This window comes from Furipterus horrens, unplaced genomic scaffold (genome assembly GCF_987537825.1).
Source record: "Furipterus horrens unplaced genomic scaffold, mFurHor1.1.pri manual_scaffold_17, whole genome shotgun sequence".
Classification (NCBI taxonomy): domain Eukaryota; kingdom Metazoa; phylum Chordata; class Mammalia; order Chiroptera; family Furipteridae; genus Furipterus; species Furipterus horrens.
In genome coordinates this window covers 22963666-23035754 of record NW_028327187.1, presented here as the reverse complement: position 1 = coordinate 23035754, position 72089 = coordinate 22963666, and the positions used below count along the sequence as shown (strand labels likewise).

Sequence of the window (72089 nt, the reverse complement as noted above, 5' to 3'; positions counted from 1 at the left end):
CCCAAAATCCCACCAGAAAACTGTTAGAATAAACAAATTGAGTAAAGTTGCAGGAAACCAAATCAATACACAAAAATCAGTTTCATTTCTGTATATTAAACTATCAGAAAGAAAAATTGAGAAAAAAATCCCATTTACAATTGCATCAAAAAGAATAAAACAGACTTTCGGCCAAGATGGAGGCCTAACAGACATGCTGGATCTCCCTCCACAACTAAGAAGGAATACAACTACCTCAAAACTAGAGACAACCAGAAGTTCCAGAAAATCAAGCTGGAGAGAAGTCCAACAAAGAAAGAAATAAAGAAGAAATACTCATCCAGAAAGGTAGGAGCGGCAGCGCCGGGACAGAGAGGACGCAGTGCAGTGGTGAGGACACGTAGAGAGCATTCCCAGCTCCTGACCAGACCATGCAGCTCACGGTTCCAGTGCCAGGGAAAATCAAGCCTCATTGCTTCTGACTGGGCAAACCAATGGGGGTTGGGGCAGAGGAAGAAACTGCCGTCTCTCAGCAGAGTCTGCCGGTTTAAAGGGTCCCTGTGGTCCTAGAATGTCCGAAACCGACTTACTCTGGGAATGACAGCCAGGACAACAGCTAGAGAGGGGCTTGTCCCATACAAAATTGGGAGAAGTACCTGGAAAGACGCAAATGCTGAGCAAGAACATTGTTCACTCTCTGACCCCTCCCCCACATACAGTGCCACAACGTGGTGAAATGGGTCGCCCCGTACTGACGAATACATAAGGCTCCGCCCCTTACAACAAACAGGAACGACAGCTCTACGTAAGACACAGAGGCACACAAACACAGGAGCCTGTCAAGTTGAGGAGACAGAGAAGTATGGCCCAAAAGGGGGAACAGATCAAGATTCCAGGGGAGAACTAAGTGATGAGGAGACAGCCAACCTAACAGACACAGAATTCAAAACACTGGTGATAAAGGTGCTCACAGGTTTGACAGATATGCTTGAGTACAGCAAACGCATAAGGAAAAAAGTGAAGGCTATGCTAAGTGACACGAAGGAAAATCCACACAAAACCAATGGTGAAGGGAAGAAAACTGGGGTTCAAATCAATGATTTGGAACATAAGGAAGAAAACAACAGTCAACCACTACAGAATGAGGAAATAAGAATTGAAAAAAATTAGGAGAGGCTTAGGAACTTCTGGGACACCTTAAACATGCTAACATCCATACCATAGTGGTGCCAGAAGGGGAAGAGGAAGAGCAAGAGATTGAAAACCTTATGTGAAAAAGTAATGAAGAAAAACACCCAAATTTGGCAAAGGAAGGAGACATACAAATTCAGGAATAACAGAGACCCCAAACAAGCTAGACCCAAAGAGGAACACACCAAGCCATATCATAATTAAAATGCCAAAAATTCAAGATAAAGAGAATCTTATAAGCAGCAAGAGAAAAGCAGTGAGTTACCTACAAAGCGGTGGCTATAAGACTATCAGCTGATTTCTCAAAAGAAACTTCGCAGGCAAGAAATATTCAATGTGATGAAGAGCAAGGACCTACAACCAAGATTATTCTATCCAGCAAAGCTATCATTTAGAATGGAAGGGCAGATGAAGTGCTTCCCAGACAAGGTTAAGCTAAAAGAGTTCATTATCACCAAGCCATTATTATATGAAATGTCAAAGGGACTTACTGAAGAAAAAGATAAAAACTATGAACATTAAAATGACAACAAACTCACAACTATCAACAACGGAATCCAAAAAACAAAAATAAAATCCAACTAAGCAAACCAGAATAGGAACAGAATAATAGGAATGGGGATCATTTGGAGGGTTATCAGCTGGGAGAGAGAAGGGGGAGAAATGGAGAAATGGTGCAGGAATTAAGAAGCATAAGTGGTTGGTACACAATAGATTGGGAAGTTAAGAATAATATAGGAAAGGGTGAAGCCAAAGAGCTTATATGCACGACCCATGGACATGAACTAAGGGGGATAGGGTTGCTGGGGAAGGTGGGTACTGGGCAGAAGGGAGCAAAGGGGAAAAAAAGTGGGAGTACTGTAATAATATAATCAATAAATTATACTCCAAAAAATATTTTTTAAAAAGGAATAAAACACCTAGAAAGGTGAAAAATCTGTGTACTCAAAACTATAAGATACTGATAAAAGAAATTGAAGAAGACACAAATTAATTGGCAGTTTATTCTGTGCTCATGGATTAAGTGTTAATATTGTTAAAATGTCCACACTACCCAAAGTAATCTACAGATTCAATGAAATCACAATTAAAATTCTAATGGTATTTTTCACAGAACTTGAAACATCAATCCTAAAATTCATATGAAACACCAAAGACCCCAAATAGCCACAAAAAAAGCTTGAGAAAAATAAAACTCAATGCATCACACTTTCTTATTTGAAACTACATTACAAAACTATAGTAATCAAAATAGTATGATATAGGCATAAAATCATATACATAGATCAATGGAACAAAATAAGAGAGCCCAGAAAGAAAGCCATGCATATATGGTCAATTAATTTATGACAAAGGAGCCAAGAATACACAGTGAGGAAAGAATAGTCTCGTCAATAAATGATGTTAAGAAAACAGGACAAACTTCCAGCCAAGATGGAGGCCTAGACTGACACGCTCCGTCTCCCTCCACAACTAAGAAGGAATACAACTACCACAAAACCAGAAATAACTAGAAGTTCCAGAAAATAAAGCTACATTGAAATCCAACGTATGAAGTTATAAACAAGTGGTGCTCGTCCGGATGGGTAGAAGGGGCGAAGCCATGGCAGAGAGATCAAGCTGTGCTGCCAGCAGCAGCTGCAGAGTGACGACAGTGGGACAGCAATAAGCACAGACACCTGTATTTAAGGGGAGGCGAGAGGCGCCAGGGGAGCACCCCTGGCTGCAGTCCAGACCTGTCAGCTTGTAATTCCAACACCAGGGAAGGCAGACCCCCATTGCCTCAGACTGTGAGGCCCAGAGGGCATGGGGACGGAGGAGGAGGCTCCCGGTCTCTCAGTGGAGAAAGAATGGCAGGAATCAGGGCCAAGATGGAGGCTTAGACGGACACGCTAGGTCTCCCTCTACAACTAGAGAGGAATACAACTACTTCAAAACAAAGGATAACTAGAAATTCCAGAAAATAAAACTACACGGAAGCCCAACATATGAAGTTATAAACCAGCGGTGCTATTTGGGCAGGTAAGAGTTAAAGAGGGCAAAGCTGTTTGCGGAGCGGCAGGGCGGCGAAAAATCCCGGCGGCAGTCAAGCCCCTGGCAGTGCGCGACCCCAGCGCTGGGGAGAGCGGCCACCGCAACGCCTTGAACAGTGAGGCCCAGGGGGGCGGGAGGACGGATCCCGGTCTCCTAGCTGAATAACTGTGTGAATCCATCTTGGACCCCCGCCCCCAAAGAAAGAAAGCACCACAGGGCTGCGAAATAGGTCGCAGACAGGCGCCGGTCGCTGACTTGTGACGCGTACACAGGCACTGCCCCCGACAGCCGGCCCAAGAAAACAAAACGCATCTGTCAAAATGTGGCAGACAACTATAGAAATCCCGGTGACACAGCTCACCAGACAACAGATAGAGAACCTGACAGATGAACAGATAAGAAACCTGTCAGAGGCTCAGTTCTGGGCCATTGTTATCAGGTGGCTTACAGAATTCACAAAAGAGAAGGAAAAAGATAAGAAAGAAGCGAAAAACTTTCATAACCAAAGGAACAAAACCGCATACGAGACAGATGGTGAGGGAAAAAAATCCAGAGTTCATTTCAACAAACTGGAATATGGAGAAGGAACAAGCAGTCAACCAATGCAGCGAGAGGAAATGGGAAGCAACAATGAGAGGATCAGAAACCTCTGGGACAGCTATAAAAGGCCCAACATAAGAATCATTGGTTTGCCAGAGAATGAGGAAGATGAACTAGAACTTGAAAAATTGAGTGAAAATATAATAAAGGAGAACTTCCCAGACTTGGGGAAGGGAATAGACTTGCAGGTCCAGGAAGCAAGGAGAGTTCCCAAGAGACTGGACCCAGGGAGAACCACTCCAAGACACATTATAATCAAAATGTCAAAAATTAAAGATAAAGAGAGAATCTTAAAAGCAGCAAGAGAGAAGAAAAGAATTATGTACAAAGGGGTCCCAATTAGACTATCAGCTGACTTCTCAAGGGAAACCCTACAGGCAAGAAGAGACTGGCAAGAAATATTCAAAGTAATGAAAATCCAAAACCTACAACCACGAATACTCTATCCAGCGAAATTGTCATTCAGAATAGAAGGACAGAGAAAGTGTTTCCAGGACAAAATAAAACTGAAAGAGTTCATTAGATCCAAACCACTGTTATATGAGATGTTAAAGGGACTGGTTTAAAAAACAGAAGCTAGGGAGATGAAACAAAGGCAAACTAAATAGGCAACGAGAGTGGAAAAGGAACTGTGGGTACGGGAAGCATATTGGGGGGAGGTCAACAGGGAGGGGGAATGGGGAAAGGGAGGGAGATGATATAGGAATTGGGGATCAAGGTAGGAGGGAATGGAATAGACGGAGAGAGGTTGGGAGGAACTGTATGCACAACTAATGGACATAATCTAAAAGGGGGGGACAACTGGAGGGAGGGGGGCCACCGGGTGGAGGGGAGCAGAGGGAAGGGAAATTGGCACAAATGTAATATTTTAATCAATAAAATACATTAAATCTGAAAAAAAAAAAAAAAAGAATGGCAGGAATCCATCTTGGTCTCCCGCCCCCACACAAAGTGCCACAGTGTGGTGAGAAGGGTCGCTCGGTAGTGAGGAGTGCACAGGGCTCCACCCCCTATAGCGTAGGAGGTGTGACAGCCCTGCCCAAGAAGAAAAGGTAAACAAACCTGTCAGGATGGCAGGGATCATGATAGAGATACCAATCACGCAGCTGACCAGACAGCAAATACACGAATTAACGGACGAACAGATAGATAATCTTTCTGAGGCTCAGTTCAGAGCTATAGTTATAAGACAGCTTACAGAAATAACAGTGGGATTTAATCAAGACAGGGAAGGAATGAAGGCTAGTCCTGCTGAAATGAATGAAAACACATACAAAACTAGTGATGAGGGAAAGAAAACCAGGGGTGAAATCAACAAATCGGAATGTAGGGAAGGAACAAACAGTCGACCAGTGCAGAAAGAGGAAACAAAAAGTGAGAAAAATGAGGAGAAGCTCAGAAACCTCTGGGACAACTATAAGAGAGCGTATATCCAAATTATAGGGTTGCCAGAAGGTGAAGGAGAAGAAAAACTATGTGAAAAAATAATGAAGCAGAACTTCCCTAACTTGAGGAAGGAAATAGACTTACAGGTCCAGGAAGCACAGAGAGTTACATATAAACTGGACCCAGGGAGAATCACACCAAGACACATTATAATCAAACTGTCAAAAGTTAAAGATAAAGAGAGAATCTTAAAAGCAGCAAGAGAGAAGAAGAGAATTAGGTACAAAGGGGTCCCAATAAGACTATCAGCTGATTTCTCAAAGGAGACTCTGCAGGCAAGAAGGGATTGGCAACAAATATTCAAAGTAATGAAAAGCAAAAACCTCCAACCACCATTACTTAATCCAGCGAAGCTGTCATTCAGAATAGAAGGGCAGAAAAAGTGCTTCCAGGACAAAGTAAAACTGAAGGAGTTCATCAGATCCAAACCACTGTTATAGGAGATGTTAAAGGGACTTGTTTAGAAGGAAGAGGATCAAAATTATGAACATTAAAATGAGAACTGTATCACAACAACCAACAACAGAAGCTAGGGAATCAAAACAAAGGCAAACTAAGTAGGCAATGAGAGTGTGAAAAGAATTCTAGGTATGGGGAACATATTTGGGTGAGGTCAGCAGGGACGGGGAAGGGGGAAAGGGAGGGAAATGATGCAGGAATTAAAAAGCATAGTAGGAGGGAGTGGAGTAGACAGGAAGATGTTGAGAAGACCTACATGCACAACCAATGGGAATGGACTAAGGTGGGGGACAACTGGAGGGAGGGGGGTCACTGGGTGGAGGGGAGAAGAGGGAAAAGAAATTGGGACAACTGTAACAGCATAATCAATAAAACATATTAAAAAAAAAACAGGACAGCCAAATGCAAAAAGATGAAATGTGATCACTATATTACACCACACACACACACACACACACACACACACACACACACAACCACCTCAAAATGGATTAAAGACTTTAACGTAAGACCCGAAACCCTAAAACTCCTAGAAGACAACATAGAAAAAAGTTCCCTAACATCAGTCTTGCCAATGCGTTTTTGGATTTGACACCAAAAGCAAAGGCAACAAAACCAAAAAAAAAAAAAAAAAAAAAAAAGTGGGGGGTGTACTGCATCAAAATAAAAAGCTTCAGTACAGCAAAGGAAACCATCAAAAACTGAAAAGGCAACCTATGGAAAGGGAATAATATTTGCAAATCATATATGTGATGAAGGGTTAATATACAAAGTATATAAAGAACTCAAGAGTGAGAGAGAGAGAACCCAATCTGATTTAAAAATAGGCAGAGGAACTGACTAGACATTTTTCCAAAGAAGACATACAAACAGCCCGACAGATACATGGAAAGATGTTCAGCATCATTAATTATCAGAGAAATACAAATAAAAACCACAATGAGATATCACTACACACCTATCAGAATGGCTGACACCAAAAAGACAAGAGGTAACAAGTGTTGGCAAGGATGTTCTGCACTGTTGGTATGTGAATTGGTTCAATCACTATGGAGAACAGTATGGAGGTTCCTCAAAAAATTATAAATAGAACTACCACATGATCCGGCAATCTCATTGCTGGGTATACGTATATCCAAAGGAAATAAAAACAGGATATCAAAGATATATCTGCACTCCCATATTCACTGCAGCATTATTCATATAGCTAAGATATAGAAACGCCCTATGTGTCATTGATGGATGAATAAAGAAAATAATATGAATTATTTGAATAATATGAATAATATGAATTATTCAAACATGAGTTAAGAAGAAAATCCTGCCATTTGTGACAAAATGGATGGACAATAAGGGCATTATGCTAAGTGAAATAAGCCAGATAGAGAAAGACAAATATTTTATGGTATCACGTACATGTGGAAACTTTTTAAAAGTTACACTCTTAAAAACAGAGTAGAAAAGTGGTTTCCAGGGGTTGGGAGGTGGGCAAAATAGGTAAAGGTTGGTAAAAGGGTACCACTTTTCAGCTATAAGATGAATAAGGTCTTCCCTGGCCAGTGTGGCTCAGTTGGTTGAAGCATCGTCCCATATCCGAAGGGTTGCATGTTTGATTCCCAATCAGGGCACTTGCCTAGGTTGTGGGTCTGATCCCTGATCCAGGCACATATGATGCTTGGTTCAGGAGCATACTGGAGGAAACCAATCGATGCTTCTCTCTTGCATCAATGTTTCTCTCTCTCCCTTCCTTTCTCTCTAAAAGCAATGGAAAAAATGTCTTCCAGTGAGGATAAGAAAAATGAATAAGATCTGAGGAGCTAGTGTAAAACATGGTGACTATGGTTGATAACTATAGTTGATAACACTGTATTATATAATTGGAATGTGCTAAGAGAGTAAAACTTAAATGTTTTACCAAAAAAAAAAAAAAAAGATAGATATCTTAAGTGATGAATGTGTTAACTAGATGGAAGTACTTTCATAATATATACATATATCAAATCACCATGATGTATACTTTAAATATCTTACAATTATACTTGTCAATTGTACCTCAATAAAGCTGAAAAGATGAAAAAACGCAATTACATATAAAATAGTTAACCATCATGGAGGCTTTTACGTTACTAGGCACTGGGCTAAGCATTTGGTAAGCATCATTCATTGCATTTGATGAGCAGGACAATCCTGTCAAGAAGATGCAATTATTGTCTTCATGTTATAGATGAGGGAGTGGATATTCAGTGGGATTTACTTGGCCAAGGTCATACAGTTAGTAAGTGAGGAAGCTTGCCTTTTCATGGCCTCTATCTTGATACATGGGTATGGAAAGGCACATCATAATCAAACCATTCTTGTATGAATCCATTGATATACAGAACAAAGGCTTAAGTGGGAGAACAGGGAAGGGTGGAGGAAGGGAAGAATGAAGAGGGAATGAGGGAGAGGAAGCAATTGAAACTGTGTTGGCAATTTTATCCACCATTCAACTCAATAAATTTGCCCTGTAGTTAACTCGAACTGGAAGACATGAATCTGCTGTTACCTCAGATGGCATCGGTTCCTGTGGGTCTCTCACTGTTTCATTCTCATGCTTACATGTTTACAGTTGTGTGTACGTGAAATGCAGTTTATCCTTGTATTGTCATTTATTTGTTTGTTTGTATTATTAACCTACTTTTGTCCACCCTTGTATCTGCCTTATAAATTCAACACAGTTCCTTCATGCAAGCCAACTGTCTTGGTTCTTCTTCTTCTTCTTTTTTTTTTTTTTTTTTTAGCATTGTTATAAATTGTGTTTTATTGTTGTTCTATTACAGTTTTCCCAATGTTTCCCCTGTTACTCTCCACTGCCTTGTCCCACCCCACCCCCACAGTGGCTTGGTTCTTGAATAAAGAGAGTGATCTGGTATAATATTGGAAGAAAAAAATAAAAACAAACCTGTGTTGGACTTACTGAAAAATGGTATGTCTGTCTCCAATGCAGCACCTTTAAAAATTATTTTTGAGGGGTATTTTGTCTATAATTTTTCTGCCTCACCGGGAATATAACCTCTCATAATACAGGACTTCCCCATACCTGTTTTGTTTCTCCAACTGGTGTGAAAACACCATGTGAGTAGAGCCTATCTCATAAGCTTCTTTGTAATCAGTGCCTAGCCAAGTAACTTGAAAACACCAGGAGTGGAACAAGTCAATGTCAAAGATTATTCATTATACTCATTAATTTTCACAGCATTTAAGTTTCCTGAGATACCCCCCAAGCTCCCCAGAAAATTGAAGGGAAGATTTGTGTTATCACATATATCCCATGAGTTGTTGGCATCCTCTGTGCTATTTCTAGAGACGGAATCTGTCTGTTCCCTTCTCTAGCTGGATCAACTGAGCACCGGACAGTTTCCTACTGATGCCTGTTCAGCTGTCACCTTCAAACTCCTGGTTCTCTTTGCTCAATGTGTCTCCTAGAGCAGGCCTATTTTGGGTCTAAGCTACAGCTGTTGGTGTTTCAGGCGTACCTCTCAAATTTCTAGAATTCGTTGGAAATATTTGAAGCCTGAAAAAGTAACTATAATGTTCTGAGCATGAAGGAAATATTTAAGCAAGCATCAACTGGCAGCACATAAGGATAACTAAGAAGAATTGAGTCCCTGGTGATAAAATGAGATGAGGACAACATAGCTGAGCCATCTTAGGTTACTTGTATTTTAGTAGCACAGGATGAGTTACCAAATTATTTATGTTATTTTTATTAGTTTGTGATTAAGGAATTGACCAATGTGAGACTGTTTGCTATAAGTTGAAATGACAGGTTGATTGAACACATTTGGTTTGCATTATTAGAGAATAATCATAATTCCTCAATTAAAAGTCACCCTGGTTACATACATGTCCTAGAGATGCTTTGAAAGTCAAGATGTACCTCTTGATCTCATTCCTTTAAATTTTTGATAATAAATTCTGCTCTCCAATCTGATAGGGTACAATATTGACCTAGAACAATTACACTGTGGTGCTCTACCATATTATTGAGATATGATTCGTTCTCTTGGAGTCAAGCCCAGGAAAAGTAGAGAGTAAATTTTATGGGATGGCTAGGCACCAAGACAAGATGAAGGTGACAGAGACTTCTTCCACTTCAGAGATAAAATTAAATTTGGTGATTTAATATGGGCCGGATCAATCATCTATTCCCTCACATTTAACAGTTATTTTGGATTCCTTCATTTGGTGTATCAGATGTCAAATCCTTCTTCACTCCTGCCTTTTAATAACTTCACCTTGTAACAATTTTACTTTCATAATGTGCAATGGAAAAGACAAAACCTTAAAAATAGCCAATAAGTCCTCTGCCATTGAGATCCTCCAGATAAAAGGTATTAGTGGAACTAAAGTCTCTGGAGATGGAAAAACGGACTGTGGTGTCGTGAGACAAAGACAACAGGTTCAGTCCTTAAAAGGATCGATTATCTTCACTTTATGCATTCATAGACTGCTTCCTAGATTATTCTGACACAAGTAGTCCAAGGACCACATTTTGAGAAACATTACCTTAATGACTAAACAATGTCATGTCCATGGTCTAAAGAAAATTAAAACTTTAAGTCACTGTCTTTAGATTCTTTTTAAATTTTACCTCTCATGGGAATATATGCCTTTGTGATCATTCTAATCCTACTTCCTTCTAGGCAATAAACTATTGATGGAAAGATTACTGAATTAGATCATGTGTTAGAGAACTTGAAAACTTAAATATTCAGCCCTAGCACCGATCTGCTGTCTAATCTTGACTTAGTTATTTTCCCCTTTTGTAAATTGAAATACCATCTAAAATCTAGTAAGTTTTGGATAGTTCTAAAACAACACTTGTATCACAAGGTGGGATTTTTCTTCTCTCTAGGGTTGTCAAATTTAACAACAACAAAAAAGATATCTAGTTAAATTTGAATTTCAGATAAACAAGAACAAATTTTTTGATGTAAGTATGTCCCATGCAATATCTGGGTATACTTATACTAAAAAATTCATTGGTTATCTGAAATTCAGGTTTAACTGGGCATCCTGTATTTTATCTGGCAACACTATCTCTACCTACCACCACCCTTTTCCTGGTGCCTGCACTTCCCAACACTTGGGCAACAGAAGAGAGCATTTTGTAACTCAAGACCAGGAAGGAACTGAGCACTCATTTTGCATAATACTGTATAGGAGAAATGCTAGCAGGAGATTAACTTTCCACACTGGAAAACAATCTAGCTATCTTCTGGTGATGGGAGGGAGGGATGTTGAAGAGGATAACGGAGTGTTTGAGCAAATACATATTAAATCTGAAAGTGTATCCAACCAGTTATTCAAAGAATATAATATAACTTGTTTTTCTCAGAGACTCATAAAAAAACAGAGAATCAACGATTTCTTTAAACAGATGGCTTCCGTCATATTTCACTGCCACCACCAAAAGGAATGAGGTATTTCTATACCAGACAGCACAGTCTAGGAACCACAGTTTGACTCTTTTATTAACTCCTATATCCATCCACAATTGTAGATCAAGAATTTAGGTTTCAAAAGTTATTGTGCTCTCTGAGTTCCAAAGGCTCTTCTTCCCCCAGGCCAGGTCCTGCAAGGGACCCTCAGCTTGTATCATACTTCTCTTCTCTGAAAAAACCCAGCTTAACTCCTTTCTTTCTTTCAAGGCACACGTCTTTCTTCATTGAAGCTCCTATCAACCTTCACCTCCTAATTCACTTTTCCTGCTTCCAGCTCTTCAAGAGTCAGCATATCTCTTTGCTATCATTTTGATCTTCCTGCCCAAATATGTAGTTACAATTACAAAGCAACTGATTTGCTCTGAATTTAGCCAAATAGGGGTACTTATAGGTTATAGGTAACTGAGGAGGGTAGGGAAGGTTTCAAAATTTTTTTTAAATTTTCAGACTTCCGGCCAAGATGGAGGCCTAGACAGACACGCTGCATTTCTCTCCACTACTAAGAAGGAATACAACTACCTCAAAACTAGAGACAACCAGAAGTTCCAGAAAACCAAGCTGCATGGAAGTCCAACAAACACAGAAATAAAGAAGAAATCCTCATCCAGACATGTAGGAGAGGCAGAGGCAGGGTGGAAAGGATGTGGTGTGGTGGCGGCAGCAGCAGTGGCCATTGAAGGCCAATGGAAATCCCAGTCACACATTTTAAAAAGTCAGAAGGGACACCTGGGGAGTGGTCCCAGCACCAGACCAGACCACACAGCTCATGGTCCCAGTGCCAGGGAAAATAAAACCTTATTGCTTCTGACTGTGAAAACCAGTGGGGGTTGGGGCAGAGGAAGAAACTGCCTGTCTCTCTGCAGAGTCCACTTGTTTAAAGGGCCCCCACAGTCCTAGAACATCTGCAGATCCACCCACTCTGAGAAAAATGGTCAGGGCAACAGCTAGAGAGGCACCACTCCCATACAAAAGTAGGAGAAGTGCCTGGAAAAGGGGTGAGTGCTGAGCAAGCAGCATTGTTCCCTCTCAGACCCCTTCCCTACACATACTACCACAACATGGTGAAATGCATCGCCCTGTACTGACAAATACCTCAAGGCTCCGCCCCTTACAACGTAACAGGTGTGACAGCTCTAAATAAGACACAGAGGCAGACAAACACGGGAACCTGCCAAGATGAGGAGACAGAGAGGTATGTCCCAAAAGAGGGAATGGATCAAGGTTCCATGGGTGAACTAAGCAATGAGGAGATAGCCAACCTATCAGACACAGAGTTCAAACACTGGTGATAAAGATGCTCACAGGCTTGACAGATATGCTTAAGTATGGCAAACACATAAGGGAAGAAGTGAAGGCTATGCTAAAAGAAATGAAGGAAAATCCACACAAAACCAATGGTGAAGGGAAGGAAACCGGGGTTCAAATAAATGATTTGGAACATAATGAAGAAAAAAACAGTCAAATAATATAGAATGAGGAAGCAAGAATTGATTACCTAAGGGTCTGCCCCATCCAACCTATGGGCCCACCCAAGCTGGTAACAGAGGCTTTTCCATATGAAGGGCTAGGCTAGGCACAGGCTTCAGACATTCCTAAATCTGCTCAAACAAGCAACAGCTGAGCCCAGCTCCCCATACCTCTCGCTGACTGGCCCCAGGCCCAGTACAAGCAGCAGCCAGCAACAGATTACTTTATAGCTTATGCCAAGGTGCCCCAGAGAAAACATAGGTGGAGGTTAACCTTGGCTAGCACCACCCAGGAAACCCCAGAGCCTGTGCACCTGACAAGACAGTTATAGACCATGCCGGAACACCACCCAACCAGCTCCATGAGTCACAGAGGGAGGTGGTTGCTGGCCAAGGGCCACAGCCAGTCCTACCAGCTATCTAGACTGGGTAAGTTGCTCCCATTAATCTGCTGACAGCAATCAAGACTCAACTACAAGAGGAGGTGGTACTCAGACCATACAAAGGGCACATCTCGAGTACCCAGCTTGGGTGATAGGGGAGGTTGTGCCACTAGACCCTGCTACTACATTAGACCATGCTACCAAGACAGGGAGTCGTAGCAGCTCTACTTAACTCATAGAAACATACATAGGGAGGCTGCCAAAATGAGCAAAGAAACATGGCCCAAATCAAAGAACAGATAAAAACTCCAGAAAAAGAACCGAACAAAATGGAGATAAGAAATATCAGATGCAGAGTTCAAAATACTGGTTATAAGGATGCTCAAGGAACTTAGCGGGTACTTCAACAGCATAAAAAAGACCCAGACAGAAATGAAGGATATAGTAGTTGAAATGAAGATCAATTTACAAGGAATCAGCAATGGAATGGGTGAAACCAAGAATTAAATCAATGATTTGGAACATAAGGAAGAAAAAGACATCCAATCAGTACAGCAAGAAGAAAAAGGAATCCAAAATATCGAGGATAGTGTAAGGAACCTCTGGGACAACTTTAAACATTCCAACATTTTCATCATTGGGGCACCAGAAGTAGAAGAGAAAGAGCAGGAAATTGGAAACCTATTTGAAAAACTAATGACAGAAAACTTCCCTAACTTGGTGAAGGAAATAGACATACAAGTCCAGGAAGCACAGAGAGTCCCAAACAAGATGAACTGAAAGAAACCCACCCCAGACACATCATAATTAAAATGCCAAAGGTTAAAGATAAAGAATCTTAAAAGTAGCAAGATAAAATCAGATATATAATTACCTATAAAGGAGTTCCCATAAGACTATCAGCTGATTTTTCCAAAGAAACTTTGCAAGCTAGAAGGGATTGACAATAATTATTCAAAGTTATGAAAAGCAAGGACCTATAACCTAGATTGCTCTACCTAGCAGAGCTATCATTTAGAATGGAAGGGCAGGTAAAGTGCTTTCCAGACAAGATAAGTGTAAAAGAGTTCATCATCACCAAGCCATTGTTATATGAACTTTTGAAGGGACTTCTTTAAGAAAAAGAGGATCAAAACTATGAACATTAAAATTACAATAAATACATAACTATCAATAATTGAATCTAAACAACAAACTAAGCAAGCAAGCAGAACAGAAACAGAATCATAGATATGGAGAATATTAGAATGGTGGCCAGTGGGTAGTGGCCGTCTGGGGGGAATGGGGGAAAAAAGTGAAGGGATTAAGAAGTACAAATAGGCAGGGGGATATTAAGAGCAAGTATAGGAAATGGAGTTGCCAAAGAATTTATATGCATGGCCCATAAACATGAACAAAAGAGGTGGGGTGCCAGAGGGAGTGGGAGATGCTGGGTGGAGGGAAGCAAAGGGGGGAAATTGGGACAACTGTAATACTGTAATCAATAAAAATAAAAAAGGCATTCTCAGATCAAAGATAATTAAAATAATTTGTTACTAGTAGACTGATCCTTAAATAACGCTAAAGATGTTCTCCAAACAGGAAAAAAAAATCATAGAAGGAATCATAGAACACCAGGAAAGAAAAAGGAACAAAGAAAGAGGAAAATAGATACATACAATTTGCTTTCCTTCTTCTGCTGAGTTTTCTAAATGATGTTTTATTATTGAAGCAAAAAGAAAAACAATGTGATGTGTTTCTCAATGTATATACAGGAAATATTTGAGACAAGTATATTATAAACTGAGGAGTTGTAAAGAGACATAGATGAAGGCAAAGTTTTTACACATTAATGGGTAAAGTGATGAAACCAGTACACTGTGATAAAATATGTATATAGCTATAAAAGTTACACTAAAAAACCTGTAGATAAATTAAAATATTTGAAAAATATGTTCAAGTACCCAATAGGAAGATATGAAAATAAAAACATGAAAAAACAAATAGAAAACAAAAATGTACATGAACAAAATGTCCCTCAATGGGCAAATGCTTCAACAAACTGATGGACTACTATGCAATAAAGGGAGAAAACTATTGATATGCACAAGAATTTGAGTAGATATTGTGGAAATTATGCTGAATAAAAAAAATCTCAAAAGGTCAAATACTATATTATTCCATTTATATAACATTCTTGAAATGACAAAATTGCTTAGATGAAAAACAAATTCATGGTTTCCAGAGGTCAGAGATGGGTGGGCATAACTATAAAGGGATAGTGAGGGTTATACTTGTGGTAATGAAATAGTTCTGTATTCTGATTACAGTAATAGTTATACAAATCTAAAACAGCTTAGAACTATACATGAACATTGTAGCAATGTCAAATTCTTGATTTTGATGTTATACTCCAGATATGTAAGATATAATTACATATAAAATTTTGGTTATGTATGATGAATAAGTTTGAGAGATCTGTAGCACAACATGGTGCCCTCAGTCAACAATTCACCACTGTACACTTAAAAATGTGTTGAGAGTAGATTTCATGTTAATTTTCTTATTACAGAACAATGACAGCCAAAAAATGGACAGAATGGAACTTTCAAAGGTGATGGATATGCTTATTATCTGAGTATGGTGATTGTGGTGGTGGTTTCATGGGTGTATGCATATCTTCAAACTCATCAAATTGCATTAATTAAATATGTCCAGTTTTTTTGTGTGTATCAATTGTACCTACATAAAGCTGCTTTAAAAATACAAGATGTAACCACTATGAGAAAATAGGTGAACAGTACAGGGAATGTCTCTGTACAAAATTTCCATCTTCTTGTGAATCTATAATTATATTGAAATTAAAGTTTTGAAAAAGGTAAACTCAAAAAGGAGAGCTATGTCATGACTGTAAGAAGACTTGACATAAAGATGGCAACTCTCTTCAAATTTATCTATAAATTTAATTTAAATTCAATCAAAAGCAACAGGGTATTTTCCTTTTTAAAATTTTATTGTTATTCTATCACGGTTGTCCCAATTTTTCTCTCATTGCTCTCTACTACCCACCCACCCCACCCCTTCTCCCACAGTCAATCCCCGCCCTGTTGTCCATGTCCATGGGTCATTTATATATGTTCCTTGACTAGACCCTTTCTTTCTCCCTTTATCCCTCTCTCCTCTCTCCTCTCCCCTCTGGTCACTGTCAGTCTGTTCCTTGTTTTCATGCCTCTGGTTCTATTTTGCTCCATTGTTTGTTTTGTTCATTAGGTTCCTGATATAGGTGAGATCAGATGGTATTTATCTTTCACTGTCTGACTTAATTCACTTAGCGTATACTCTCCAGTTCCATCCATGCTGTCACAAAAGGTAGGATTTCCTTCTTTCTTTCTGCTGCATAGTATTCCACTGTGTAAATGTACCACAGCGTTTTTAAAAATATATATTGTATTTATTTAGTGTTTTGAGAGAGGGGGAGAGAGAGAGAAAGAGAGGGAGCGAAACATCAATGTGTGGTTGCCTCTCATGCACACCCAACTGAGGACCTGGCCTGGAACTCAGGCATGTGCCCTGACTGGGAATTGAACCAGCAACTCTTTGGCTCACAGGCCGGCGTTCAATCCACTGAGCCACACCAGCCAGGACTGTACCACAGCCTTTTGATCCATTCATCTACTGATGGGCATTTAGGCTGTTTCGAGCCTTGGCTATTGTAAATAGTGCTGCTATGAACATAGGGGCACAAAAGGATTTTTTAAATCAATCTTTACAAGCTGATCCTAAAATTTACACAGAAGAGTAAGGCACCAAGAATAAACAAAACAATTTTAAAGAAGAGCAATGGGGCGGGGGTGCAGATTTTCAAGAGTTATTATTATAATCTTAAAGCAATTAAAAGTGTGGTATTAGCAAGTATATAAACAAAAAGATAAGTGAAATATAAGAAGATCCCCAAAATAATTCATATAAATCTATGAGAACTAGGTATATGAAAGAGATTGATTATAAATAATGGAGGGTAAAAGAGACTATTCAATAAATGGTGTTAAGTTATCCATATGAGAAAAAGATAAAGATGACTTCTTTAAATCCTACCTAAAAGTCAATTCAAAATGAATATCTAAATGTTAAAAGCAAATTTTTATGACAACTTCATGAAAATATAGAATACATTTTATAATCTCAGAGTACGGAAGAACTTATTAATCACACACAGAAAAACTCACAAATTTTAATTAAAAAGACTGATAAATTTAACTTCCTTAAAACTAAAATATCTATAGAAAAATAACTCTATAAAGTTAAAGACAAACCATATAATAATGAAGACATCTGCCACACATAAAACTGAAAAAGAAACAGTACCCAAAATACATATAATAAATCAATTGTAAAAAGGCAAACAACCAGAAAGAAAAATGGGTAAAGAATACCAACAGAGTGGAGAGAAGAAACTGACATGATCTATAAATACCTGAAAAGATGCCCAACCTCACTAGTATTCAGGGAAATACAAAAAAAAGGATATACTATTTTTACTTGATAGATTGACAAAAAACTAAAACTCAAGAGTTGTCAATGGGGACACATAGACTACTGGTGGGACTGTTACTTGGTAAAGCCATTTTTGGAAAGCAGTCTGCCATGACCCAGAAAAACTAAAAGTGTGCATACTCTATAACCCAGCAATCCTACCCTACTTTCTAAAATGTACATACCCTAGAGGAGTTCCCATCCAGTGTACTAAGAAACATGGAAACCAGTGTTCATTGAAAGTTGTTTGTTTTTAATAGTAGAAAGAAAGAAAGAGAGAGAAAGAGAGAAAAAGAAAGAAAGAAAGAAAGAAAGAAAGAAAGAAAGAAAGAAAGAAAGAAAGAAAGAAAGAAAGAAAGAAAGAAAGAAAGAAAGAAAGAAAGAAAGAAAGAAGGAAGGAAGGAAGGAAGGAAGGAAGGAAGGAAGGAAGGAAGGAAGGAAGAAAACCTAAATACCCATCAAGTGGAGAATAAATAAAATAAATGTGTCCTGGTTGTACTATAAGCTCCTGTTCAGCAGTGAAAAATGAACTAGATAAATTTGCACCCACATAGACTGATCTCAACATAATGCTGAGTTGAAAAAGTACAAACATAACCATATAATGGATTGTTCATTGCCTGAAAGAAAATACACCAAATTAACAAAAATGGGTTGACTGGGAGTGGGAGATAAAGGGAATTTCAACTTTTCCTGTAGTATTTTATTCTTTTTATTCCTGCAATTTGGGTAAGTTGCCACCACTTAGACAGAATGATAGGCTTCCCTTAGGCTGATAGCTCAGAGAGAGGAAACAGAACATATTTCCCTCCTCAGTAATGCTTTCGTTCTTTATAAATAAAACTGCATTTAAAACAATTCTACATAAAATGAACTTCAGAGCAAGATTTATAGAAACATGGACAACTATGTGCAAATAAACCTCTTCAAATATTATCAAGCATTTATTCTATCTTCTTCATAAATCCTGAGTAGATTTAATACAATTTAAATATTTCTTGGCTTGTCTTCAGAGCATCAAGGCTTATTCATGGTTTTGAGACTCCTTATTCCCTTCATCCCAATCAACTCTGCCAGTTGTTTAAACTGCTCAAATATTTTCTTCAGCCACAGTATTTAAGTGAGAGCTTTTGTGTTTGTTTGTTTGTTTATTTTTTCACTTTGGGCATGTTCCTTTTCCTAGCCTAGTGCTCAGAATTTTAACTAACTATTCAATTTCTCTCTGTGTGTTTACATGGGGAAGAAACTGAATTTCTGTTCCACATAGCTTGGCAAAGGCTAGCAGGGAGTGAGAGACTACAGCCAGATGTACATCTGCATGTTAGCGGCAAGAAGGTATGGGTATGGTGCTTTTTCAATCAGAAGGGAATCATTTTCCCCCTCTCAAAGGGAAGGACCTTCTCCCTCCCATCAGCTATTTGGCTGCTACATGCTCATTGATTAATTACTGAGGTTGCATCTACACACAATTGGTCTTCCTAACAACAATTCTATCAAACTTCCAATTCATTCCTGAATGTGCTTCATATTTTTTTAAATTCTCTTTTCCCAAAGCATACATTTAAAAAGAGAAAAAGTTAAAGTAACACATATTTTTTGAAAAAATAAAGTGATCCCACCACAGTTTCTAATATTAGAAAATCAAGCACCAGTGTGAGAGTATTTTCAGGGGCAGAGAAACATTTTGAGTACCTTTCAAGTCAAAACACCAAGCGAATCATTTATTCTATTTACATGTGAGGTATTATTCCTAATAACTTCTGGTTAATTCCAGAAATCCATTTTATATTGGAAAGGTAAGGCAACATAGGCATCCCTTCTTTGTACCCCTAACAGTCTCCCACATTCCCAGTAGAGATAGCATATCAAGGTCATTATTAGTAATTTCCTTTTCTAGTTTGCCTCATTACTGAGAATTCCCATCTGTTTTCCACGACAGATATATACTGTCCCTAGTACAATCTCTCCATGAAACCTAACCTAGAAACTCCCTCTTGGGTCACATTCTCATTTCTATAGAGCTCAACATGCAATGCAACCAGTGCTAGAAGTAGTTGATTGTGAGAAGTATAATTAGGGATTCTCCAAGACAGGCTAAATTAGCAAGCATGAACTGACAGTCACTACTTTTCCTAAGATCCCATCTCTGTAATGGGGGAAATACTGGAACTAATAAATGAGCAATATGTAGTCGTCGTCGGCAGCCGTCCGTCTCGAGAGACGATGGTGTAGCTTCTTAAGAGTCTATCTGCACCGCCGAGAATGGTTGTGCAGTCCGACTCGGGAGTGACACGGTATCTGTCTCCTCCCGTGTTGAATCGACATCTTGCGATGACGCTGGAGTGTCCTCTCCAGTGAAGCTGAAGCTACAGAGCCTGGGCAGGGTGATATGGAGGGTCTGCTGTTGCCCATGCAGCAGACCCCCCTTCTCTTCGCAGCTGAAGGGTCCAAGGGAAAGACGGAGTCAATACAGCTTGGCTTCAGGTGCGCCGCAGGAGTTGCCGGTGTTGACTACAACGTCAAACTGCCTTAGGGACTCCGGCTCCGGATTTTCTGTCGGGGTTTACTCCCTTAGCCTTTCCCCTGAAGAGGTATGCCGCAAGGCAGCAGAGGTTTTTTGGAGTCAGAGTTTTCCTTCTCTGATGTGCCCTGACTGGAAGATCGAACCAGCGACACTTAGCTCGCAGGCCGACGCTCAATCCACTGAGCCAAACCAGCCAGGGTAGCAATATGTAGTAGTTCTATGATATCAACAGCAATTAGCTCTGCAAAATTTGGGAGCAATCCAGCTGAAAATGTGTTTATATAAGCTCTGAAAAGCTGCACCTATCCATCCTGCCTCCCCACATTCATCTCTCTCCACTCCCCCACATAACACACACCTTGTGGGCCACTGCAATAATTCTAAACTGTAATATAACTGACAGATGATGTTCACATGAGGGTACTCAGGGAATACACGATTCTTGGCATGTTGGCTATTAATTGGACCCTGTTCTCTAACTCTCATGGGAACATACTGAAATGCAAGCAAGTGAGAGCGACACTGTTATAGTAAGGATAACCTTGAATCCATTCCAACTTATACCTAAGTAAATCATTCAGCGATTATGGTAAATTCACCATTATCACAAATTACTTATGCCCCTTTTCACAACCAATTATGACACATCAACTGTGGTTGACAATGGCTATTCTAGTCATATATGTGACCTGCCATGCTTTCTCATGTCTCACTATATGCTTTCCCCTGTTCCAAAAGGTCCTATACCCATGAGAAGTCTACAAAACAAGTCTATTGATTGACTGAAGGAATGAATGAATGAATGAAGTGCTTGCAATTCCCACTGCATTTATACTATTCACTTATTGGGCCACAGCCATGCATCCATGAAAAATAATATTGTTATGAATAGGAAAGTCAATTATGATTATGGGCAATTTTCTTAACCAGAAAGTGTTGAGTCATAAGACACTTTGCAGCTGTACATTTTTTTAAGGGCTACTTAAATAAACATAAAACATGTTTACCAGGAGAGGGTAAAGAGATAGATGCAAATTTCAGTCAGAAAATAAGTACATTCAGAGACCCAAGATGGCAAAGGAGTAAATGAAAGTTACACTAACCTCCTCTCAAGACCAAACTGGAATTACAACTAAGTTATAAAGAAATCATCCTGAATGACCAACTGAACACTAGCTGGAGAGAAGCCTTATAACCATGTACAGATGGAAGGAGCCACATCACCACAATGTGACTGGTAGGGAGTGCAGAGGGGATGCAAGAGAGCTGGCTGGGCTCTCAGGGACAACAGCTGAAATCCTTGAGGGCTATTTCAGCAGTCGGGTGGGTTCCCCAGAGAAGTAGGCCCTAAACCCAAAGCTGGGCTCCCCAGTCTACAGCACCAGAACCAGAAAGGAACCCAGATAACATCCAGCTGTGAAAAGCAATGAGGTTTCTTTCACCAGGGAGAGGCGGCTGGAAATACAGAAAGCCTCTTAAAGGGCCAATGCACAAAATGCGATTTGTAGCCACTTACACTGGGCTCAGGCAGAGGGAGGGAAGAGTGGACTAGATGCTTGAGGAGAGTCTGGGGCTGGTGGTTCTGAGAGAACTGAAGGAAGAGCTACCAGGATCCCTGCGCTGAATCATGGCAGGAGCCATCATTCTCAGTCAGAGCACTCCTCTCTGAATGGCTTCAGCCCGAGGGGAAGCAGCAGCCCCACTCACAGGAATTACTCTGTCCCACCCTCTGGTTCTTCAGTCCTGCTGCTGAAGAATACAGCTGGAAGTCATTTACTGATCAACCCTACAAAAAGCCTGCAGGCAGAGGTGGATCCCCAGGGCCTGAAGCCAATAAAAGCCAGGCATGTTGCACAGCCTATGTCTTTCTGCACAAACACAGGCCCAGCATAGGGAGCCAAAAAGCTGTGCATTAATGATAGCTCCAAACAGCTTGCTTAGGGCCTGTCACAGGCAGAGTTTGACATAGGTCTACACCAGAGTCTTGCAGATCTACCTATTACATAGAAACAAACACAAAGAGGAAGCCAAAACAGAAAAACAAAGAAACAGGCCCCAAACAAAGGAACAAAAGAATTCTCCAGAAGGAGGACATGAAATGGAGGCAAGAAATCTATCAGAGAGAGAGAGATAGATTAATGATTATAAGGATACTCAGCAGCATGAAAAAAGACATAAAACTCTAAAAAGACCAGTCAGAAATAAAGAATGCAATATATGAAATAAATAATACACTGGAAGGGATAGAGTAGATTAGATGAAGCAGAGGATTGAATCAGTGATTTGGAAGAAAATGTAGAAAAAACCATCCAAGAAGAGCAATAAAAAGAAACAAGAATTTGAAAAAATAAGGAGAGCTTAAGGAAACTTTGGGACAACATGAAGCATAACAAAATCCACAGCATGGGAATACCAGAAAGAGAAGATAGTGAGCACGGTATTGAGGACCTATTTGAAGAAATAATGACTGAACACCAATTCAAAAGAAACTATGCACCCCTATGTTCACAGCAGCATTATCTACAATAACCAAGTGTTGGAAACAGCTAAGTGCCCATCAGTAAATCAGTGGGTCAAAAAACTGATACAATTACACAATGGAAAACTATGCAGCAGAAAGAAAGAAGGGACTCCTACCCTTCACAACAGCATGGATGGAACTGGAGAGTATTATGCTAAGTGAAATAAGCCAGGTGGCAAAGGACAAATACCATATGATCTCACCTACAGAGGAATCTAATGAACAAAATAAACAACCAAGCAAAACAGAACCAGAGGCATGGAAACAAAAACAGACTGACAGTGACCAGAGGGGAGGGTGGCGGGGATAAGAAGGGATAGAAGGGGAAGGGTCTAGTACAAGGAACATATATAAATGACCCATGGACAGGAACAACAGGGTGGGAGCAGGGAGGTAGGCAGAGCGGGGGGAGAGCAACAGAGGAAAAACTGGGACAACTGTAAAAGAAAAACAATAAAAAAGGCCAAAAAAAAAAAAAAAAAAGGAATAATGACTGAAAACTTCCCCAATGTGGTGAAGGAAAAAGACACACAATTCCAGGAGCTCAGAAAGTCCCAAACAAGTTGGACCCAAAAAGGCCTACACCAAAACACAACATAATTTAAAAGACAAGGAGAGAATCCTGAAAGCTGCAAGAGAAAAGCAGGTAGTTACTTACAAGGGAACACCAATTAGCCTGTCATCTGCTTACTCAGCATTATCCTAGTTCTCAGCATTATCCTAGTTCCAAAACCAGATAAAGACACTACAAAGAAAGAAAATTATAGGCCAACATCCCTGATGAACATAGATGCTAAAATCCTCAACAAAATATTAACAAACTGAATACAGCAATGCATCAAAAAGATCACACACCATTATCACTGCAATTTATTCTGGGAATGCAAGGTTGGTACATTTTCAAATCAGTAAATGTAATTCACCACAAAAAATCAAGGATAAAAACCACATGATTATATCAATAGATGCAGAAAACGCATTGATCATAATGGACAAAAACGACAAGCGTTCCCCTTAATATCGGGAACAGGACAGGGATGTCCACTTTCACCTCTTTTATTCAACATAGTACTGGAAGTCCTAGACACAGCAATCAGACAAGAAAAAGCAACAAAAATCATTCAAATTGAAAAAAAAGAAGTAAAACTGTCCTTATTTACAGATGACCTGACACTCTACATAGAAAATCCCAAAGATTGTTCCATGTAACTACTAGAACTGATAAATGAATTCAGCAAAGTAGCAGGATACAAAATTAATATCCAGAAATCAGTTGTATTTGTATATGCCAATAATGAACTAACAGAAAGGCATTTAAGAAAACAATTCCATTTACAATTGCTTCAAAACAATACAATACAGGAATAAACCTAACCAAGGATGTAAAAGACCTGTACTCAGAAAATTATAAGACACTGAAGAAAGAAACTGAAGAAGATACAAATAAGTGGAAGCACATAATGTGTTCATAGATAGGAAGAATTAACATCATTAAAATGTCCATATTACCCAAAGCAATCTATAGATTCAATGCAATTCCTATCAAGATTGCAATGACATATTTCACAGAACTAGAACAAATATTTCAAAAATTTATATGGAACCACAAAAGGCCCTGCAGAGCAACAGCAATCCTGAGAAAGAAGAACAAAGTTAGAGGAATCACAGTACCTAAAATCAAACAATACTATAAAGCCATAGTAATCAAAACAGCATGGTACTGGTGTAAAAATAGACACAGGTCAATGAAACTTTAGAAGGAGTGCCCAGTAATAAACCTACACCTTTATAGTCAATTAACATTCAACAGAGGAAGCAAGTACATACATGGGCTAAAGACAGTTTATTCAATAAATGGTGTTGGGAAAATTGGACAGATATGTGCATAAAAATTAATCTAGACCACTTTCTTATACCACACACAAGAATAAACTCAAAATGGAGCAAAGACTTTTATGGTAAACTCAAAACCATAAAAACCCTAGAAGAAAACATAGGCAGGAAAGTCTTGGACATTTCTTGTAGCAATATTTTATCAGATACATCTCCCCAGGCAAAGGAAACAAAAGAAAAATAAACAAATGGAACTACATCAAACTAAAAAGGTTTTTCACAGCAAAGGAAACCATCAACAAAATAAAGACAACCCACAGAATCAGAGAACATATTTGCCAAAACTTCGGATAAGGGGTTGATATCCAACATTTATATAGAACTTACAAAACTCAACACCAAAAAAAATAAAAACAACCCAATTAAATAAATGGGCAAAGGAGCTGAGTAGAAACATCTCCAAAGAGGACATACAGAGGGACAATAGACATATGAAAAGATGTTCAATATCACTAATCATCAAATAAATGCAAATTAAAACTACAATGAGATACTATCTCACATCTGTCAGAATGGTTATCATAAATAAATCAAGAAACAAGTGCTGGCAAGGATGTGGAGAAAGGGGACCCTTTTGCACTGTTGGTGGGAATGCAGATTGATGCAGCCACTGTGGAAAGCTGTATGGAGACACCTCAAAAAATGAAAAATAGATCTGCCTTTTGACCCTGTCATTGCACTTCTTGGAATATATCTGAGAGAGCACAAAACACTAATTCTAGAAAATATAGACACCCCTATGTTCATTGCAGCCTTATTTACAATCACCAGAATATGGAAGCAGCCCAAGTGTCCGTCAGTAGATGAGTGGATAAAATGACTATGGGACATTTACACAATGGAATACTACTTGGCCATAAAAAAGAAGAAAATTTTACTCTTTGTTGACAGCATGGATGGACCTGGAGAACATTATGCTAAGTGAAATAAGCCAGTCAGCGAAAGACAAATACCATATAATTAAACTCATATGTGGAATCTAATGAACAAACTGAATTAACAAGCAAAATAAACAGACTCATAGATAGAGAGCAGGCTGACAGCTACTGGGGGTGATTAGGGGGTGAAGGGACTGAGGAAAAAGGAAAGAGGACTCATGGACATGGACAACACTGTGGTGATGTTGGGGGCTATAAGGGGACTAAATGGTAATGGAAAAAATATAATAAAAATTAATTAAATTTTTAAAAAAGAAAATAGGTACATTCATTATTTGTTGCATTTGCCTTAAAATGTGTCCTTAAAACAGCAAATACCTTTGGATGTCATGTTTAAGCAGTGACAGGGACCAGAAATTGTGACTTAATTTGAGAAGGAGTTTGCTGCGACATAATACGGCTACTGTGCCTGGAGTCTTTCTTGGTCATAAAAGCAGTAAGGAAGTATGACATAACGGTGTGATGGTAAATCACAGCCCAAGCCATTTTGGTTGGCAGAATTTAAAAGACAAATAAACATTACTTCAGGACCAGAGAAGATGTGCCTAATTACCTCTGTGCCTGGGTTGGGATCCCTGCAGCTTGTGTTGTTCCTGGACTCAGGTGTGTCCACATGGAATGGAGCCCTGTGTACAAGAACTGGGATGGTCCAGTAAGGTAAGCCCATGAGGCATGTGAGGACTGGAGGCCCCACCTCCACAAACTTCTATCCAAGAAAATCAGGCAGCCCAACTGAAGGAGCAGGGTAGACTTGAGGGGCCCTCTGGAGACCAGAGGGAGTGGGATTGGAGGTAGAGGGGAAGCTAGTCCCAGCCACTCTGCCTTAGAAGTGGTGGGAAGTTAAGGAGTTGACTGCATTTGTGAGTTCGCAATTTCTACCTCAGGCCTGCCTCAATTACCTCCTTTCCTTCTAAGGTCTTCCTCCCTGGCTGCAGTTATGGCCCAATAGGTTCCAGGCCTCACCTCAGGTGACCATAACCTAGGGATGGGATGGAGCCTTCTTTCTTTGTTGGTTGCATTTTCAGAGCTCAGAAACTTCCATTCTTTTGCATCTTTTGTTTTACACTGATAGCCCCAGACAAACCTCCTCCCCTGCTTCACTCTTTATCTCCCTCTTCCTCTCCTCCCTCCTCTCTCTCCTCTCCCTCACACTCCCTCTCCCACCCCCATCTCCCCCTTCCTGTTCCCTTTATAGATATCAGCTGCTCTCTCATAGTAAGGGAGAATATAGTAGAATTCCCAGCAAGGTTTCATGGGGCATTCATCTATTTGCCAGGACTTTATTTTTTACTCTCATCTCTCATGCACATACCCTTAATTACATCAGTTGTCGAACACAAATTTTTTTTAATTGTAGTAACATACATAACATGAAATTATATATAATTGATGTAATTATATATAAAATAACATTTACTATTTAATTTTTTTAGATTTTATTTATTTTTAGAGAGAGGGGAAGGGAAGGAGAAAGAGGGAGAGAAACATCAATGTGTGGTTGCCTCTCACGCACCTGAAACTTGGGATCTTGACTGCAACCCAGGCATGCGCCCTGCTGGGAATCAAACCCACAACCCTTTGGTTTGCAAGCCAGTGCTCAATCCACTGAGCCACACCAGCCAGGGCTAAAATAACATTAAGTGTAAGTACAGTTATATTGTTATGTGGCCATCCACTCCAGAACTCTTTTCATCTTCCCAATGTAAAACTCTGTACACATTAAACAATTCTGGCATCACCATACTACTTTTTGTATCCATGAATTTAACTACTCTAGAACCCTCATGTAAGTAGAATTATAGTTTTTGTCTTTTTGTGACTGTTTCATTTCACTTAGCATAATGTGCTCAAGGTTCACTCATGGAGGTGAGAAAAGGCCCAGAGGGGTTAGGAAGTTGCAAATATAAAACAAAATTCCACTGCCTCAGTTTTGCCAGGGGCTGGCCCAGTCCTGCAGCTCTCAATGACACCACCCCAAAGGCTGGCCAGAGTAGCCATGCACATGCCGGTACCCTGGGCAGCAGCAGGCCCAGCTGGGTAAACAGAAGTGCAGGAGCAAAACAAGCCAATAAATCATGGCCCAGCTCTAGCCTGTTCCAGTCTCCTCCTCCCCCTTCCTTTCCAGCTCACTTGGTTCTCCATATCAAGCAAATGGGCCCAGGTGTCCTTTGATCTATCTCCTTCGCTCTTCACAAGGAGAAATGTTTCTATAAGAAGGGTGAGCTCAGTCCCACCTGTGACCTGCTCCAAGGGTTCCTTTCAGGAAAGTGAACTTCACACACTCAGCTGCTAATGGCAAAAAAGTCAAGCAGACATGGGTTGACCTCCACATAGTTATAGAGATGAATGGAGCATGTTCTCCAACTCAAGCATTGGAGAATGGGCCATAGCCTATACTAAGAAGACAGATACCTGTTAAAACCAGGGTTAAGCTCAAATTTTACCATACTCCTTTGCCTCATGGCTTGAGTTTTTTACACACTCCCTATACTCGAGTTCGGAACTCTCTGATCCTGCTACCAAATGCATCTATAATCCACTTGTTATGTCATCAACCCCCAGAGGGCTACCTCCGTGTAGAGGCCCACACAGTGTTAGGTTCCTCTGGGTAAACACTTTCTGACTGCTGTGTCTCCAGTGTCTACAACAGAGCTAACACATAATTGGTGCTAATTAAATACTTGTTGAGTGAATACATTAATTGGCACAGTGTAATGTTTAAGGGGTCAGTTTCTGGAGTCAGACGAGATCTGCCAATTTAACCTTGGGAAAGATAAGTTACTTTCCCTTGGTCTTGGTTTCCTTGTCTATAAAATAAGAAGACTAGTATCATAACAAGACTATTGGGTTAATTGAAAGAGATAATGCAGGTACTATACTCAATTGGTGCTTGACCCCTAAGTCCTCAGTAAAATGTTAGCTATTATTATTATAATTTTGTATACCAACTCCAAGAAACTGGTCCGAACTGCCAAGAGTGCTGAATTGAGGGTTCTGTTGTCTTATCCTTATTCGATGAAAAAGAGTGCTCTAAGACCTGTTATTGGAGAAGAAGAAAGAAGTGAGAACTTACTTGCAGAGGATTTGCCTTCTCTGGTTTGGCCATGAAGGTGGCCAAACCCAAACCAGCTGGAGTAGACTTCAGGAAGCAGAAGTTTATTGCATACGTATGACAAGTAGCTTTTGTCAACTATATAGGTATGGGGAGGAAGAATTTACACCTTCAGTGGAGGCTGTCCCCCAGAGTGAGAGCAAGAGTTGAGGACAGACCTGCCTACTAAAGTTCTGAATCCATTCAAATATCCTATTATGTGCCTAAGAGTTGGAAATAGCATTCTGGCCCTGGCTGGTGTGGCTCATTGTATTGAGTGCCAGCCTGTAAACCAAAAGGTCACTAGTTGGATTCTCAGTCAGATCACATGCCTGGGTTGTGTGTGGGCCAGGGCCCCAGTTGGGAACATGCAAGAGGCAACCAATGCATGCTTCTCTCACACATCGATATTTCTCTTCCTCTTTCTCCTTCCCTTCCCCATTCTCTAAAAATAAATAAAATCTTAAATTTTTTTAAATAAAACTCTCTAAAACTAAAGTTTTATTAAAAAAAAAAAAAGAAATAGCATTCTGATTCTTCATCAAAGAACTTCCCAGTCTGAGTCTGCCATCAACAGAGAAACATACCCAAATTGTAAGTCACTCCCCTGTTCTTGAGTGAAGTCTTTAGCTCTATAAGAAGAATTACCGCCTTACCACATACTTAAGTTTGTCAAATGTCACTCACTGTATTTCAAACATGTAAGTTGACATCATGTGAGCAATATTGTACTTAGTTCCAACACTATTTAAACTTCAAAGAACATGTCAGCCACATTGGCCCCACCTAAATATGTGACACTTTTGATCAACTGGTACCAAGAAGACTGAGAGGCCCATGTGTAATTAGAAATGGAGCCAAGAAAGGGTATTTTTGACTAAAGGTAAATGAACCAAGTTTTGGAAAGTTTGAGTTCAGCTGGAAACACAAAGCACATGAGGTCAGAACAAGTCTTAAATTCTCTATCTGAAAACACTCCAATGACATCACTGTGAGTCTGGGAATGTCCTCAGGGTCTGGAGAAGTGTGAGCCAAGAAGGGTTCCTAGAGGGAAAAAAACTTCCCCATCACAAAATCTCTCCTGAGACTTTTAGCTCTCAACAAAGCTATAGGGTGGACCTAGAATGTGAGGGACACTGTGAGGATAGGAGTGTAATCTTTCACTCCCTACTCCATGATACTGCTTCACCAAATAATGAACTTGCTTGTGTGTATTACTTGAAAACCCTGCTCTCCAGAAATATCTCCTTCTTGGCCTCCAGAGAATCACGTTTTTTTTTTTAAATAGCTTTGGGGATTGACATTCCTCATGGTCAAGGAATTTGAACAGGGTAATTTAGGGAGGCCTTAGCAAACAAGAACATCTGGCACAAGCAAGTGGATGCCATCTGGAGAGTTAACAAGGCTTGTAGGCAAAGGATACCCATGAGGGAACCAATTTTGAGAGTAGTCCCAAGGTCTAAGGCCACAGCTGCGGAGAAGAAACCTCGAAGACATTATCCTGGGACCTGGCTACTTGAAGACACTGGGAGCTGAACACAGCAACAGAAAGGGTATATTAGAGGGCAAAGAAAAATGTTTACATTTTGCATAGAGCCACGTTGGGCAACCCTCCTTCCAAAGTCCTCCTTCTACATTAGACAGAAGGGAGATAAAGCCAAAAGATTGTTCCCCTCCTTTTCTCTGCCCACTTTCCTCTCTTGCCAACTGAAGGGGGTATAAGGGGACCTTAGAATAATTGTTTGATAGAAATGCTAGGCCCTCTCTTTATAGGCTTCTTAATAATAAAAATTTGGAAATACGTATTCCCTAAGTAGGAAGGATTTCACCCAAGCCAATTTCAGCACATACCTATGGAAAAACTGTGGAAAATTAGCCCTTAGGAATATAGATGTAAAAACCCTTGAAATATTCAGAATAGGTAAGTCCACAGAAACAGAAGGTAGATTGGCGATTGCCAAGGGTTAGGGAGAAAGAAGAATAAGAAGTGACTGCTTAATGTGTACGTGATGAAAATGTTCTGGAACTACACATAGTGCTGATGACTGCACAATACAGTGAATGTACTAAATGCCACTGAGTTGGATATTTTGAAATGGTAAAAATGGTGAATTTTATGTTATGTGTCTTTTACCACAATAATACAAAATTCTCAAGAAAATACTAGTAAATGACATATAAAAAGGATTATGTATATAATAACCAAGTGGTATTTCTTCCAGGAATCCAAGGTTCTCTCAAAATGAGAAAATCAATCGATCCCAGAACTTACGGTCAAGAAGGCAGCATAGGTAAACACGGCTCGCCTCCTTGCATAACCACATCAAAATTACAACTAAATATAGAACAACCATCACTCAGAACCATCAGAAATTGAGTGGAAAGGAAGTCTGACAACTCAGAATTAAATAAACCACACCCATCCAGACTGGTAGGAGGGATGGAGATGCAGAATGGGCTGGTCCAACATCCACATGTGGTGGATAAAAATTCAGAAGGGATATCTCAGGAGCAAGGAGTTCCAGCCCCACACCAGGCTGCCCAGCCCAGGGTTCCAATGCCAGGAAAATAAGGCCCCATAACTTCCGGCTGCAAAAACAAGTGAGGATTGAGTCGGTGGAAAAAACAGCTGGAGTCCCAAGAAGTTCTTAAAGAACCCACACACAAACTCATCTACTCAGACTCACTCCCTCTGAGTTCCAGCACAAGGTAACAGCTTGAAAGTCACCAGGGAGGAATTGAAGTGTTTGTCATCAAGGCAGAAACTGGGGAACAGTTTTCTCCCAGACAGAAAGGCGGGCAGAGGCCATGTCCTTTTTCTGAGGCCTTCCCACACAGAGCTACAGAGCCAGCAGGGAGGTGCCATATCTCAGACACCATCAACCTGACTAGCACTGGTTGCCCCATCCTGGAGATCCTCCGAGGCTCCACGCCACTGAACCTACAAGCCCACCCAAACTGTTAACATGACTTTTCAATATGAATGGCTGGTCTTGGCTCATGCTTCACAACTTCCTAAACCCTATCAAATCAGCAACAGCTGGCCTCAGAAGGCCCCCAACCCCTGTACCACTTGCTAAGTGGCCCCAGGCTGGGCACTAGCAGTAGCTGGCATAGATTCACAACTTGGTTTCCCCTGGGAATCTCCAAGCACAGCACAAGTAGCAGCTATCTCAGAGTACTTTATAGCTCACACACAGTTGCTCCAGACAGAACACAGATGGGGGCTGACTTTGGACTACAAAACCTGGGAAATTGCAGTCGGTGCACGCAGTGGACAGCTACAGACCATGTCAGAGCACCACCACCCTGCCCCTGCACAGCTAATCCTCCATGGAGGGCAGAAGTTGGTAGTCAGTGGACACAGCCAGTCCCTCCAGCTCACTGGCCAGAGTAAATTCATTCCATTGACCTAGCAACAGCAATTAAGTCTCAACTACAAGAGAAGGGTGTACTCAGCCCACACAGAGAGCACACTTTGAGTACCCAGCTTGGGTGATAGGGGAGGCTGTGCCATTGGACCCTACAGGACACCTACTACACTAGGCCACTCTACCAAGGCACGCAGTCAAAGCAGCTCTACCTAATACATAGAAGCAAACACAGGGAAGCTACTAAAATGAGAAGACAAAGAAGCATGGCCCAAATGAAAGAGCAGATCAGAACTCCAGAAAGAGAACTAAACAAAATGGAGATAAGCAATCTATCAGATGCAGAGTTCAAAACACTGGTTATAAGGATCCTCGAGGACTTAGTGAGGACCTCAACAGCATAAAAAAGATCCAGTCAGATGAAGAATATGCTAATTGAAAAAAATTTACAGGGAAACAACAGTACAGTGCATGAAGCCGAGAATCAAATCAAGGATTTGACACACAAGGAAGCAAAAAACCAATCAGAACAAGAAGAAAAAGAATCCAAAAAAAAAAAAAAAATGAGGATAGTGTAAACAGCCTGTGGGACAACTTCAAGGGGTTCAACATGTGCATCATAGAGGTGCCAGAAGAAGAGAAAGAGCAAGAAATTGGAACTCTATTTGAAAAATAATGAAAGAAAACTACCCTAATTTGATGAAGCGATGAGGAGATAGCCAACCTAACAGATACAGAGTTCCAAACCCTGGTGATAAAGATGCTCACAGGCTTGACAGATATGCTTAAGTACGGCAAACACATAAGGGAAGAAGTGAAGGCTATGTTAAATAAAATGAAGGAAAATCCACACAAAACCAATGACGAAGGGAAGGAAACCGGGGTTCAAATCAATGATTTGGAATATAAGGAAGAAAAAAAATTAACCAGTAAAGAATGAGGAAACAAGAATTGAAAAAAATGAGGAGAGGGTTAGGAACCTCTGGGACAACTTTTAACGTGCCAACATCCAAACCATAGAAGTGCCAGAAGGAGAAGAGGAAGAGCAAGAAATCGAAAGCTTATGTGAAAAAATAATAAAGGAAAACTTTCCAAATTTGGCAAAGGAAAGAGACATACAAGTCCCGGAAGTACAGAGAGTCCCAAACAAGCTATACAGACCCAAAGAGGAACACACCAAGACACATCATAATTTAAAATGCCAAACGTTAAAGATAAAGAAAGAATCTTAAAAGCAGCAAGTTATCTACAAGGGGTTGCCTATAAGACTATCAGCTGATTTCTCAAAAGAAACTTTCAGGCAAGAAGGGACTGGCAAGAAGTATTTAATGTGATGAAAAGCAAGAACCTACCACCAACACTACTCTATCCAGCAAAGCTATCATTTAGAATGGAAGGGCAGAAAAGTGCTTCCCAGACAAGGTAAAGCTAAAAGAGTTCATCATCACCAAGCCATTATTTTATGAAATGTCAAAGGGACTTAAGAAAAAGATAAAAACTATGAACATTAAAATGACAACAAACTCACAACGATCAACGGCTGAATCTAAAAAAACAAACAAAATCCAACTAAGCGAACCAGAATAGGAACACAATCATAGGTATGGGGATCATTTGGAGGGTTATCAGCTGGGAGGGGGAAGGGGGAGAAATGGAAAAATGGTGCAGTGACTAAAAAGCATAATTGGTTGATACAAAATAGACTGGGGAAAGTTAAGAATAATATAGGAAATGGTAAAGCCAAAGAACTTATATGCATGACCCATGGGCATGAACTAAGGGGGGTGGGATTGCTGGAAGGAAGGGGGATACTGGGAAGAGGGGAGCAAAAGGAAAATAACTTGGGACAACTGTAACAACATAATAAAATATACTTAAAAAAACATAAAGCTTTGTTGAAAGAAATATTCCTTATGCATGGATTAGAAGACATAATATTGCTGAGATGGAAATATTCCCCAAATAGATAATCAGATTCAATTCAATCTCTAACAAAATGCTGGACAGCTTTTCTTGCAGAAATTGACATGCTCATCCTAAAATTCATATGGAAATGGCAAGAGACCCAGACTAAACATATTAAAACTAATACTAAAACTCTTAGAAGAAAACATAGTTTTAAATTCTCATGATGTTGAATTAGGTAATGATTCTTAAATAGGACACCAAAAGTACAGGCAACAAGAGGTAAATTAGACTACATGAAAATTAAAAATTTTTGTACTGAAAATTATATTCCATCCAGAAAGTGAAAACACAACATACAGAATGGGAGAAAATATTGTCGTCATATATCTGATAAGGGACTTATATCAAAAATATACATAGAACTCTTACAACATGATATAAAAAGATAAATAACCAATTAAAAGTGGGCGAAAGATCTGAATAGAAATTTTTCTAAAAAGGATATACAATGGCCAGTAAGTACATACAAAGATGCTCAACATCACTCACCATCAAGGAAATTCAAAGCAAAATTAGAAATACATACCATTTCATACCCATTAGGATGGCTATACCAAAATGGCAGATAATAACAAGTGCTGACAAGGTTGTGGAGAAAGTGGAATGCTCATACACTGCTGGCAGGAATGTCAAAAGTGCAGCCATTCTGGAAAACAGTCTGGCACTTACTTAAAAAGTGAAAGACACAATTATCATATGACCCAATAATTCCATTCCTAGGTATATATGCCCAAGAGAAATGAAAATATATGTCCATCACAAAACCTGAATACAAATGTTCATAACAACATTTTCACAATAGCCAAAATGTAAAAATAATTCATCAACTGATGAATGGATAAAGAAAATGTGGTATATCCATGCAATGGAATATTATTTAGCCATAAAAGAATGTTGAACATTAAGTGAAATAAGCCAGACAAAAAAGGCCACAGATTATATAATTTTATTTATATGAAATGCCCAGAGTAGGGAAATCCATAGAGACAGGAAAAAAATTAATGGTTGCCAAGGGCTTGGGGTAGAGGAAAATGAGAAGTGACTGCTAATGTGTAACAAATATCTTTCTGGTGTGACAAAAATATTCTGGAATTGGATAAGTGGTGATGACTGTACCACTTTTCGAATATATTCAAACCACAGAATTTTATACTTTAAAAGGTATTTTATGGTATGTGAATTATATTGCAATAAAAATGGAAAACATTGTTTTTCTTGGAGAATCACTCTGGTTTTTGGTATGTAACCAGAAGGAACTCATAAAATTATGTAAGTGTTATAATAAAACTTTTCAACTCTCGTGTTCTTATTTATGTGAAAAAGATTTCTCAGTCTTTATGTATATAAAGATTGAAAATTAGAAATAGAATTGATGCAGAGATCCAAGATGGTAGAGGAGTAAGTGGAAGCTAAACTAACTTTCTCCCAGGACCAATCTGGAATTACAACTAAATTGTGGCAAAACCATCCTGAATAACCAGCTGAACACTAGCGGGAGAGAAGCCTTATGTCTTATAACCAAGGACAGACAAGAAACCATTTCCCTACAACAAGACTGGTAGGGAGTGTGGGGAGGCATGAGAGGGCTGGCTGGGCTCCCATGGGTGGCAGCTGAAGTTCCAGAGGGCTATTTCAGCAACCAGGGGGTTCCCACTGAGAAGCGTGGGGTCTAAATCCTAGCTGGGTCCCAGCCTACAGCATCAGAGCCAGAAAGGAACCCAGATAATATCCAGCTGTGAAAAGTAGCAGGGTTTCTCTCTGGCAGGGAGAGATGGGTGGAAATGCAGAGAGCCTCTTAATGGGCCAATGCACAAAATTTCATTTGCTGCCACTTACCCTTGGCTCCAGCAGAGGGAAAGCAGAGTCGACTATAGAGATTTGTGAGGAAAGACTGGGGCTGGTGGCTCTGGGAAGAGAACTGAAAAAAACAGTTGCCAGGATCCCTGTGCTAAGTCATTCCCCATACTGCAGAAGCCATCTTTCTAAGGCAGAAGACTGTTCTCCAAGTGGCATCAGCCTGAGTGGAAGCAAGAGCCCCACTCACAGGAATTACTCTGCCCCACTCTGTGGTTCTTAAGTCCTGCTGTAGATTACACCCTGAGGCTACATCACTGATTAGTTTAACAACTATGGAGGAAAAACATAAAGCAGCAGATAATATGAGAAGAAAAAAAAAAAGAAAAGAAACAGAACCCAAATGAAAGAATGAGAGGATTCTCCAGAAGAATTACATGAAATGGAGGCAAGAAATGAATAGGAAAGAGTTTAGAGTAATTATTATAAAGATACTCAACAGAATGAGAAAAGGCATAGAAACCATAAAAGAGGATCAGTCAGAAATAAAGAATGCAATATCTGAAATAAATACACACTGGAAGGATTAAACAGTACGTTAGATGAACAAGAGGATCAAATCAGTGATTTGAAAGACGAAGTAGAAATAACCAACCAAGCAGAGCAGCAAAAAGAAAAATAAATGAATTTTTTAAAATGAGGACAGTTTAAGAAAACTGTGGGACAACTTGAAGTGTAACAACATCTGCATCATGAGAATACCAGAAGGAGAAGACAGCAAGCAAGGGATCAAGAACCTATTTGAAGAAATAATGACCAAAAACTTCCCTAATCTGGTGAAAGAAAAAGACATACAAGTTCAGGAAGATCAGAGTCTTAAACAAGTTGGATCCAAAGAGGCATACACCAGGACACATCATAATTAAAATGACAAGGCTTAAAGAAAAAAAGAGACTCTTAAAAGCCACAAAGCAAAACCAGCTGGTTATTTTCAAAGGAGCAACAAGTAGACTGTGATTTCATTTCTCAACAGAAACATTTCAGGCCAGAAGGGAGTGGTATGAAATATTCTAGGTGATGAAAAGCAAGGGCCTACAACCAAGGCTATTTTACCCAGCAAGGCTATCATTTAAAATCAAAGGAAAAATAAGGAGCTTTGCATACAAGAAAAAGCTGAAGGAATTTAACACCAAACCAGGACTGCAACAAATGTTAAAGGGCTTGCTTCAAGAATAAGAAGAAAAAGAGAGAAAAAAAAAAAAAACAGGTAAATAGTCTAACAATAAAATGGCACTAATTACATATCTATCAATAATCACCTTAAATGTAATGGCTCAAAAGACATAGGGTAGCTGAATAGATAAGAAAACAAGACCAATATATATGCTGCCTCCAGGAGACCCATCTCAGATCAAAAGATACAGAGACCAAAAGTAAAGGGATGGAAAAGATATTTCATGCAAATGGAAAGGAAAAAATAAAGCTGGGGTAGCAGTACTTATATCTGACAAAATACTTTCAAACCAAGGTTTTAGTAAGAGACAAAGAAGGACACTACATAATGATAAAAGGAACAATTCAACAAGAGGATATAACCCTATAAACATTTATGAACCCAACATAGGAGCACCCTATATGTGAAACAAATCTTGATGGACATATAAAAGGAGGGATCGAGAGAAATACAGTCATAATTGGGGATTTTAACACCCCACTGACTTCAATGGCTAGATCTTCCAGACAGAAAATCAACAAGGAGACAGTGGCCATAAACAACACACTGGATCAGAAGGATTTAATTGATATCTTCAGAGCATCTCATCCCCAAACAGCAGAATATACATTCTTTTCAAGTGCACATGGAAGGTTTTTCAGGATACACCACATGTTATGATATAAAACAAGTCTCAATAAATTTAAGAAGATTAAAATCATATCAAGCAACTTCTCTGATCACATGCTATATACTAGAAATCAACCACAAGAAGAACACTGAAAAATACACAAAAACATGAAAGCTAAAATACATGTTACTAAACAACAAATGGGTTAACAATGAGATGAAGAAAGAAATCTAAATACCTTGAAACAAATTAAAATAAGAAAACAACAATCCAAAATCTGGGATACAGGGAAAGCAATCCTAAGAGGGAAAAACAGCATTACAAGCTTACCTTAAAAAGCAAGCAAAAAAAAAAAAAAGAAAAGAAAAGGAAAACACTCAAATAAACAATCTAACTTCTCAATTAAAGGAACTTGAAAAAGAACAAGGCCCAAAGTGAGTAGAAGAAAGGTAATAATAAAGATCAGAGAAGAAATAAACGAAATAGTCTAAAAAATGATACAGAAGATCAATATCCAAGATTTGGTTCTTTGAAGAGATAAACAAGATTGACAAACCTTTAACCAGATTCATCAAAGAGAGAGAGAGAGAGAGAGAGAGAGAGAGAGAGAGAGAACCGAAATAAATAAAATCAGAAATGAAAGAGGAGACAGAACTACTGACACCAAAGAAATACAAAGAAATGTAAGAAAATATTATGAACAACTATATGCCAGCAAACTGGAAAAGCTGGATGAAATGGACAAATTCTTAGGAACATACAATCTTCCAAAACTAAATCAGGAAGAATCAGAGAATCTGAATAAACAGATGACACCTAGTGAAACTGAAGCAGTAATCAAAAAATTCCCAACAGCCCTGGCTTGTGTTGCTCAGTGGATTGAGTGCTGACCTGCAAACCAAAGGGTTGCTGGTTCGATTCCCATTCAGGGCAGATACCTGAATTGTGGACCAAGTCTCCAGTTGGGGGCATGTGAGAGACAACTGCACATTGATGTTTCTCTCCCCCTCTCTCACTCTTCCTCTCTCTCTAAAAATAAATAAATAAAAATATTTTTAAATTCCCAACAAACAAAAAAAAACCTGGACTAGATAGCTTTACAGGTGAATTTTACCAAGCATTCCAAGAAGAACTAACATCTCTCCTTCTCAAACTATTTGATAAAATTCAAGAAGAGGTAATGCTCCCAAACTCATTTTACAAGACCATCATTATCCTAATTTCAAAATCAGATAAAGACACTGCAAAGAAAAAAAGTACAGGCCAATATCCCTGACTAACACAGACACTAAAATCCTCAACAAACTATTAGCAAACTGAATACAGCAATGCATCAGAAAGACCATACACAATGATCAAGAGGGATTTATTTCAGGAATGCAAGGTTGGTACGACATTGGCAAATTAATAAATGTGATTCACCACATAAACAAAATCAAGGATAAAAACCACATAATTATTTCAACAGGTACTGAAAAAGCATTGATAAAATCCAACAGCCATTTATGATAAAAACGCTCACCAGAGCAGGATTAGAGGGACCATACCTAAACATAAAAAGGCCATTTACGACAAGCCTACAGCCCAGTGTCACACTAAATGGCCAAAAACTACAATCATTCTCCTCAGGACTGGGTACAAGACGGGGATATCTGCTTTCACCTCTTTTTCAAAACAGTACTGTAAGTCCTGGACACAGCAATCAGACAAGAAGAAAAAATAAAAGGCATCCAAATTGGATATTTGCAGCTGACACGGTTCTTACATAGAAAATCCCGCTCTCCTCCCTCCTCCTGAGTTCCCACACGTTCCGCTGCTTTCCAACCCAGCAGCCTGAGGGAAAAAATGGGTTTAAAAAAAAAACGAAAATGCTTTAAAATCTGCAAGAAGAAAAGAGAGAAAGAAAAAGCGAACCCTCCTCAGAGAACCCCCAGGGAAGTCACGGTTCCGGTCTGCCGGATCCCGCCGCTACAGCACCTGGGCGTCCCTCGGTACGCATTCGGAGGCGAGGCGCCGGCTTCCTCACTCCTCAGCTCCAGCCGAGCGTCTGCATGTTGTTTCAGTCCCGCGACCCCACGACCCCACGCCCTGGTGCGTGCATGCGCACGTCCGTGCATGTCCGCACGCGCGTGCCAGCGTAGAGGCGCTTGCGCACTCGTTCCTCCAGGCTCCCAGAGCCTGCACAGACTAATATTTTGTATCAACTTTCCCTGGCTGCTGTAGTCTTAAACTGCCAGGAGCCCGAGGCCTGTATTTATAGAGAAACGCGTGTCGTGGAGGCCACATGGACACTGTTTGGTTGCCTCTTTAAGAATTTTTATAATTTGGAGGGAAAGCCCCATTTTAATACATTTGTTTTTGAAATTTGGACCTTCAGACCACAACAGCTGAGAATTACAAACTCCCAGGGAGGGCCATATTGTTTCTGAGAGCCTTTTGTATACAGTCTTGCGGTCTCCAGCCAGCCGCCCCTGAATTCCTCTGTCCCCTCCTGTTTCTGAGCCTACGCCCGCTTCTCAGCTTCATTCTGCCACCTGTGAGTCATGGCATGGACCCTGACTCCAAGAACAGCCCCTTTTGTAGTGTGTGGTTCCTATAAGAAGTCCTCCTGGCGGGGCTTGGGGTCGTGGGGAGATGAACGCTGCCGCCAGCAGCTATCCTATGGCCTCTCTGTATGTGGGTGACCTGAACTCAGCCGTCGCTGAGGCCATGCTGTACAAAAGGCTCAGTCCTGCCGGGCCTGTACTGTCCATCCAGGTCTGCTGTGATATAATCCCCCGCTTCTCCCTGGGTTATGCCTAGGACAACTTCCAGCAGCCAGCTGACGCTGAGCGGACCTTGGATACCATGAGCTTTGATGTGATTAAAGGAAAGCCAATCCGCATCATGTGGTCTCAGAGGGATCTCTCTTTGAGGAAATCTGGTGTGGGAAATGTCTTCATCAAGACCCTAAACAAATCTATAGATAACAAGGCACTTCATGATACTTTTTCTGCTTTTGGCAGCATTCTGTCCTGCAAGGTGGTGTGTGATGAGAACGGCTCTGAGGGTTATGCCTTTGTTTACTTCGAGACCCAAGAGGCTGCAGACAAGGGCATCGAGAAGTTGAACAGCATGCTCCTCAATGACCGTAAAGTGTTTATGGACAGATTCAAGTCTCGAAAAGAGGTTGGAGCCAAAGCCAAGGAGTTCGCCAATGTGTATATCAAAATATTTGGGGAGGAGATAGTTGATGAGAGTCTGAAAGAACTGTTCAGCCAGTTTGGTAAGACCTTAAGTGTCAAGGTAATGAGAGATCCCAGTGGGAAATCCAAGGCTTTGGCTTTGTGAACTATGAAAAACACAAGGATGCCAGTAAAGCTGTGGAAGAGATGAATGGAAAAGAAATCAGTGGGAAAGTCATTTTTGTAGGCCATGCACAAAAGAAAGTGGAACAGCAGGCTGAGTTAAAACGGAAATTTGAACAGCTGAAACAAGAGCAAATTAGTCAATACCAGGGGGTGAATCTTTACATTAAGAGCTTGGATGACACCATTGCTGATGAGAAGTTAAGGAAAGAGTTTTCTCCTTTTGGATCCATCACCAGTGCTAAGGTAATGCTGGAAGACAGGAGAAGCAAAGGCTTTGGTTTTGTCGGCTTCTCGTCTCCTGAAGAGGCAACCAAAGCCATCACTGAGATGAATGGATGCATTATGGACTTCAAGCTACTGTATGTCACTCTGGCCCAAAGGAAGGAAGAGTGAAAGACTCACCTGACCAACCAGTATATGCAGCAAGTGGCTGGTATGAGAGTACTCCCTGCCAATGCCATCTTAAATCAGTTCCAGAATGCAGCTGGTGGCTACTTTGTGCCAGAAGTTCCACAGGCTCAGGATGGACCTCTCTATTACACACCTAACCAGTTAGCACAAGTGAGACCTAATCCACGCTGGCAGCAAGGTGGGAGAACTCAACGCTTCTGGGGAATGCCAAGTGTTATATGCCAGGCTGGGCCTCATCCAACTCTTCACCATCTGGCTCCAACTGGTAATGCTCCAGCCTCTCATGGCCTCTCTACTACTTACTGCTCAGAGAGTCAGATCTGAGTGCCCAGATCACTTGGCTATGGACTTTGGTGGGGCTGGTGCTGCCAGTCTAGAGGTGTTCTCACAACTGTGCAGAACCTAGCACCCAGTGCTGCTGTCACTGCTGCTGCTCCGTGAGCTGTGGCACCTTACAAGTATGCCTCCAGTGTCCGCAGCCCTCACCCTGCTATGCTGTCTCTGCAGGCATCACAGCCTGCAGTCCATGTGCAGGGGCAGGAGCCCCTGACTGCCTCCATGCTGGCCGCAGCACCACCACCCCACCCCCCACCAGGAACAGAAGCAGATGCTGGGAGAACGTTAGTTCCCGCTCATCCAAACCATGCATTTGAACCTGGCTGGCAAGATCACAGGAATGCTGCTGGAGATCAACAACTCCCAGCTGCTGTACATGCTTAAGCCCCCGAGTCTCTTTGCTCCAAGGTGGATGAAGCTGTGGCAGTACTACAGGCTCATCATGCCAAGAAAGGAGCTGCCCAGAAGGTGGGCGCTGTTGCTGCTGCTACCTCTTAAACAAGGAAAACTGATTCAAAAGCCAAATAACCCCTCATGAAATTCAGTTCAAGGTTTGAAGACTTCCTAGCTTGTCCTATGGACCTCAACATCAAGAACCACAAATTGCAAATTTAATAAGTCATTTTGTATCAAAAGGTCAATTATGAAGTACCTAGAGTTTTTCAATTAAAATAATATATTCTCTGGGTTCTGCTATGGTCCAGTGTTGACTTTTTTTTCTACTGTGGGTTTTGATCCCCCCCCCCAGAAATTGGCTTTGTTTAGTGTACCCAAGTCTTAAGTTTCTCAATAAAGGACATAGGGGTTCATATATTCTTTCTGATTAATGTTTCAGGATTCTTAGGATATATTCCCAGAAGTTGATTTGGTGGGTCAAAAGGCAGTTCCATTTTTAATTTTTTGAGGAAACTCCACACTGCTTTCCACGGTGACTGCACCAGTCTGTGTTCTCACCAACAGTGCACTACGGTTCCCTTTTCTCCACATCCTTCCAGCACTTGTTGTTTGTTGATTTATTTATAACAGTCATTCTGGTAGGTGTGCAGAGATATCTCATTGTGGTTTTAATTTTCATCTCTCTGATGAACAATGACATTGAACTTTTTTTTTCATATGTCTATTGGCCATTAATATATCTTCTTTGAAGAAGTGTCTATTTAGGTCCTTTGTCCATTGTTTATAGCAGCATTCTTTATAATAGCCAAGGTCTGGATAAATAAGCTGTGGTGCATTTACATAATGGAACTCTACACAGCTGTAAAAAAAAAAAAAAAGGAACTCTTATCGCTTGCAACAGCATGGATGGACCTAGAGAATATTATGCTAAGTGAAATCAGCTAGTCAGAGAAAGACAAATACCATATGATCTCATTTATATGTGGAATCTAATGAACAAAATTGATGAACAAAATAAAACCAGAGACATGGACACATGGAGCAGACTGATAGATCTCAGAGGTGGGCGGTATAGGAGACTGGAAGAAATAATCAAAGTACATTTGTGCATATATGTAAAACCCATGGACACAGACAACAGTGTGGGGAAGGTGGGGGGCAGGGGCTTGGTGAAGGGTGGACAAGGGCGGCAATGAGGGACATCTGTAATAATGTCAACAGTAAATAAAAGATAAAATTTACTGGAGAAAGTGAACTTGATATACAGATTCAAGGGGTAAAATGTTAAATGTTTAAAAATATCTTGTTTATATGTTTTAAAATAAAATGATTTGCATAAATATCACTTTGGTGTTTAGATTCCATTTAATACATTTAAAGGTGTGAAATAACAGTTTTGTTTTAAATGCTGATGTTTACAATAGATTGGAAATAACATCTTTGCAACTATTTACACTTATGAGTTTAAAACTATGATAAAAATGTTCAAGGAGACCCTTAGTTTTTAAAACATCAGGAAATGCTGAGAATGGCACAATGTCACTTATGTGATATTATAAAAAATATGTATAACCTCAATCTAATCATAAAAAAGAACATTAGACAGCCCTGTTGAGGGGCATTCTAGAAAATAGCTGGCCAATATCTTAAAAAGTGTCAAGACCATGAAAAACAGAAAGATTGAAGAACTGTTATAGACTGGAAGATACTCAGGTGACATGACAACTCAATGCCATGAGAGATCCTGGAACAGAAAAAAAAATCAGTGGAAAGACAGGAAATATGAATAAACTCCGTTGCTTAATGCAATTGAATGAAGGTTTGTGTCCCCCCAAAATTCATATGTTGAAATACTAAATCTCAGTGTAACGATATGAGGAGGTGGGGCTTTTAGTAAGTAATTAGGCCATAAGGGTGGAGCCAGAGAGCTCTCTCCCCTCTTTCCATCATGTCAGGATCCAATAAGACAGCATTCTGCAACCCAGAAGAGAGCTCTCACAAGAACCCAACCATACTGGCACCCATTTCTCAGCCTTCCAGCCACCAGAACTGTGAGAAATAAATGCCTATTGTTTAGAAGCCACCCAGTCTATGGTGCTTCATTATAGCAGCCTGAACTGATTAAGACATATAGTTAGTGTTGTACCGCTGTTAATTTCCTAGTTTTGATCACTGTAGTATGGTTAGGTCAGTTGACATTAGGGGAAAATGGATGAAGGGTATACATACCCTTTTTGAACTATTTTTTTCAACTTCCATGTAAATCTAAAATTACCTCTAAATAAAAAGTTTAAACAATCATAGGGGATTCTCAGGCAAAGAAAAGTTTGAAGATTATTGAGTTACATGAGTCACAGTGTCCATAAGATAAAAGCAAACCAGAGCAGCTCTTCCTGGTTCAGAGACCTGAGAAAAACTTCTCCCTGGGGGCCCTCACCACACACTGATGTGATAAGGTCATCAGCATCTTCCTGCAGGAAAGAGCAACAAGTAGGGCTTGTTTTTTTCTTTCTGTGGGTCTGCATTGTGCACTGCAAGGATGCTTACATCTTCCTGAAGTGCATGGCTTGATTTATTTTCTTTTTAATCAGAGTGTTTTTCCTGATTACAAAAGCAATATAAACTTCTTATAGAAATTTTAGAAGACAACAATAACTACAAAGAAGAAAACAAAAATGCTTACAATCGCACACTGCAATGAGTATGTTGGGCTATTTCCTCCTAGTGTTTTCACATGTATATATGCACAAGTTGATTTTTTCTTTTTATAAAAATACCAATCATCCTGTTGTAATTGCAAACTACTTTTCTTCACAATTAAAAGACATTTTCTCCACATCATGACATTTTTCTCCAACGTCATTTTAAATCAAGAGATAAAATTTCTTTGTGTGGACCAAAAATGATATTACTGACCACCCCCACCCCATTACTGGACCATGTGTTTCAAATAGCTCCTGACAGGGTCCTCAGTCACGAAGTTCACCTTGAACCGTCTCGGACCCTCCAAGCATTTCAAATTGGCTTCTGCAGAGGACTGCTGACCTCTGTGGCACATGGCTGATTGTGTTACATGGCTGGTGTGTTCTCTATTGACTTTATATTGTTGGAGCCCGTAGGCAAGAGGCAGGCCATTAATCTGTCCAGCACTTAGCATGCTGTTAGCCTTCATTGTTAGAGGCCACTGTGATTTGTAGACCAAACACTGGCCCTGGAGTCAGAAAACCTGGGTTTTAGTTCCTCCTCTGCCCTTTGCTTAGTTGTGTGACCTTGGGCAAGCCAATTTATCTCTCTAAAAGAAGCAACAGTGTGCCACAGCAGGCAGTGTGACCCGGCAGAAGAAACACAGGCCCTAGAATCAGCCAACGACCTGACCCAAAGTTCAGTGTTGCCACTTGGGTGCTGTGTGATTTGGGGCAAGCTTATCTCCTCTCAGTTTCCATGTTCTCAATTTTAACTAGGGGTAATAATAGTATCCATCTAACAGGTTTCTGAAATTCTCTGAAAGTTACTAGAATAGTACTCAATAAATACCTGCTGAATCTGACTCATTTAAGTGTAATCAGAATTACTGAATGCAGAGTCCTCCAAAATCATGTTACAACCCCCAAAAGGGGCTTGTCCAAGGTCACAGGCTAAGTTCCATCTCTTCTATAAAAGCACCAGATCTTGATCCTCATTAGGGTGCTACCACTATATGCAGGTGAATTACCCTTAAGCTCCCCCCCTTTGTTTGTAAGAGACCTTTAATAGATAGTTTTCTACATATAAAGGAAGGGAAGGGAAGGGAAGGGAAAGTAGAAAAGAACCATAACCCTAAACTAAGACCCACAGGTCATATAAAATTGGCCACCCAAAAAGCATTTGGATGACAATATAATGCCTCACATACTATGGATCAGTTGCCCTGGCTGGTTTAGCTCAGTGGATTGAGCGTCGGCCTGCGAGCTAAGTGTCGCTGGTTCGATCTTCCAGTCAGGGTACATCAGAGAAGGAAAACTCCGACTCCAAAAAACCTCCGCTGCCTTGCGGCATACCTCTTCAGGGGAAAGGCTAAGGGAGTAAACCCCGACAGAAAATCCGGAGCCGGAGTCCCTAAGGCGGTTTGACGTTGTAGTCAACACCGGCAACTCCTGTGGCGCACCTGAACCCAAGCTGTATCGACTCCGTCTTTCCCTTGGACCCTTCAGCTGCGAAGAGAGGGGGGGTCTGCTGCATGGGCAACAGCAGACCCTCCATATTACCCTGCCCAGGCTCTGTAGCTTCAGCGTCATCACAAGATGTCCATTCAACACGGGAGGAGACAGATACCATGTCACTCCCAAGTCGGACTGCACAGCCATTCTCGGCGGTGCAGATAGACTCTTGAGAAGCTACACCATCGTCTCTCGAGACGGACGGCTGCCGACGACGACGACTATGGATCAGGTATTGCTCTAAGCAGTTTTCATAACTTAATGTACTTAATCCTTGAAACAACTTTATAATGCCCATTTTACAGCGTCAGAAACTCAGCTGAGGCTCAGAAGTGTTTCAAACTTGCCTAAGGTTATACAAAGGGAAAGCTAGGATTCCAACCAGGTAGTGTGTCTAGGGCAGTGGTTCTTCAATTTGATCATGCATTGGAATCATCTGGAAAGCCTGTTAAAACACAGATGACTGGGTCCCACCATCAGAGTTTCTGGGATGGCGCCCAAAATTTGCATTGAAGTAAGTTCCCAGGTGATGCTACTGTTGCTGACAGAGGGCTACACTTTGAACATCAATTCTATATAGATTCTGCACTCTTAACCACCTTATTACACTATCCAGGTCATGCTCCTGCAAAATCTTTCATTGACTTCCAGATGACATTGAAGACAAAGCACAGATACCTCTTAAAAACATGCAGGGCATTTCATGATTGGGCCTTACTTAACTTTATAATCTCATCTCCTTCTGGTGCCCTCCATACACCACCATCTTCCAAAGTGATTTCTCCATTCTAGAAAGTACCAACAGCATTCTCTCTCTCTCTCTCTCTCTCTCCCCCTCTCTCTCTCTCTCCCTCCCTCCCTCTCTCTCTCTCTCTTTCTCTCTCTCTCTCCCTCCCTCCCTCTCTCTCTCTCTCTTTCTCTCTCTCCCTCCCTCCCTCTCTCTCTCTCTCTCTCTCTCTCTCTCCCTCCCTCCCTCTCTCTCTCCCTCTCTCTCTCTCTCTCTCTCTCTCTCTCTCTCTCTCTCTCTCCCTCCCTCTCTCTCTCTCTCTTTCTCTCTCTCTCTCTCTCTCTCTCTCTCTCTCTCTCTCTCTCTCTCTCTCTCTCTCTCTCTCTCTCCCTCTCTCTCTCCCTCTCCCTCTCCCTCTCCCTCTCCCTCTCCCTCTCCCTCTCCCTCTCCCTCTCCCTCCTCTCTGCAATTGCTATGCCTTCTCTTTAGGATGCCTGCACCCTCATATGTTCCTCCTGCCAACACTCACTAAACTTCTTGTGCTTCAAGATTAGAGATTAATCTCAAGCACTGTCTCCTTCCAGAGGCTTTATGGAATCCTAACTCCTACCCCTACCTCACTAGCTGGACTGAGGGGCTTTCTCGGGACTCCCAGTTCTCTGGATTTACTGAGTCATATCCCTGCTCTTGCTATAATTTTCTATACATAGATTTCTGCTATAACCATGAGGAACCTGTTTTATTTATATCATTACTCCCAGTGCCTGACACCTGATAAATATTTGTTGAATGAATGTATAAGGTGATGGTTGAGGAACATCTCACAAACCAAAAGAACAATATTAAAAACTGCTCGTTGAACATATGAAATCAGATAAAGCAAACTGCCGCTTGCTCTAAGCTTACCATAGTGGTACAGAATTTATCAACCATTCTTTATTCCATTGCCTGTCTCCCTACCCCATCCCCACCCAGTAATAAAGACATTCTACCCATACTCTACAAGTTACATTTCCGGTTCTATGACCTAGTCCCTGATTGCCTCCAGATTGCCATTAAAACTTCCCCAATTGCTGAGGAGAGAGAACCTCACGTAAGGTACCCCTATTCCTGGCAACACTGCAAGACTTATCTAACTCAAGTTTTCAAGGGTGTGCTACCCTTCCATCAGAAGTCAGAAATATTAGAAATGAAATGAAAGGGCTCAGGCCATTTATCCTGGTTGACGTGAATACCAATTCTTTCTGGATTGTGGCTTATTCTTTTTAGGAGGGGATCTTTTCAGTCCTCTTAGAAGAGTGAAATGGGACCTTTTCTCTTCTCATATAAATCTCTCTTTTTTTCTCTTTCTGACATGAAGACATAATAAATGCTAGTTGGCCTTATGATTTAAAAATTCCTTGAATAGAGGTTGCTCAGCTGAGATCTAAGAAACAGACAAATTTAATATTTATAAATTGCTTCTCCTAATGACTGGACCTTAAATTTCATTGAAAGAGTTGTGGGGCAGCCAAAGCAAATAGTAAGGGGAGTTATACTTTGTAAACTGTAACTAAGAGATAACACCAATCAGCTATACTGGAAGTTCAAATAGAGTCACTTAACAAACAAACAACAAAAACTACAACAAGCACCACCAACAATAAACTCTGGGGAGGAGGAAGAACCTGACTTCCAGAATTACCACATTATAATATTCAAAATGTTCAGTTTTGAACAATAAATTATGATACCTGCAAAGAAATAGTCCATACCCAGGAAAGGGAAAAAAAAAAAAAAAAAAAAAGCAACCAATGGAAATTGTCCCGGAGGAAGCCCAGATGTTGGACATTTTTAGGTAAAGATTTAAATCAGCTATTTCGAATATATTCAAAGAGAGTTAAAGTAAACCATGTATAAAGAACTAAAGAGAAGTATGAGAATGATATTTTAATAAATAGAGAATATCAACAAAGGGATAGAAGTTATTTTTACAGTAAATAAATAGAAATCCTGGAGTTGAAAAGTACAATATGTGATATGAAACTTTCACTAGAGAGGGTCAATACCAGATTTGAAAAGGCAGATGAAAAAACTCAGAAAATTTGAAGATATTGATATCCAATGTGTCAAACAGAAAGAAAAAAGTGAAGAAAAATGAGCAGAGCCTGAGACCTAAGAGCCACTCTTAAGTATACCAACATACACATAATGGGAATCTCAGAGGGTGAAGAGACAGAGAAAGAAGGAGAAGAATATTTAAAGAAACAATAATCAAAATCTTCCCAAATTTAATGAAAAACATTAATTTACACATCCATAAAGCTCAACTAATCCAAGCAGAATAAATCCAAAAAGATCCACAACTAGGCAATCATAAGCCAACTGTCAAAAGCAAAAGGCAAGGAGAGAATTCTGAAAATTGCATGAGATAAATGGATCATCACATGCAAAGGGTCCTTGATAAGATTAATAGTTGATTTTTCATCAAACAGGAAGGCAAGAATGTGGTGGGAGGACATTAAAAGTGCTGCAAGGCAGAAGTTGACAACCAAGAATTCTATATTTAGCAAAACTATACTTAAAAATGAAGGAGAATATTATTCAGCCATAAAAAGAATGAAATCTTGCCACTTGTGACAATGTAGATGAATCTTGAGGGCAAGAAACTAAAGGAAATATATCAGAGAAAGAAAAATAGCATATGATCTCACTTAAATGTGGACTCTAAAAAAAAAAAAAAACAAGCTCATAGATACAGAAAACAACAGAATGATGGTTGCCAGAGGTGAGGGTAGGGGACAAAATGGGTGAAAGTGGTCAAAAGGTACAAACTTTCAGTTATAAAATAAATAAGTCCTGGGGATGTAATGTGCAGCATGGTGACTATAGTTAATAATACTGTATTGCATATTTGGAAGTTGCTAAGAGAGAAAATCTTAAAAGTCTTTATCATAAGAAAAAACATTTTTGTAATTATGTATAGTAACAGATATTAACTAGACTTATTGTGATCATCATTTTATAATACAGGCATACCTCAGAGATGTTGAAGGTTTGGTTCAAGACCACTGTAATATGGTGGACATCACAATAAGCCACACAATATTTTTTATTTCCCAGCACATATAAAAGTCAGGTTTACACAATACTGCAGTCGATTAAGTATACAATAGCATTATGTTTAAAAACACAAATTATGTACCATAATTAAAGAATACGTTATTGATAAAAATGCTGGCCATCATCTGAGCCTGTTGGAAAAATGGCACCAATAGATTTGCTTGATGTAGTATTGTCATAAACCTTTGATTTGTAAAAACTGCAATATCTATGAAGTGAAATAAAATGAAGTATGTCTAGTATATACAAATATCAAATGATTATGTTGTTGAAATTAATACCATGTTGTATGTCAATAACACGTTACTAAAAAAAATAGAGGAAAAAAAGAAATGGCAAAAGGAGTCCTACAGGATGAAATAAAAGGATGCTAGACAGTAATTCAAATTCATACAAAGAAATAGAGACCACCAGAAAATTTAATATTTATAGGTAAATATTAAAGATACTAATTTGTAATTCCTTTTCCTCCATTTGACTGAAAAGACAACTACATAAAGCAATAATTCTAAATCTATGCTGTTGGGCATACCATGTATAAGGATGTAATAATGATGTGTACCTTACAGATGAGGAACAGAGGCATGCCCAAACTGAGGCATGAGGAGGTTGTGTGCTTAGCTGAATTTGAACCACAGTCAAGAGGCAGAGGCAAGAATTGAACATATGGCCTGCCTGATGGCAGAGCCTGTGAGTTTAATCCCCTTGCTATCCTTTGTAAAGAAGAGCCCTGGCCTCTCCATCAGTCAGATAGGGTTGTTTGGATGAAACTCGAAACATCCCACCAGGACTCCTGGTCAAGATGGTGGCATAGCTAAACACGGATCACCTCCTCCCACAACCACATTAAGCTTATGACTAAAATTTAGAACAACCATCACTCAGAACTATCAGAAGTCAAGTTGAATGGAAGTCTGACAACTACAGAATTAAAGAAATCACATCCATTCAGACTGGTAGAAGGAGAGGAGACACAGAATGGGTTGGTCCCACATTCATATGTGGTAGATAAAAATTCAGGAGGGATAGCTTGGGAGGGAGGAGTCCCAGCCCCACAATAGGCCCCCCAGCCTAAGGTTTCAGTGCCAGGAAGATAGTCCCCATAACTTCTGATTGCAAAAACCTAGCGGGGACTGAGTCAGTGGAAGAAACTTCTGGAGTCCCAAGCAGTTCCCCTTAAAGAACCCACACAGGACTTACTCAGACTCACTCCCCGTGACCTCCAGCACCAGGATAGTGGCTTGAAATGCACCAGTGGCATACAGGGAGGAACTGAAGTGTCTGGAATCAAAGTGGAAGTTAGAGGACAGATTTCTCCCAACCAGGAAGGCAGACAGAGGCCATTGTCCTTTTTCTGAGTCCTTCCCCCAACAGAGACAGCAGGCGGGTGCCATATCTGAGACTCCATCAGCCTCACTAATACTGGCCTGTCCTGAAGGTCCCCTGAGACTCTGTGACACCCAACTTATGGGCCCACCCAAAATGTTAACTGTGACTTTTCCATATGAATGGCTGGTCTTGGCTCATGTTCCACAACTTTCTAAATACTAACAAACAAGCAACAGTCAGCCTCAGTGAGTCCCCAGCCCCCATACCACTTGCTAAGTGACCCAAGCCCTGCACTATCAGTAGCCAACCTAGATTCACTGCTTGGCGTCGCCTGGGAATCTCCAAGCCCAGCAAATAGCAGCCATCTCAGATTGCTTTATAGCTCATACAGGGTGGCCCCATGCAAAACACAGGTGGGGGCTGACCTTGGCCTGATCCACCCAAGAAACCCCAGAGCCTGTGCACCCAGTGGACAGTTACAGACCATATCAGAGCACCACCACTCTGCCCCCACACAGCTGATCCTCCATGGATGGCTGAGCTTTGCAGTCAGTGGTCACAGCCAGTCCTTGCAGATGACTGGCCTGGGTAAATCTATATCATTGACCTACCAACAGCAGTCAAGCCTGTGACTCAGCCCACATGAAGGTGCACCTCAAGTACCCAGACTGGGTGATAGGGGAGGTTGTGCCACTGGACCCTACAGGACACCTACTACATTAGGCCATGCTACCAAGACAGGGAGGCATAGCAGCTCAACCTAATGCATAGAAACAAACACAGGGAGGCTGCCAAAATGAGCAGTCAAAGAAATATGGCCCAAATGATAGAACAGATCAAAGCTCCAGAAAAAGAACTAACAAAATGGAGATAAGCAATCTATCAGAGGCAGAGTTCAAAACACTGGTTATAAGGATGCTCAAGGAACTTAGGGAGGACCTCGACAGCATAAAAAAGATGGAGTCAGAAATGAAGGATACACTGATAAAGAACAATTTACAAGGAAACAACCATAGATTGGATGAAGCTGAGAATCAAATCAAGAATTTGGAACATAAGGAAGCAAAAAACAACCAGTCAGAATAACAAGAAGAAAAAGGAATAAAAAAAAAAAAAGAGGATAGTGTAAGCAGCCTGTGGGACAACTTCAAGAGGTCCAACATTAACATCATTGGGGTGCCAGAAGGAGAAGAGAAATAGCAAGATATTGGAAATCTATTTGAAAAAATATTGAAAGAAAACTTCCCTAATTTGGTGAAGGAAATAGACATGCAAATCCAGGAAGCACAGAGTCCCAAACAAAGTGCAAACAAAGAGGCCAATGCCAAGACACATTATAATTAAAATAGCAAAGTTTAAGGATAAAGAGAGAATTTTAAAAGCAGCAAGAGGAAAGCAGTTAGTTACCTACAGGAGAGTTCCCATAAGACTTTCAGCTGATTTCTCAAAAGAAACTTTGCAGGCTACAAGGGGTTGGCAGGAAACATTTAAAGTCATGAAAAGCAGGTACCTACAGCTAAGATTGCTCTACCCAGCAAAGCTATCATTTAGAATAGAAGGACAGGCAAAGAGCTTCCCAGACAAGAAAAAACTAAAAGAGTTCATCATCACCAAACCATTATTGTATGAAACGTTAAAGGGACTTATTGAAGAAAAAGAAGATCAAAACTATGAACAGTAAAATGGCAATAAATACATATCTATTGACAATTGAATCTAAAAAAACAAACTAAGCACACAAGAACAGTGATAATGTTGTGAATATGAAGAGCATTTTGATGGTTGCCAGATGATAAGGGGGTGTGGAGGAATGGGTAAAGAGGTGAGGAGATTAAGGAATACAAATGGGTAGTTACAGAATAGCCATGGGGAGGTAAAGTATGGAATAGGAAATGGAGTAGCCAAGGTACTTATATGCATGACCCATTGACATGAACAATGGTAGGGGGATTGCCTGAGAGAATGGGGGGGTTGCTGGGTGGAGGGGGACAAAGGGGGAAAAATTGGGACAACTGTAATAGTATAATCAATAAAATGCAATTAAGAGAAAAAACATCCCCCCAAAGAAGGTCCTTGAGAATAGCTAATCCTTCATAGATTTCTATTGTAGTCCTCATATTGTTCCCAGCTCAGGGCTAGGCACACAGCAGATACTCAATAATTCCAGTTGAATTGAGTTCATCCACAGTGACTTAAATAGTTCAGGGACCTAAGGAAAAGGCAGCTCAGTGAGGAAATGGCAAAACTATATATCATTCATATATATCATTCATTAAGTGTTTTCCATCGTGCCAGGTACCATGCTAAAGGTTTATATATATTTAGGTTATCTAGTTTCACCTACATAGGAACCCTGTGAATTAGGTACTATAACTATCTTGTTTTATTTATAGAATGAGGAAATTAAGGCACCAAGCATTTAAGCAACTTATGCAAGATCTCACAGCTGGTATGTGGCAGAGCGAGAAATGTGACCTCAATCTGACTCCAAAGACCATGCCCTTTCCACTCGACCATGTCAGGAGTGTCTGAGATTTTTCCAGCTCTAGATCCTAGTTCCCAAATGAGGAGCTGGCATTCAGAGAAAGTAGTATGATTTCAGAAGTGTCTGGAACGTGCCTTCTCTCAATATTCCTTTATCAACCCTCCGAGTTGCTGGCAGATACCTGAAATTCCACTGTTAGAGATTTATTCCTTTGACTTAAGATTCCTATTCCCTGAAACCAAGGTCTAGAAACAAGCGTATAAACTGTTAAAATATTCTTTCTGGAGAGATGCTTTCATTGTGCATGTAGAAAGCCAACATAAAATGCAATCATATCCACAGAAGGAAGAAAATATGAGAGCATGAGGGCTCAAGGGCTCCATGGAAGAGAAGAACCAGGTTAGAGGGCTGCAACAGACAGATGTCAGCATTTTGGACAGGACCAGTCTACGTCAAATGACAGTCATTGCTCTGGAAACATCCTCACAGAGCACTCAGTTTCCAAAAAGGAAAGCCTTTGTGTGAGAGCCTTTGGAGCCTTTGGGGAAGTGGTGCTGAAAACACCAGAGTTGTCTGTTTATCCAGGAATTCCTTGAGTTAGCTCTGAAACATTACTCAGCACAAATTTCTCTGATTGCCCATACTGTTACTGTGAGACAATTCCTATCTAAAAAGCAAGAGGAAAGGGGTTAAGGAGCAGGAAGGGGGAAGGGTGGAGCAGCCTGTGTTTTTCCACCCAGGTGAAGTGAGTGCCATCGAAGTTTTCTTGCCTTGGCTTGGCTCTGCCCCTGATGGTTGTATGACCTTGAGCAAGTCATTCTGGCTGGTGCTCTTATTTCCACTGGATTTAACTTGTCTTCTATGTGCTAATGGTTTTAGTATATTCTTATACTAAACCTCCCTGCTGAGATAGAGCTGTTGTCCTCAGTGGGCTGAGGTCCCCTTCTGAGAAAACTTACAAAAAGAAGCATCCCCTAATTTTATGCATCTATGATACAAAGAAAGTTCACTGACTTCAAAACCTGTGTTCTATGCTACACCGTGTTTTAAATCAAGTGCCAGCACTTCAGAGCTTTGAAACCTGATTAATATGCCCAGGTCTCAGTTTCCTAATCTATAAAATGGGAATATACTTGTACCTGAATGGACTTCTGGCCAAGATGGAAATGTAGACAGACATGCTGCATCTCCCTCCAAAACTAAGAAGGAATACGACTACCTAAAAACTAGAAACAACCAGAAGTTCCGGAAAATCAAACTGCATGGAAGTCCAGCAAACAAAAATATAAAGGAGAAACACTCATCCAGACAGTTAGGAGGGGCGGAGCTGGGGCAGAGAGGACACAGTGTGGTGGTGGCAGCAGCGGCGGCAGCGGCAGGCCGGCGTAAAGCACAGTTACACATTTTAAAAAGTCAGGAGGGACACCTGGGGAGTGTTACCAGCCCTCACCAGACTGTGCAGCTCATGGTCCTAGCACTGGGGAAAATCAAGCCTCATTGCTTTTGACTGTGCAAACCAGTGGAGATTGGGGTGGAGGCAGAAATTGCTGGTCTCACAACAAAGTCTGCTTGTTTAAAGGGCCCCTATAGTCCTAAAACGTCCACAGACCCACCCACTCTTGGAATGACAGCCATGGCAACATCTAGAGAGGCACCAGTCCCATACGAAAGTGGGAGAAGTGCCTGGAAAAGGGGTGAATGCTGGGCAAGTGGCATTGTTCCTTCTCAGACTCCTCCCCCACACACTGCGCCACGACATGGTGAAACAAGTCGCCCTGTACTGATGAATCCCTAAGGCTCCAGCCCTTACAATGTAACAGGAATGACAGCTCTACCTAAGACACAGAGGTAAATACACACAGGAGACTTCCGGCCAAGATGGAGGCCTAGACTGACACACTCTGTCTCCCTCTACATCTAAGAAGGAATACAACTACTGCGAAACCAGAAATAACCAGAAGTTCCAGAAAATAAATGGAAGTCCAATGTATGAAGTTATAGAGAAGTGATGCTTGTCTGGACAGGTAAGAGGGGTGAAGCCGAGGTGCAGAAGTCAAGCTGTGCTGGCAGCAGCAGCTGCGGTGACAGCAGTAGCTGTGGTGACAGCTGCGGCGACAGGGGCAGGATGGCGGTAAGCACAGACACCTGTATTTAAGGGGAGGTGAGAAGCACCTGGGGAGAACCCCTGGCTGAAGCCCACACCCATCAGCTTGCGAGTCCAACACCGGGGAACGCAGACCCCCATTGCCTTGGACTGTGAGGCCTGGAGGGGGTGGGGACAGAGGAGAAAGCTCCCGGTCTCTCAGCGGAGAGTGAACGGCAGGAATCCATCTTGGACCTCCACCCCTACAGAAAATGTCACAGCATGGTGAGAAGGGTTGCCTGGTTGTGATGAATGCATGGGGCTCCACCCCCTAAAGTGTAGGAGGTGTGAACCCCGCCCAGGGAACAAAGGTAAACACAAAACTGTCAGGATGGCACAGATCATGATAGAGGTCCTGGTGACACAGCTGACCAGACAGCAAATATCTAATGTAACGAAGAAACAGATAGGAAATCTTTCTGAGGCACAGTTCAGAGCTTTGGTTATAAAAATGCTTACAGACCTAACAGCAGATCTTAAAGAAGACGAAGAAGGAATGAAGGCTAGTCCTGCTGAAACGAACAAAAACACATATGAAACTAGTGGTGAAGGAAAGAAAACCAGGGATCAAATCAACAAATCAGAACATAGGGAAGGAACAGACAGTCAACCAGTGCAGAAAGGAAATGAAAAGTGAAGAAAATAAGGAGAGGATCAGAAATCTATGGGACAGCTATAAGCGGGCTAACATTCGAATCATAGGGTTGCCAGAAGGTGAAGAAGAAGAACTAGAAATTGAAAAATTATGTGAAAAAATAATGAAGCAGAACTCCCCTAACTTGGGGAAGGAAATAGACTTACAGGTACAGGAAGCACAGAGAGTTAAAAAAAAAAAAAAAATGGACCCAGGGAGAACCACACCAAGACACATTATAATCAAAATGTCAAAAATTAAGGCTAAAGAGAGAATCTTAAAAGCAGCAAGAAAAGAAGAGAATTATGTACAAAGGGATCCCAATAAGACTATCAGCTGATTTCTCAAAAGAAATTCTGTAGACAAGAAGGGACTGGCAAGAAATATTCAAAGTAATGAAAAGCAAAATCCTACAACCACGATTACTCTATCCAGCGAAGCTGTCATTCAGAATAGAAGGGCAGAGAAAGTGCTTCCAGGACAAAGTAAAACTGAAGGAGTTCATCAGATCCAAACCACTGTTATATGAAATGTTGAAGGGACTTGTTTAGGAGAAGGAGGATCAAAACTATGAACATTAAAATGAAAACTGTATCACAACAACCAACAACAGAGGCCAGGGAACTGAAACAAAGGCAAACTAAGTAGGCAACGAGAGTGGAAAAAGAATTATAAGTATAGGGAACATTATGGGGGGAGGTCAGCAGGGAGGGGGAAGGGGGAAAGGTAGGGAGATGGTACAGGAATTAAGAAACATAGTAGGAGGGAGTGGAGTACATAGGAAGATGTTGAGAAGAACTATATGCACAACCAATGGGCATGGACTAAGAAAAGGAACAACTGGAGGTAAGGAGGTCACTGGGTGGAGGGGAACAAAGGGAAAAGAAATTGGAAACCACTGTAACAGCATAATCAATAAAGTATATTAAAAAAATTGTACCTGCCTTTCACATATTAAGTGTTTCATATGTGCTATTAAAAGTGACTAAATGAGCAATGGTTGAATTTGATTACCAAATTTGTTTTCATTTCAATAGAAGATCGGGTCCTTTCTCTATTTTTGAGACATTTAAATCAAATGAAAGCCAATTCAAGTTTTAGAAACTTGGGTAAAGCCTTCAGCCTTCTCATCTAGACTATAAGCTATCATAGGGGCCTGCCCCTAAACTTGTAAAGGTACATGTGGTACTTCATAAACACTGCCACACTGCCAGGATGGAGCAGAGAAATTGTCATTGTCTCACTGGAGACCTATTGCAGTCTATTTGGTGTGATTTCTGAGGCATTGGGAAGTACACCCCCGACACACACACCCATTTTCCTAATCACTCCCTCCTGGTGCCTGAAATGCCCACAGCATCTTCTGAGGAGATGCAGTCCAGAAATATCTACACTATCAGTTCTCAAATCCAGTACTGAGGCCTTCATACATGGAGACTTTTGGCCTCCTGAATACTCTTGTTAATATACAAGTATGCCAACTAAGTTCCAACTCACAGTTAATTGCTTAGCTTGGTCTGACAGAGTGTGGTACAGAATGATGATGTGAACTAAAGGGCTGACTGGATTGGTAGCTGGAAGGCAAGTGGAGCCAAAGGAGGTTGGGGGACTGGGGATTTGGGGCCAGAGCTTCTGACCCAACCTCACTGCATGGAGTCCTTGTGTCCTTCCTTCCTATCTGCCTAAAATTTCAGACAGAAACTAAATCCAGTGTCTAAGCAGCACAAGATTGGAAAATCAAGTCATACCAATTTGGGCTAATGGGTGCAGAGGAGGCTGGTCTACATTATGGACCATTTTTCAAAGAGATACAGTTTTATGACTGCCCAGCCAGCACAGTAGCATGGAACTAATAGCTAACCAAGGGCTGCCAAGTTCCAGGACTGTCGGATCTGTTTAAATGACAAGGTAAGAACCATTTATAATTAGTACATTTTGTCTGTAAATTGGTCCTACTACACTCCTAGCCAACAGTTTCTTCCCAGGGCTGTGACGAGCATGTACTCACAATGCTTACTCCATTTTAACAGAATCTCAAAGAAAACCCAAGCTTTATGAAGCCCAGCCACCATCAGATGCTCTCAAATTCTGAGACAAGGCCATCCAAAGCAGTGACCAAAGTTTGGCTGTTGCCATATCATCAAGAAGCAGTACTGTGGGGGAGGAGAAACCCTGACCTTTGTTACAATGAAGCACAAGAATCCTGAGAGCAGAATGGCCCCAGGCTCCATTATCTACTAAGAATATGCACAGTCTTCCCAAACACCAACTGAACTTTTTTTGTGTCGGGGGGAATTGAGTGGGATGTGGTGCATAGTCAGAAGCCAGAGATGAAACTTTTTGGTTGCATTAAGACAAACTGTCAGAGCTGGTGTGGCTCAGTGGATTGAATGCTAGCCTGCAAACCAAAGAGTCAGTGGTTCAATTCCCACTCAGGGCACATGTCTAGGTTGCAGGCCAGGTCTCCAGCCAGGTCCCTGGTTGGGGGCACATGAGAGGCAACCACACATTGATGTTTCTCTCCCTCTCTTTCTCCCTCCCTTCCCTCTCTCAAAAAATAACAAATTAAAAATTAAAAACAAAAGACAAACTGTCCGTAAAAGACATCCCAAGCAAGCTGGGAAAAGAGATAGATGGTTAGGGGCCCCCACCGCTGCTCCCTAATACTGCTGAGAATAGACACCCACTTCTAGTTTTTCTTCCAAGAAAAGTCAATGGACAACAAGGATCCTGTGTGCATTCTCCTGCCATGACATACATAGTCACATACACATTCTATACACAATTCCTTTGTTGAACTAAAGGGCAGGAAATGGAAAATTCAAAAAGAAGAGCCTGAGAAGCCATTTTATTTCATTTTCAGGGGTCTTCTCGCCATTCTCCAAAGAAGCCATCCCCGAGTGATACAGACCAGAACTCCTCTCATGGAGTCTTATTTCTTATCCTAGATATAAAACAGAGAACTTCCAGGCCTCAGGGCAGGAAAAGCTTCATTTGATGGAGAAAATCGTAGTAGGCTCTGAAGGTAACCCAGGTGGGCGTGGTGGATTTGTGCTTTGGTGACATGAACACATAAAAGAGGTGAGTATATGCAAAAAAAAAAAAAAAATCACAGGAAAAGTTCCAAAGACCCACTTGAGCTGGGTCTGAAAGGGCAGCCAAACAGAGAAAGGCTTCCCTCTCTCCTTTTAGATTTTTCAGTTGAGTTTTCTTTGTCCTATGGACTGAAATTTGGAGTTTGTGAGTATGTACACATAGGCAGTATGTGCCCCAAACCCTGTGCCAGGTGATAATGGGGTACTTGGGGTACCTGGGGCTGTTTCCTCAGAAATCTGGCCATGTGCAAGGACAAGAAGGCTTTGGATCATTAAAATCAAGAGAATTCCAGTTGGAGCAAAATCTTAAAGGCAACAACAAGCATAGTGGGGTGGCAGGGGTGCCAGAGACTGGAATGAGGCCTGGCTTGAACAGGGGGCCCAGGCCAGAAGTGTTGAGAGGTGAGAAGTGTAAAAAAACAACAACAAAATAGACTGTATTTGTCAGATACTACAAGTTATTAGCATTGGAGTGTTCATGGCCCTCGCCTCAAGAAAAAAAATGTTTGCAGACCAATGTGTGTTTATATGAGCTTTATAGCACAATGTCTGCCTAGTGGCCTCACCTTTCGAGAATAAATTTCTTACCTTCAAAGATCTGTATGGGTACTAGGAACCTGGTTGAGGTTATTTCTTGGGTGAAATACAGTAAGCTAGAACAGCTGTGCCTGATATTTTATGAGTAAAGTAAGGAGGGCTGTGCCTGGTTCTGCCTTGTCTGGGAGGGGTAAACATTCCTGAGGGAGCCCCGATTCCCAATCCCTGCTTCTACTCTGCTCCCTCACCCCAGAATTTGGAGCCCTCTCAAATGTGTTGGGTTGAAGGTTGAGAATAAATCCTGGATGTGGTTTTTTGTTTTTTTGTTTTTTTCAAACTCCATCCACGGGGGCTTCCCACACTTAGCTCTTTGTCCCCAGCCCACTGACAATGATCTAGGCATCACCACAACGGCAAAGCCTGGCTGATTTCTGAAGACTTATGGAAACATGGGAGTTGGGGGTTTCCCCAGAACCCAGCATGTCCAGCTCTCTTTCCCTGCTCATTGGGCCTGCAGGAGTTAAAATGCAGGCTTAGTCCCCTACTCCACACCTGCAGAGGGACAGCAGGCCTGATCTGCCCCCAATGGCTGGCATACAGGGGCCTCATTCACAATTCACTGGGTTTCAAGGGGCACTGCCTATTGCAGGCCACTCTGCCATGGAGCCTCCTTCTAACCAGTTGCTGCTGCTCACAGTCACAGCACTCTAATCTTGCAGATAGGCCCAAACCTCCCTTCCTCAGCACATTTTTTAGGAAGAGTGTTTCTCTCTCTCTCTCTCTGTCTCTCTCTCTCTCTCTGTCTCTCTCTCTCTCTCTCTCTCTCTCTCTCTCTCTGTCTCTCTCTCTCTCTCTCTGTCTCTCTCTCTCTCTCTGTCTCCCCCCCCTCTCTCTCTCCTCTTTATCATCATCAAAATATATTCACAAAACACCCACATCTCTGTCCACACTATAAATCAGGGTGGGGAGCCTCTGGCCCACAGCCCAGATCTGGCCCTCAGCTTGATTCATCTGGCATGTGGGGGATACTGTACTGGCTGCTACAGCTGCAACCCAGAGAATAATGCCTGCCTCCCTTCCTGCCTCCCACCCCCTGGACTGCTGGGGCTGGCCCATTCCAAAGGGAGCCTCGAAAATAGCCTGACTCAGATAGGGGGGTGGCTCCTGTGAACTCCTTCAGTTGCTTTTAAACAGGAAACAGGACTACAGAGCTAAGGAGGTGATTCTCATAATGAGAAAAGTCAATATTTAATGGCCACTTTGCTCATTTCCAGGACTGATCTAACAAAGGACATAATCTATATTTTATCATTTAACCTGCCCAACCCTTTTGCATTAGGAACTCTTATTTTCATCTAGAGTGTAGGAAGCACGGGCTTAGGCACTTGCCTAACCCCAGAGCTAGGGAGCAGCCCAGCTTGGAATCAAACCTGGCTGGCTTACATCAGCACCTCTGTAACCATTCTGCACTACTGTGTCCTATATCAGTGCACTGTGCTTGCTCTCATGATTCTAGAGTCATATTTTTTCCTTGTCTCTGCATTTCATGCAATAATGATGTGTTAGTTTTGGGGTGACTACAAATTCGACTCCAGTTACTTAAGCATGACAACCTCTGCTCTAATGATTTATAAAACAAATAAACAAAACTAAAAGGTAGAGATTGTGTTTAAAAGACTATTTGTAATATTTAACGGCAGTGAAACTATTTTCAAGTCCAAAGTACAAAGAAATAAAAGAAGGCTTGAGAATCTCATCACAGATTCCCCTTTCTTATTTGCCTAGATAGGTCATGACTAAGATGGGGGATGGGGAGAGAGAGAGAGAGAGAGAGAGAGAGAGAGAGAGAGAGAGAGAGAGAGAGAGAGAGAGAGAGAGAGAGAGAGAGAGAAAGGAGAGAAAGAGAGACACTGAGAAAGCCCTCTGGTCTTACTCTCCAAGAGACCTCTCCAAACCTTCCAATGGTGCCTCAATACCCCAATGTACCATTGGCACAACTCTTTGTCTACTAAAAGAATCCATTGGGATAGTATCTCTGGACAGGTGATCTGGAGCCCAGAATTTATGTCCCAAAAAAATATAGTATGTGTCTGGGCACCAAAAAAAGATGTGGTGAATCTAGAAATACCCAGCAGTTAAATGATCAAAAACAAAAAGGGAACAGGGAGTAAACTCAGAGGCCCCCAGTGTCGGACCATCTGTCTACCTTAAAAAAAAAATGAATATAAGCTTTTGCCTGATATGAAATCTGAAAATACCAATGGACCCACAAATACTCTTTCCTGACACTCCAACAGAGTAGACAACTGCTTGGGTTTAGGAAAAATTGAAGGAACTCTAGACTGATCCAGGAAAGAGGAGACAGCTGCTTGGTGACAGACCCCTAGAGCTCCCTCACTCCTGCTTCATAAGGCCCAAGTGACAAGAGGTATAAAATGAAAGAAAGGTTTGGATGGGCTCCTAACTCCACCAACAGGGTGGTCCCAGAATCTGACAGCTGGTAGAAATGGCTCTGGCAGTGTGTTACTCTAAATGAATACGTCTCATCCTCCCAAGATCCTTCAAGAATGTAAGCTTTGCTATGCTCATTACTGAGGTGGCCCTGGTGCCCTCTAATTTGTATCTCTTCGTCTGCTCTCTAACCATTTGTTGTCTGGCAGGCACAGCTGCAGGTTCCTAAGAGCCACGGCCTCAGACCTCTAGGAGACCCCACCAAAAGAGGTCAACATGAGGAGTATTAACCTGAAGGGCATCAAGTCTGATTCCTAGAAGCAAGTGGACCCTGCAGGCCTGACCACAGAAAACCCATGCTTCTGTTTTCAGAATCTGCTTGCATCTTTCCCCATGTGGCATTCCAGAAGCCAATAACTCGGAGGAGTTTCATTCTATTCAGAGAGAAGTGTATGAAAACTATAAGAATCTAAGGAAGTAAATCAAAGTCACAATGCATCTAGCAGCCTGGTGACCTGTTTCCTGAATTGAATGTTGAAATTGCCTTCCCACAGAATGGCCAATTGTGATGTGTTAGTATTTTCATGCAGTGCAACCCTCTGGCATGGAGGTGCTGCCCCATTCCTTCCCAAGGAAATTCCACTGCAGGCAATGTTATGATTAGTGGACTAATAACACTTGTCGTTGGAATACTCCAGACAAAGCTGCAGTGTGGACTGGCCTCCAAGTCCCTTAATCACCTATTTCATCATCTCGACACTGGAGCCCTGGCAATTGGGATGGGCTTGTGGATCCCAATAATTAACCAAATGGACAGCTGCTCACTTGCACGGGGATCTCCCTTCCCACCATTCATAATCCTAAGCCTATCTGGGTGTTAACTAGTGTGGTTAACATGTCCAATATTGGATGGTAACTACAAAAAGAGATGCTGCAGGCTAATTCTGAAGCAAGCCACATGTCTATTCATTCCCGATATTCATGCACACATATATTTCTTGCGATTAACTTGCTAGGGTTCTGGGAAGGGGTGAGGGGAGAGTCCAGGAAGTAGGTGCATGCTAGTGTACATGCCACCTGATTGGGAACACTGCTTATCCCCAACATTATAATGGCAAGCTCCTTTAACATTACCCTAACATTGCATGGGGCTGTCGGGAGAGGAGATATGGAAGCTCTAATCACACCGTGGCCTCTGAAGAAGCCAACTGGGACAGTGGGAAATGATGGGGACTAAAGAACAGTCTTCTCTACTTCTTCATTCTGGCCCCTTTTGATTGGGCTTCAAAGCAAATCAGACCTAATCAACTGAAGACAGAGGCTTACAGTCTTTGAGTGAACTGATTTAGAAATGAGTATGTATAAAAAGAGAATATGATAACATAAACAAGTAGGAGAGAGTGAGGCTTATATAATCATAGCACAAAGAAAAGAATCTCCCAGAACTTACTGATTTCTCAGAACTGCTGGCTATCCTCAGGCCAGTGGACTCAACCTCCTTTCCCACCCTGAGAGCCACTGGGGCTTCTTGGCTACATCTTTGAGTAAAGAAATAAACATATAAAGAGAGAACTAAGTTGGGGGGTGAGTAATGAGAGCAAAACAGAGAGGGTGAGAAAAAAGAAAATAAAAAAGGAGGTTAGTTATTGTTGGAAGGTAAACTGCTAACAGCAATGTCTGCAGGCCCTTAGCAGAAGCACCAGAGCTCCAGGATGCCTGGAACTGGCTTCAGGGGGAAGTGCTTTCCCAGTGAATGTATTTGATTATTTGAAACACATCAGCAGTTCTCTCAATAACAAGACACAAGGCAGACAATCTTTGGCAATTTTCTTCCCACAGATGCTGTGCTCATTCTCCAAGATTTCTGGCATAACTGCACTATTCATGGGATGCCCAGGGTGAGATGGCTGCCCTCAAGCAAACTGGGTAAATCCCAGGTATCCACCTTCCCATGAATCCAGGTACGAAGAAAGTATGTCTTCTGTTCTCTTCTTCACCCTCCCTGAGAAGTGCAAACTATCTGGTGGACCACACAACTTTTGGAGCAAAGGCTCAAACATTCTCTGGGAAAGTCCCACCCCAATCCCTTTCCCACTGACCTTTCCAAAATTCATTTGGCTTTGTTTTGGGCTCAATAAGTTATGAAAGTTAGCTTCCAGGGGAGCTGGAGATGAGGCATTCCCAATGTGGGATTCAGAACACTGTTAGTTTCCACCAAAGTGCCAGAGTGTAGTTTGGGGGTGGTTTTTCCCTCATATTTAGACAATGACGCAAAACCTGTTGATTTGTTTAGACACAATTCTCCCTTAGCAGGACAGATGGTATTCAACAGAATGAAATAATTAGGATATTTAAAAGAAATAATTATGTGGGAAAATATGGTTGGAGTCAAACATGCCTGGTAATCTGTATGTAGAATTCATATTTAAAATGTGTGTAAGAAGTGTCATTATAGATCCTGTTGCCTTGTTATCCTGAGGTAAAACAACTCCTTATCAACAAGAGGTGTTTCATAGCATGTTGTTAAAGACAAACATGATTTTTAAAAACCTCATGGGAACAGTGACATGAAACGTTCAGTTTATTTTCATCTCTTCCTGGGGGAACTGAATTTTCTGGTGAAACAACTTTATGAGGCAATGGCTCAAGTACACAAAATGGTGTTTTAAAAAATAACACAGCAGAGTGGGAGTTGGGGTGGAGGGAGCTATCTTGTTAAATTGCTTTTTGTTTGACTTTGAGCTGCCTTTGGCTTTCCATAGCTCTGGATCCAAAAGGGGGGATCTTCCTGAAACATAAACTTCCTTCAATGAAAGCTTCATGTGTAAAGCTCTTTACTAGGCACACATCACTCCTCTCACTCCATCCACACAAGTGAGGATGAAAGAGCTTGCGTGAGATACTTAATTCTGAGTCAGCTGACTTCTGGAGCAAACAGGATGCCCAAATGCAAGAAGAAGTGAATTAACTCCAGCTAACCCTATTGACCACATAGTTTGCTTCTTGCCTCCCCCATGACCAGTGCCACCAAGCTCTTTCACTTGTGTGATCTGACAAAGGCAAAGCTGTGTGAATTTGGCCTGGCACCTTGATGGGGTATTAAGCCAGAATGACCATGTGTAAAAAAATCTGCCCAATTCAAAAGGTCTGAGGCAAGGGAAAAAAGTAGCCTTAAATAAGTGGATTTGGAATTAGTATTTGAGTGTTATTTAAGTGAGGCATCTGGTCTTGATCTCAAAAATTCATTTTAAATTTTAAAATTCTAGCCTTAGTCAGGTAGCTTACTTGGTTAGAGCATCATTCTGTTATGCCAAGGTTGTGAGTTTGATCCCCGCTCAGGGCACATGTAAGAATCAACCAATGAATGTATAACTAAGTAGAACAACAATTTGATGTTTCTCACTCTCTCTCTTAACTCAATAAACTAAAAAATAAATAATTATTTAAAACTTAAAAATAACAAAATTCTATAATTCTTTGACATTATCTACCAAAGCTGAACATGTACACAACTTAGGACTCAGTAATTCTACTCCTAGGTATATTCATGTGCTCCAAGAAAACATGTACAGAAATACTCATACCAGAATTATTTGCAATAGCCAACACTAATAACTCAAAGGTCCATCAAGAGTAGAATAAATGAATTCTAATAAAGTCATACAATGGAATACTATACAGCAGTGAAAATGAATGGTCTACAGCTATAACCAAATGTGTACAGAAATCTCACAAGCATGATGTTGAGCAAAAGAAGCCAGACACAGAAGAGCACATCCTGTATGAATCCACTTGTATTTAAAAAGTTCAAATGCAGGCAAAAGTAATCTGTGCTATTAGATGATCTGGACAGTGGTTAGCTTTGACAATGGAGTGGCTGGGAAAGGATATGAGAGGTGTCCATATAAGAGACTGAAGAGAAGAAGACACAGGAGAAGGTGAAGGGCCCTGTGAAGAAGCAGGTAGAGCTTTAGAGTGATATGGCCACAAGCCAAGGAAGACCAGGAGCCACCAAAGCTGGAAGAGGCAAAGAAAGATTCTCTCCTAGAGCCCCCAGAGGGAGCATGGCCTGGCTTGATTTCATACTTCTGGCCTCAAGAACTGAAAGATAATAAAGTTCTGTTGTTTTAAGCCACTAAATTTGTGGTAATGTGTTAGAAGAAAGAAGAAACTCCTACCCTTTGCAACAGCATGGATGGAACTGGAGAGTATTATGCTAAGTGAAATAAGCCAGGCAGCAAAAGACAAATACCATATAATCTCACCTCTAAGTGGAATCTAATGAACAAAACAAACAAATGAGCAAAATAGAACCAGAGACATTAAAATTAGGAATAAACTGACAGAGACCAGAGGGGAGGGGTGAGAGGGATAACAGGGGAAAGAACAGGAAGGGTCTAGTCAAGGAACAGGTATAAAGGACGCATGGACATGGACAACAAGGTGGGCATTGACTATGGGAGTGGGGGGATAGGGCAGGGGAGAGAAAAGGGGGAAAAATTGGGACAACTGTAATAGAAAATTAATAAAAAAATTTTAAATGGGAGAAAAAAAGAAGCTCTAGGAATCTAATAAAAGGAAGGTGCTCTATTTCTTGATCTGGGTACTGATTACATGGATATGTTCATTTTGTAAAAATTCAAGTTACACACTAAAAAGCTATGTACTTTTTACCTGTATATAATATTTCATTAAAGTTTTATTTTTTAAAAAACCATGATGCTATAAGCTAGTTTCCATTTACCCATAATTTTGAGTAAACAGAGGCTGACTTTATAAGGTTTTATTGCTTATGTTCAAGCTGTGCTTAACAAAAGAAGGGAAGGCCTTTCACCAAATCAGAAAACAATGCTCCTAACAAATGTGTAGTCATAGTCTTTCCCTCTATTGTAGTATGGTGAGGGGAACTTTGGCATGTAAGAAGGAGCAGATATCCATTTTTCATATTTCTCTTTTTATTGAGTAGGCAGCAGATTAGTTAAGGGGTTAAAAGTCTCTAAAACAGGCAGTTTTGGGTAATGGTAGAATGACCAGCACCTTGCTTTTGCTCGAAGTGGATCAGTTATTAACATTTTGTGATCAACAGCAACAACAAAAAAGGCCAACCCGAACCCCACCTTATCAGGCAATTTTGCAGTGAGTGGGAGAAGTGCTGCATATAGTTCATGTGTGATTAAGAATGAGATTCAAAGATGGTTTCCTGTCTTAGAAAAAGAGAACACACTTGGCAGCCTGAAAACAATAAACTAGTGGAGGTTTCAGGGTTTTTTTTCCAAAAGAATCATATGCCTCCAAAACGAGCATGTTTTCCATTTTTCACTCCCTCCAACCCCAGGCAGATGATTTTGAACGTGCACTCTCTTGGCTTTGAAGAAGTCAGCATTTGCCAGAACTGTGGACTCAAGACGAAAGCCAAGTGCAGATGGAAGTGGCTGTGGGGAGCAGGCCCAAATTCCCTCAATAGGGAATACTAAGGAACAAAGCTGGCAAGGTTGGGATTTCAAATAGTCACAGGTGCAGAGAGGCGCAGGGCAGGAGATGGGGTCCCCTGGGAGGGGCCTCTTCCCACCCTCATATAACTCAGTTCTCAGGCATGTCTGCTTAAAGAGGGCCACTGTTGCCTAAGTCCAGTTACTGAATTCGTGAATTCAAGGAGACCTCATCATTAAAAGTGTGCCTACGGGCCTACTGTTTCCTACATGATGGAGTAGTCTCTCTGCCATTAGCCTTGCCCAGGCACTGAAAACAGGGGACTGTGACCACATTATCTAGGGCACTGTGTACAAAGTAAAGAAGACAACAGTGGTCTTCTTCCAACTGTGAGAGGGATTTGGAAGTCTACAGTATGAATAAGCAAAGTTTTGGCAATGGCTTGGGCGATGACTTCCTTAAGGGGCCAAATTAGATCAAAATTGATGACTTCTCTGGTTCCCTCCTGCATTGGAATCTTTAAACGTGCATGTTCTGTTCTGTGTGGATGCTCTGTCTTTCTCCTTTCAGAGTGTAAGCTACAAGGACAGCAAGGTCGGGGCCCTCCATTTCTGTTGTCACCTTTGAGCTGTTGTCATCTACATGCAGCTGTTAATGTAAAAAAGAAAAAAAGAAAAGTGAAGACAGAAATGAAATGGCACATGTTCCAAATTAGGCCACTATGGGATGGCCAAAACAGTGACTTCTTCAGCACAAATAAAGAACTTCACTCAAGGACTTGTTTGAGAAAGAAAAATGTGAAATGGGAAGCAAAGAGAAGAAAATTCCCACCTAGGAAATATGAAAAGTAAGACAATGTTTGTGAGACCAGATAATAACTAACTGATTTGGAAAGAAGTCAAAACATTAGGTAATGTGAAATTCTGAACTTTGACTGTTACATATATTGCATGTTTTTTTCCTAATTCAGTTTTTTTTTTTTTTTTCTGTATGGCATTCCAGCCAAATGTTCTAACTGAAAGCCCTTGAGGAAAGACTGAACATGAGACAATAGTTCATAATTCAATTCCACCAGTATTCACTGCATTCTTACTATGTGCTCAACATTGTTTGGTGTTGTGGGGTAATGTGCAGGACGCAGAAAATGTAGTCAATGCCTGCAAGAAGTTTGCTATTTTGTTGAGAGAAAGAAGACTTCTAAACATACAACAATTAAATAAGAAAATAAAGACACACTAAAGAGTCAAAAGAAACATACGTTAGTGCAAAGTTACATGGTTCAGGCAAAAACGGACAATTCAACACCACAAAAGTGCTGAAGATAGTAAGGAGAGTCCTACAGAATGTAAATAAGGTAGACTCATGGGCTGTAGGAACAAGGCCAACCAATGTCGCACTCTGGAACTAACGTTAACAAGGAAAACTCTTAACCGTTTGTTCCAGTAAGTCTAGGGTATTGTGTCAACATCAACAGGAGACCAAGAATGGCTTCTAAAATCTCAACCATATGTGTGGCAATCACATTGTAAGGTATATAAATGTTGAATCATTATGCTGTAAACCTGAAACTATTATAATATTGTATGTCAACTATAATTAAAAATAAATTTTAAAAAGTAAATAAAACATTTTAAAAATAAAAATAAAATAACATCTCAATAAATAAATAAAATAGATTTAAAAAGGCTAACTGATACAAAATCAGTTACCTTGATGTGGTTGTGACAAAAGTTTTTGGTAACTGAGTGTGAATATTGAATAAGGAGACCTGGATTATAACAAGTAGTAAGTGTGCAGCAGTGTTCACAGAAGTAGACCTAAGTTCTTTGGGCCATCAAAAAGGTATAGTTTGGATCGGAATACAGGAGACAATCTAGCTGCTAACCTTTTGCCCCTCCCTTGGTTATGCAGTCCTAAAAAACAGTACTTCCTTTACAGTCATACCTGTTGACCTCAGCACTTATTACCAACCCCTGGCTGGTTTGGCTCAGTGGATTGAGCGTCGGCCTGCGAGCTAAGTGTCGCTGGTTCGATCTTCCAGTCAGGGCACATCAGAGAAGGAAAACTCTGACTCCAAAAAACCTCCACTGCCTTGCGGCATACCTCTTCAGGGGAAAGGCTAAGGGAGTAAACCCCGACAGAAAATCCGGAGCCGGAGTCCCTAAGGCGGTTTGACGTTGTAGTCAACACCGGCAACTCCTGTGGCGCACCTGAAGCCAAGCTGTATTGACTCCGTCTTTCCCTTGGACCCTTCAGCTGCGAAGAGAGGGGGGGTCTGCTGCATGGGCAACAGCAGACCCTCCATATCACCCTGCCCAGGCTCTGTAGCTTCAGCTTCACTGGAGAGGACACTCCAGCGTCATCGCAAGATGTCGATTCAACACGGGAGGAGACAGATACCGTGTCACTCCCGAGTCGGACTGCACAGCCATTCTCGGCGGTGCAGATAGACTCTTAAGAAGCTACACCATCGTCTCTTGAGACGGACGGCTGCCGACGACGAGACCTGGGGACTGACTTCACTTTCGCAAGCCTGGGTTTCCTTAAATGGTGGTGGTGGTAGTAGTAGTAGTAGTAGAAACAGCAGCAGTGGTAGTAGTGGTAGTAGCAGTAGTAGTAGTAATACCTTCCCCCACTGGATATGATGAGGATTCAATTAGGTAATACATGTGGAGTACTTAGCACAGAGCCTTTAGTATATCAAGAGCTCAGTAAAAGTTTGCTACTGTTTTTGTTAATTGTGATAACCTCCTGATTGCCACTAAAGGCTAAATAAATTGGTAGTTAAGAGTCTGGGCTTTGGACTTGGGTAGATTGGAGTCTAAATCCTATGTTACGCTATTTACCAACTATGTAATTTTAGCCAAATTAGGCTGTTTGTTATTATTATTATTTGCCGTTGTACCTATTATTACTGCCACCTTGGTTTCCCAGGTGCCTTGATACTGGTAAAGGAAGTTAGAGGACACAAGTATTCTCGGAACTGGAAAGGCATACCTTCCATTGTAAATGAATAAGCTGGTCTCCTGAAGTATAGTCTCCTCTGAGTCTAGTTAGTGTCTATCAGTCCCCAGAGTTCCTGTAGGATGACAGGAGTTCCTGTTTCAGTGACAGACCAGCCTCTCTTATTACCATCTACCATCCAAAATAAGAAAATTTTGGCTCAAGAAACTAAGTTCAGAAGCAGGTGGCTTCAGGGCTGGCATAATATGGTAGATCCAGCTCTTTTTTCCTACTCTTCTCTTTGTCCTGATCTCCTCTGTGAGTTGACTTTATCCTCAAGCTTGACTGAGATATCTACAGCAGTTTTAGAGCTCACATCCACGTATAACAACATATTAAAAGGAGAGAGACCACTTTCTTAACAACGAGATAACATTCTCAGAAGCCCACAGCAAACCTTCCTTGATGTCTCGTTAATATGTACTGGGTCACATGCCTACTCCCAAATTAATCCTTGTAGCCAGTTATATATGCCCAAGGGCATGGCATTACCAAGACTGGGTTAGACTAATTAGGCTCCATGCACTGAAGCTGAAAGCAATCTCCAGAACTACATTTGTACTAAACAATGTGAGAGAGGTAGAATGGAAGGTAGGATATCATCAATCCACAATAAACACCACTTTAAGTGTAGGATATCCGTGCTCCTTAATGCTAGAGATCATGAAAAATAAACCTACCACAAATAATTGGCCACTCCCTGGAAGCAAGTTGAAGTTAAGGTGTACCCTAGTGACCTCTTTGGAATTATAGTCATATCCGGAGTAATAGGAATGTCACTGCCTGGAAAAACAGGGTCCTTTTCTAAAATGGGCTTTCCCTTCTGGCCAGACTCCTTGGTCCATAACTACAGTTGATAGAATCTTAGGGAGAGGTTTCCTTGGCCTTTTGTTTGAATGTCGTGCCCCCTTTATGATTCTATACATGAAGAGGAAACCAGCCCTTTCCAGCTATGTCAGGACCT

At 41.0% G+C, this 72089-nt stretch overlaps 1 pseudogene; it reads left to right on the top strand.

Annotated features, from left to right (window-relative positions):
- Nucleotides 1-40134: 40134 nt before the first annotated feature.
- On the top strand, nt 40135-42227 carry LOC149990681 (polyadenylate-binding protein 4 pseudogene; annotated as a pseudogene).
- The last annotated feature ends 29862 nt before the right edge of the window (nt 42228-72089 follow it).